Genomic DNA, 69155 nt, shown 5'->3' on the forward strand with positions numbered 1-69155 from the left:
GATATGAACCCGTACCTCCCCAGTGACCCACAGCCATTTGAGTCATGGCAGTTGGATTCTTAACCCGCTGTGTCACAACAGGAACTCCTGTAATTTTCATTTTTTATAGTGTCTTTGATTTTGGTATCAGGGTGATGGTGGCTTCATAGAAAGAGTTTGAAATTGTTCCCTCCTCTTTGGTTTTTTTGAAATAGTTAAAAAAGTGTAGGTATAAGTTCTTCGTATGTTTGGTACAATTTCCCAGTGAAGTTATTCAGCCTTGGACTTTTATTTGCAGGGAATTTTTTTTTAATTATGGATTCTATTTCACATCTAGTGATCGGTCTGTTCAAATTACCTGTATCTTCTTGACTCAATTTAGGCAGGCTGTATGTTTGCGAAATTTGTCCGTATCTTTTAGGAAAATTTGTCTTTTTCTTTGTCCTATTTGTTGGCATATAGTTGTTCATAGTGTTCTCTTGTTATTATTTGTATTTCTGCAATATGAGTTATTTCTCCTCTTTCATTTCATGCTTCATTTGTTGTGTTTTGGGGTCCTCACTCTTTTCTTCTTTGTGAGCCTGGCTACAGCTTCATCAATTTCATTTATCTTTAAAAAAAAAAAAAAGCTTTTGCTTTTGTTGGTATTTTCTACTTTTTAAATTCCTGTTTTATTTATTTTCTTTCTAACTCAATGAATTTTTTATTATATTTACAATTGTACAATGATCATCATAACTCAATTTTATAGCATTTCCATCCCAAATCCCCAGCCCATCCCCCCACCCCCCAATATGTCTCCTTCAGAAAACATAACTTTTTCAAAGTCTGTGAGTCAGTATCTGTTCTGCAAAGAATTTCACTATATCCTTTTTTTTTTTTTTTTTTGCTTTTTAGGGCCGCCCCTGTGGCATATGGAGGTTCCCAGGCTAGGGGTCAAATCAGAGCTATAGCTGCCAGCCTACACCACAGGCACAGCAATGCAGGGCCCGAGGTGCAGCTTTGACCTACACCACAGCTCACAACAATGCCGGATCCTTAACTCACTGAGCAAGGTCAGGAATCAAACCTGAAATCTCATGGTTCCTAGTCAGATTCGTTTCTGCTGCGCCATGATGGGAATGCCTGTGTCTTTTTTTTTTAGACTCCACATATACATAACAACACATGACATTTGTGTCTCACTATCTGACTAACTTCACATAGCATGATAATTTCTAGGTCCATCCATGTTGCTGCAAATGCCATTATTTCTTTCATTTTTATGGCTGAGTAATATTCCATTGTGTATATGTACCACATCTTCTTTATCCACTCCTCTGCTGATGGACATTTAGGTTGTTCCATGTCTTGGCTATTGCATATAGTGCTGAAATGAACATTGGAGCACAGGTCCCAACCCCAATGCCTTTTTTTCTTCTCCTATCCAGCTACATGGAAATCTTTCTTGTAGCTTTGGTTGTATAGGAGTTCTGCCAGTATCCAGTCAGTTTTCCATGAGAATTTTCACACATGTAGATATATTTTTGCTATGTTTGTGGGAATAGGTGAGCTCCACAACCTCCTACTCTGCCATTTAATACCCCAAATTCCTAAAGTCATCGTTATGAAAAGTAAATGGGAACTTTCCAAGTGTAATCTGTATTTAAATTCATCTTAAAACCCATATTTAAAAAATCCTTATTTTAATACAATGGAGTATTATTCAGGCATAAAGAAAGAAATGCTGCCATTTGTGACAACATGAATGAAACTTGAGGGCATTATGCTAAGTGAAATAAGTCAGACAGAGAAAGACAAATTTGCACGGTCTCACTAAAATGATGCCACTATGTGGAATCTAAAAGCATTGAACTAACTCATAGAAACAGAATAGAATGGTTGTTACCAGGTGCCGGGGGAGATTTTGGTCAAAGAGTACAAACTTTTAGTTATAAAGTAAATAGTTTCTGGGGATCTAATATATACAGCAAGGTCAAAAATTACCAATATTTTATTGTAAACTTGAAATTTGCTAAGAGAGCAGATCTTAAATGTCCTTGCCACAGCCAAAAAATCATAATTGAGTGAGGTGACGGATGTGTTAACTAACCTTAATATGGCAGTTATTTTACAATATATACATACATCAAATCATCACATTGTACACTTATACAAAGTTATTTGTCAATTATATCTCAGTAAAATTGGGAGAAAAGCCTTATTTTGAAAGATCCTATTTGTAGATTTTATTAAGTATATCTATTGTTACTGCACTTGAGGCTTACAAAGCCAAGTATCTCTCTTCCATCAGCCAAGCCTCTTTATTTTTTCTCTCAGAAGTGTTCTAAGAATCTTGCTGTCACCCTGACTTTGATTTGAATTTACCTAAAGTACACAAGGTGCCAAAAACAAAAATGTCAATTATTTGTCATTAAGCAGAGTGATTCAATAATACTGTGCCAACTTAGAAGAATTCACATTATTACCATCATCTTATTGTAGGACATATTGAAAATCAATCAACCAGTATTAGTTTGAATGTAAATTATGTGCAGACCACTGTTCTAGATATGATCAGTGATAGTCAAGATGTGAAAGATACTTTTACCCTTCCTCCCATCTTTTCTTCCTTCCCTCCCTCCAGATACCTACTACATTCTGGACCCCATGCTAGGTGGCAGGGAAAATATAATGAAAAAATACGACTAGGTTTTTGCCCTCAAATTGTTGACAATTTAATAGAGAAGATTTATACACAACCCTAAAGAAAATTATTATCTATTCGAGGAGAAAATATTCTGAGAAACAAGCTTTTTCCTGGATTATTCCTAAGTCTGAGTCAGCTCCCATTCTTTCCTGCCCACAGTCCCATAATATTCTTTTTCCCTTCACCTCTTCCAGATGCTATTTCTCAATCTTTTTTCCTGAGACTGCCAACCTCTGAAATAATTGGTTAAGGGTCAATGAAAAGGATATAGACATGAGGTTGTACTGAAAAAAAAGCTTAATAAGGGAAACAAAAAATTATCTAAAGAAATTTAAAATATGTAATTAACCATGTCTATCCCTGATTGTTTAGTTCCACGGATTTTTGTCTTGTTCTGTTTTGTTTTGTTTTGGCTGCCCCTGTCCACAGCATGTGGAAGTTCCTGGACCAGTGTGCAGTGGAAGCGAATCCAACTAGTATCCATGAGGATGCAGGTTCGATCCCTGGCCTTGCTAAGTGGGTTGGAGATCTGGTGTTGCCATGAGCTGTGGTGTAGGTCGAAGACAAGGCTCACATCCCACGTTAGTGTGGCTGTGATGTAGGCCGGCAGCTACAGCTCTGATTCAACCCCTAGTCTGGGAACTTCCATATGCTGCAGGTGTGGCCCTAAAAGGCAAAAAAAAAAAAAAAAAAAAAAAAGAAAGAAAATTGACAGAACACTATAAACCAGGTATAATGGAAAAAATAAAAATCATTAACAAAAAAAAAGAAAATGTCAAAGGGGAAAAAATTAAGGGGGAAATGCATAAGGAAGCTAGGTTCATTACCTACAGTTTTTCCATGTACAATCTACATTGCAGATTATTGCACTACTGTTCAAATGCTGAAGTGTTTTTGAAAACTGTCTAAGCAAAAGTAAAAAGAAAAGAGCTTTGGACATTCCGGGTGTAATGGGACATTATTTAAAAGCACTACCATTAAAAAGTAAGTGGGTAAGCACTTGAGAAATATGTTGCACATAGCATTGAGTGAATATAAAGATGATATTTTAAGCTTAAGAATGAACTCATTGAACTTATTGAACTGCTGACAGTTTTGGAAAATATTGAAAAACTGTAGTAGCACAAAAACTTAAAAAAGCAACTACAGTATCATCTTGTATCAAATTGCATAAGCACTGTACCTTAATGCTGCTTACAGTTGTCCTCACAGACTCAACCCACTTGTCAGCAAAAATTAAATGGCAGGGTTATAGTGATATTATTACTGAGATGCTGCCTAGTTTTACAAAACATTGTTCAAAACATTTACTAATGCACTACACTGTTGTTAGTTTTTTTTTGTGGTTTTTTGTTTTTTGTTTTGTGTATGTGTGTGTGTGCTTTTTAGGACCACACTTGCAGCATATGGAGGTTTCCAGGCTAGGGGTCAAATCAGAGCTACAGCTGCCGGCCTATGCCACAGCCACAGCACACAGGATCTGAGCCACATTTGCGACCTACACCACAGCTCACTGCAACACCAAATCTTTAACCCACTGAACGAGGCCAGGGATCAAACCAGCAACCTCATGGTTCCTAGTCAGGTTTGTTTCTGCTGCACCACAACGGGAACTCCTAAGTGTGTTTTTATAAATAATTAAGATCAAATAAATTTAGAACAGCTAAATAATTTAAACACTTGTCAAAATAAATCAACTAAGACAAAAAAAAAAAGAATATTCAGAGGTTTAATGTATTTGATTTGGAAAAAAAAACCAATATATTTGATTTGCCTGCTTTGGTTTACTCATTTTCTCATTAAATCAGATGAAATAAAAAACAATTAAACTTTCACTTCATATGTGCCAAATGACATTACCTTTACTGTCTTGCAAAATGTATTTTTTGGAAAACCAACTAAAATGTGTCAACAAAAAGGACTTATTAAATTTTAAATTTGGGTGGATTTTCCACAAGTCATGAGTGCCCAAATTGAAAGAGCAGTCCTACCTCCCCATTAGTATTGTCACACTTTTATAAACAATATGTTCATAAGTTTTGGTTTAAGACCACATACATGGTTCTTGGGGTCAAGATATTAATATATATATTAATATGTATATATATTTGTATACTTATCATGAAATTTGCCATTCATGGGAGAGAAAAGCATATACATTAATAGTTAAGCTTCAGGAGTTCCCACTGTGGCTCAGCAGAAATGAATGACTAGCATCCATGAGGTTGCGGGTTCAATCCCTGGCCTCGCTCAGTGGGTTAAGGATCCGTTGTTGCCCTGAGCTGTGGTGTAGGTAGAAAACACGGCTGGGATCTGGAGTTGCTGTGGCTATGGCGTAGGCTGGCAGCTACAGCTCCAATTAGACCCCTAGCCTGGGAATCTCCATATGCTGAAGTTGTGGCCCTAAAAGGACAAAACACACACCCACACACACACAAACCCCCTCATTTCCTCAGCTTTAAATTATGGTTAGAACCTTGGATAGGTAATGAATAAGAGAGAATTTGGAATCAAAGTGAAAAGTGGAGTATTATATATATAAACATGGAATAATAAGCAGAAGGCCAGGCTGAATTAGGGGATTTCATGATAAGAAACAGGATAAGAAAAGGAAAAAAGGTAGATTGGGACCAAACTGAAGGGCCTTGAATTTAAATCAAGTGGTTTCAGTTTCATTCTATACACAATCATTAAGAGGCTTTTTTTTGCAGAAGAGTACTAAGAAGGTTGTTCATGTAGAATCCATTAGAAAGAAAGGATTCTGAAATGTAGAAGAGCCATTAGAAGGTAATTATTGCAGCACCCACACTTAGCAACAGGCTCCATTTGAGTAGTAGTAATAGGAAAACAAAATAAGGAACCAAAACAAAGGCCAAATCTATAGGATCTATAAAACTTAGTGATTGCTTAGCAAGGAAGAGGAAGAGGTGAAAGATAACCTAGAGGTTTTTTGAGTGATTGAGAGAAAGATGATACACCATTGACAGAGGAAGAGAAATCCAGAGTTTGTGAAGAGAATGAGTTGGATTTTTAATCATAGTGTACTTCAGGGGGTTCCTGTTGTGGCTCAGTGGTAACAAACCCTGACTAATATCCATGAGGATGTGGGTTCAATCCCTGGCCTCACTCAGTGGGTTAAGGATCTGGCATTGCTGTGGTTGTGGTTTAGGCCAGCAGCTGCAGCTCTGATTCAACCCCTAGACCGAACACTTCCGTATGCCACATCTACCGTCCTTAAAAAAAAAAAAGTCCACTTCAAGAAGCAGCTAAGCTTCCAGAGAATCATTTCTGGGCCTGTTTAAGACACATGGACAAGACAATAATAGAAAAAGATATTTGGGATTCTTTTACATAGAGCTGGTATCTGAAACAATTAAACCGAATGAAATTCCCTGAGGATAACAATGTAAATAAAGGAAAACAGAACTAACCTAGAAAACGCCCTCAGCCAGGGGATGGAAAGATGAAGAAAGGCCATTTGTGGAGGTCAAAACATTTAATGAATGTCAGTGCAGGAAACAGAAATATGTAAAATAAACGATGTTAATAATTATTATCTTAGAAGTTTACCTTTCAGTATTATTCAAACCAATATAAGATATTGAAAATGGAGTTCCTGCCATGGCACAGCAGGATATGCAGCATCTCTGCAGCACCAGGATGCAGGTTTGTTCCCTGGCCCAGTGCAATGGGTTAAAGGATCTGGCGTTGCCACAGCTGTGGCATAGCTAACACCTATGGCTTGGATCTGATCCCTGGCCCAGGAACTCCATATGCCACGGGGTAGCTAAAGAAGAAAAAAAAGATATTGAAAATGTACTAAAGTATAATGAAAAGGCAAGAATGACACAAAACTGTTTTTCAATAATTTTTCCAATAGAAATTACTAGTGTTTTCCAATTAAGTGTATATTGCCCAGTTAAGTGAAATGAAGGCTAATAAAGTACTTATATACAGGGAGTTCCTGTCGTGGCTCAGTGGTTAACGAACCTGACTAGTAACCATGAGGTTGCAGGTTCGATCCCTGGCCTCGCTCAATAGCTTAAGGATCCAGCGTTGCTGTGAGCTGTGGTGTGGGTTGCAGATGTGGTTCATATCCCGTGTTGCTATGGCTGTGGTGTAGGCTGGCAGCTTCAGCTCCGATTAGACCCCTATCCTGGGAACCTCCATATGCTGCAGCTGTGGCCCTCAAAAGACAAAAAAAAAAAAGTACTTATATACAAATATTTGAGTTAATGAATATAAAATTTCTAGAAAGGATAAAGTGAAATTACCCATAATAATAACGTATTTCTGTATGGGAAATAAATCACTGTACTAGCTACCTGAGCCAATTAACTAACTGGGTTTTTTAAAAAACACATTGACCCAGTAGATTTAGTTAATATATTTGATTAATTGTTTTAGAATCAAATGGTCCCACAGACAAAACCAAACATATTCAAATAACTGCTTAAATCCCAACTATTCACTAACTTTATAAATAATCCTCGAATCTACTCAGCTGTGGGTCCCTAAATTCTAACTGGGTTGATCCTATTTATATATTATGTCAAGAAATAAAGTAATGTTAAGATATAATTACTTCATAAAAGCATGAGATTATCATTGATAAATTTTTATGAAACCACTAAATTATTGGAAGATTTTAAAGAGGTCAGTATTAAAACCAGGAGGCTCTTTGGCCGTATCGCGTGGATTCAGAAGTCAGGCCAACTTAGACCCAGAGAGAACTTTGGGAGGATTACAAGAATGGCTATAAGTACATTAAACGTGCTTAGGGCTTTGTTGTTACCAAACTCATGCGGGTTGCTTGCCGCTCAGAAATTAATACTCAAGAGGCAAGTGTTGGTAGAAATGGAAAACTTGGCTTTTAATCAGAAAGCCAACAATCTGTGGAGAAGGTGTACTTGTGTCCCAAAACCAACTTCAGAGATTCTGCTCAGCCATGGAAGTTCTTAAAGGGAAAAGGAGAGGAATCTCAGTTAATCACGGAGATGGGGATCGACTGGTCACCGTCTCACACTACGTAAAGGCTTGTTGAGTCCTCATGATCTTTCTTTAGATGCAATCTTGTTCTCTTGGTTTTTTGCAAAATTACTGAAAGAGAAACTGGGGAAGAGATCTGGTCATCTGTTATTACTTACTCTTCACTTTTATTTCTTGGATCTAAGGGAAAAAAACAACAGGTTAGGTAAGGTATTGTGTGATAAAAAATTTCAAAAAGTGTATTTAGGGCAGAAGTGAGTAGATCATGGGGGTGCCTGGTTTAAAGTTATTTACAGTATAGCTTTGCTAAAGTGACCAGACAAAAGGAGCTTCCTGCAGAGAGCTTTTTCCTGGGAAAAGCTACTTATAATTGTTTCTTTTTGCCGTTTTCTGGTTTTTTTTTGTTTGTTTGTTTGTTTGTTTGTTTTTTAGGGCTGCACTTCCAGCATATTGAATTTCCCAGGCTAGGGACCAAATCCAAGCTACGGCTGCTAGTCATAGCCACAGCCACAGCAACACAGGATTGGAGCCGCATCTGCAACCTACACCACAGCTCACAGCAATGCTGGATCCTTAACCCATTGAACAAGACCAGGGTTCAAACCCACGTCCTCATGGAACCTAGTCAGGTTCGTTACCACTGAGTCATGATGGGAACTCCAAAAGCTACTTACATTGTTGAATAATTAATTAAGGAAGTTCTGGAGTTCCCATCGTGGCTCAGTGGTTAACAATCCGACTAGGAACCGTGAGGTTGCAGGTTCGATCCCTGGCCTTGCTCAGTGGGTTAAGGATCCGGCGTTGCCATGAGCTGTGGTGTAGGTTGCAGATGCAGCTCGGATCCCGCATTGCTGTGGCTCTGGCGTAGGCCAGAGGCTACAGCTCCGAATAGACCCCTAGCCTGGGAACCTCCATATGCTTCGGGAGCAGCCCCAGAAAAAGGCAAAAAGACCAAAAAAAAAAAAAAAATTAAGGAAGTTCTGACTTCGGATGCTCATAGGCAACAGAGGATACCAGCTATATAAACTACCAATTAAATAAAGTAAAATAATTCAATAATAACAATAATTTTTATTATTATTTAGTGATAACAATGTGTCAGAAATTGAGGTCTAGAGAGGTATATATAAATTGCCCAATGTCACACTGTTAATAAGTGATACATTCAAACCCAAATTTTCCGACTCTAGAATTTGGGCTCTTCAAGATAGGTGTATACAGTCTCCTGTATACATGGACTTGAATGGATGGTGTTATGAAAGTAGAAAGGAGAAAGTTCTTGGTGCAGGGAGGCAAGAGACAGCACTAAGAGGAGTCAGAGGCAGCTTTTTAACAGTATAGGAGTATGGTAGATGAAGAAGGTGATGAGGAGGGCACTACAGGCAAAAAAAAGGGGGGGATCAGGACTGCAAACACACAAGGTGTGGCTGGATCACAGAGGGCACATGGAGATGTGGTAATAGAAAATGTCAGCAGGGACATGCCATAAAGAGCTTGCTGCTTACTGAAGAGATGCAGCACCAGGAAGCAAGGGAACATGATGATCATTGTCACGTGTGATGGAGGGGGCAGAAACACTAGTTAGGGAGTTCTCGTTGTGGCTCAGCAAGTTAAGAACCCGACATAGTCTCATTAGGATGCAGGTTTGATCCCTGGCCTCACTCAGTGGGTTAAGGATCCACATTGCTGCAAGCTGCAGGTGTAGTTCAAAGATGTGGCTCAGATCCAGTATTGCTGTGGCTGTGGTGTAGACCACAGTTGCAGCTCCAATTCGACCCCTAGCCCAGGAACTTCCATAAGCCCAAGGTGTGGCTGTAAAAAGGGGAAAAAAAGTGAGGAAAAAGAAAGAAACACTAGTTATGGGCAATAGTAATATTCCTGGCAAAAGATAAAGAGAGCCTACACTATGCATGGAGATTTGGGAAGTAGAATCAACAAGGTTTAGTACTGATTGGATGTAATGGGTAGGGGGACAGAGGTATCTAGGCTAACTTCTGGCTTCTGATTAAGGCAATTGCATGAGAAATGGCTTATTCCTCTTGAAGAATCTGGAGAGAGGAGCAGGTCTGAAGTAGAAAATAATGAATTTTACATTGGACTTTCTGTAGGATATCCACATGGAGATGAATAGCAAGGTAGTGAAAAAAAATGTCACTCAGAAGAGATTTTTTAAATATCTAGTAATATCAGATTTACTTAGCCCTTCCAAATGTACAATATTCTTTTTTTAATTTGAAAAACATCCTTTTAAAGAGTTCACTGGTGGCCTAGTGCTTAAGGATCCAGCTTTGTCACTGCCATGGATGGGGTCACTGCTGTTGCATGGGTTCGATCCCTGGTCCAGGAACTTTTGCAGGCCATGAATGTGGCCAAAAAACAAAACAAAACAATCCTTGTATATATAGGGATACAACGGTATAGAGTAAATAATTTATACCAGTGATCACATCATACAATTAGTTTTGACTGTCTAATGTGACAGGCATTCACATCCAGAGATCCTGGATGTGAATGCCTGTCTGACTCCCAACCCTGGTCTCTATCCATTAGAACACACTGCCTCCGTGTGTATCTCAGGTGCAATAGCAGAAGGAGTAAATCACTTCACTGTTTTAGGAAACATTACACATATTCAAACATTTAGTGGCCAAAAATAATCCAGTGGGACACTTTCTTAGTCTCTGTAACCTTTTGGGAAAACTTTTGGAAGCTACACCACAGACCGGTATTTTCCCCACACACACAAAAAAACTTAATTAACAAAAATAATTTCTGTATGGCCTAAAAAAGAGTTTCTCAGTAATCTGAAAGGACTTTATTCTTAGCTTTAATAAATCACCAAGAAGTGGAATTCCTGATGTGGTTAAGAACCCAACATAGCATCCATGAGGACGCAGGTTTGATCCCTGGCCATACTCAGTGGGTTAAGGATCTCGTATTTCCATGAGCTGTGGTGTAGATAGGTTGCAGATATGGCTTGGATCTGGTGTTGCTGTGGCTCAGGTGTAGGCTGGCAGCTGCAGCTCTGATTTGACCCATAGCCTGGGAATTTCCATATGCCTCAGGTGTGGCCATAAAAAGAAAATAATAATAATAATAATTTACCAAGAAGTAATAGAACAATTAGAAATAAACATCAGAAGTAAAATATAGTTATTTGATGTACTAACTTCCTATGTTTTTCAGCTAAAACCACTAAAGTTCTGAATTTCTATTATTAATAAAAATAAAAGCGTTAAGCATTATAGTCATCATACTCTGAAGATTTAGGGAAAACACCAAGACAATAAAGGATGATTTTTCTAACTTTTGGGGGAGCAGACTCACATAAGTTCTACAAAATATAGGTAACACTTACCCCGGCAGAGGAAGAAATGCCTTCTTTCTTCAAAAACAGACACCTTAGAACTCCAAAAGGGAGGAATAAGTATAGGAAGGAAAAGGGAGAAATTGAAAAGATACTCTGATCTGGGGCTTTAAGACTCTAACGCTCTTACCTTCTGAGACTTTTAAAAAGAGGGTTGCACAGACTGTAAGTAAGGTTGATGGGATTTGAATCCAAGTGCCAAAACCTACCTCTGTCTTCAAATGTTATGCTCTCAATCACTTTATTTTCTGCCTTTTAATAAAGTTAGATATTATCTTCCAAGACCCCAAGTCATAAATATCTGAACATCTCTCATCAATCATCAACTTGGAGAAAAGTTTGTCTTCCCCCAAGGCATAATCCTAAATAAGAAGAAATCTAGGCAACAGGTCACCTAGGTTTTTTATTAATTTATTTAACAATTAAAGACTGGGGAGTTCCCTTTGTGGCTCAGCAGAAATGAATCTGATTAGCATCCAGGAGGATGTGGGTTCAATCCCTGGCCTTACTCAGTGGGTTAAGGATCTGGCGTTGCTGTGATCTATGGTGTAGGTCGAAGACGCGTCTCGGATCCTGAGTTGCTGTGGCTGTGGTAGGCCAGTGGCCACAGCTCCCATTTGACACCTAGCTTGGGAACCTCCTTATGCTGTGGGTGTGGCCCTAAAAAGACCAAAAAAAAAAAAAAATTAAAGACTGGTGCTTAGTGCTGGGAACAGTTCTAGTATTGCATGTATACAGTATAGAAAATAGGATGGGGAAGTAACTAACTAAATAAAATAAATTAGTTAATAACACATAGGAAGAATATTAGATCATTATAAGTACTAGTGGTAGGAAGAAAGGAATGGGAAAACAGAGATCAATAATAACCTTAAACCTGAAATCAGAAGAACTAAATGTTGGCTTAGCTTTGCCACAGAGTTGTGTTTGGTCCTTGGGCAAAGCTACTTTCCCCTCTGCGTCTGTCTTCTCACACATCAAATGAAAGTCAGGTGTAGGTCACAGATGCACCTCGGATCTGGTGTTGCTGTGGCTGTGGCATAGGCTGGCAGCTACAGCTCTGATTCAACCCCTAGCTTGGGAACTTCCATGTGCCACAGTACAGCCATAAAAAAGGAGAGAGAGAGAGAGTGTGTGGCCAGTGCAGTAGATTGGCTTACTAAATAACTCTTGTAACCTCCTCCTAGTGTGTCTCTCTGGTTGTGTAGAAGCTGGAAAGCTAAAGCGAAGATTTCAGTTTTGTCCATCAGACGTATGCACATAAGACTTGAATTCAGAACTGAGTTAAGTGGAGAATGAGTTAAGTGGAAAATGAGCATGTTATAACATGCAGGTTATCTGTTTTTGCTGGAGTGGATATAGCACTAGGGACATGGCTCTGGAGCCAGCAGTTGCAGTTGCCACATCCTGATTCCTGTGTCAAAGGTAAGAGAGTATATTTCTGGAGACGATAGTTGTAGCGTGACTTTCTGGTTCCCGAGCATCTTGATTAGGGCAGAATCAGCAGCACTCCAGCAGCCAGTCTTATGCTGTGAGCTATCCCTTAGAGGCCCCATCTAGAGTCCACTCCTCCAGCCCTACAGGCAAGTATTTTCACCACTGAAAATAAAATCATTAAATCATTTTCTGCTTAGAGTAGCTGGAGTGATTTCTGTTGTCCATCTGTACCCAACACAATTGCAGGCAATAGATATTCAAGGATAAGAATGTGGGATCATGTGAAAGGAGTGGAGCTCTGTTACAGTTAGAAGATGGGATACTGAAAATTCACACCAATCAGTGGCAAGTTACTTCAAGGATCACATGTGTGGACTGAAATGAAGTGCCTTTTGTGGGCATGGCTTTGGTGGAATGAGTAGCATAAGCTCTAGCACCATGTGATGTGCATGATGAATAGAAAGAACAAGAAGTTCACATTATTTTTTGCTTCCCTGTGTCCCTTTAAATCCTCCCTATGGCACTAATTTCCCCTCCCAGCTCTAGATTAGAAATCCAGACCAGTGCTTGGACATTTTAGGCTATTCTTAGGTAATAAGAAGTCACTTTAGTCACTTCAAGTTACACTACACAGACTTTATTTCGATAATAAAAATCTCCTATCCCACAATTCAGAATTGTGTCTTCTCCCAGCCCCCAGCTCTGGCCTGTTGTAGTGAGAAGCTTGCAACTGGGGAAGAAAAGAAAGGTAGCTTCTGCCTCTACCCCAGCCAGTGCTTCTCCTTCTCCTCCCTCATTTTTCCAAGCTTAGTTTTTGGCCAGTTAGGTTCTGAGTACAGGCAAGAGAAAGGGGAAGAGGAAGGGGAAGCAGAACAATTCATCCCTAACTGGCACGGTCTCAGTGATGTGTCATATTCTTTGGTCTCAGAGAATGTCTTAAACCAGATCTTTTCTTCCTGGGCACTTTTGTAGATTTTTGTGGGCTCTTTCATAAATCACATATCACTAGAAAGCTTCCACTTTCAAGTCCCTTGTCATGTGTGCATGCATATGTTTTCTGGCTGGTTATTGGCCACTCTTTCTGCAGTCCTCAGGCATCCAGTGATACACATCCAAGGAGTCCTCTTGGATGGAATCTAAGACCCTTCTATGCTGGCCCTCTCATATGCATGCTTTCCCTCTTCTTGTCCATAGAAAACTCATCCTTAGCCCCAGTGAGGTGGAGAAATGCAGGTTAGTCCCAACACATCAGCAGCCTCTCCTTTGCTTCTCCACTGGAACTGATAGTGAGCAAGTCCCTCACTCTGTGTTTCTCATGTGACCTTGAACACCTCCTCAAACTGCTAGGAGCACATATTCACCCCTATGAGTGGTCCTGCTCTGGCTCTTTCACTTGAGGTGAGCAGCAGGCCTCCCTGGGGAAGGGAGAAGTAACTCTTAGAACACTACCAGCTCTCCCCCAAACTCTACCCTCATTACCAGCAACCCGTGACTTTTTTGTACTCCCACCATAGGTAGATGTGTATGAATTGAATAGCCAGTTTTGGAATGTCTCTTGAAATTTTTGTATTTTGGTCTGATGACTTATATTGGAATATGCCCTCTGTAACAGGGAATTCATTTGAAATTTCCACTGCATCTTGTTACGCTTTGGCAAAAATGAAAACAAAAATGATGGGCTTTTACTAGACTAGATAAAATGTAAGGTCTCTTCCAGGTCTAAAATTATTTGTGCATGGGTAGTGAGAGGTATATTTGAAGAGAAGAAGGAAATGCTAACAGTGATGGCACTGAGAAGAGGAGGAAAGTGTGGTCTGATGGGTCAGTGATGGGTGGGAGCAACATTATTCCCTGTTGACTTTCCTGGGAAGGCTTGTAGGATAAGGCTGAAAGAATGACCGCATAAGACTTCAAAGAACTACTGGCTAGAAACTATCATTTGAAGGTGGTTTAGAAGAAGAAAAACCTTTTTCTTCTCCATTTTGAGATCTGTAGAATATTAGGGAAATACTGTTCAATATATTTTACTCTAGAGAGGATCATAATAGTGACATTTTAATAATATACAGATCTGTTTTTAATAAAACTAAATGAGCACTCTTTTGCAGTAATTCCATGAACGTATTATTGAAGAATGCAGGCGACCTTCTGGTTGCCTATTCCTAATGAAATGTTGCTTGATAGAAAATGTAGTAAAAGCTAAATCATTTCTTAAGGAATAATCAGAGCACAAGCATTTAGCTCTGATGAGGTGAATAGGTCCTGAACATTCTTTGGTAGACTTCCAATCAGAAAAACTGGCATCTGAAAAGGCTTAGACTTGAAAGAGAGCCAATTCTTTCTCCTTCCTTTCCTCAATAACATTGATTTCTGAGCATCTTTGTAAAACAGAATTTTCTAAATGTTTTAGGTTTGGAATTAAAGGAAAATATACTTCTGTTTTCACAGTTCAGAAAAATTTTTTAAATGCTTTCTTTAATGATATGGATATTTTTTGTGATGATTTATGCTCTGGCCTTTGGGTCATTTTATTTTCAGTAATGCAAAAAAGAGGTAAGGAAAAACTAGAGTGATTGATCATTATGTTAGTCACTCACAGTAAAATTGTCCATTTGATAGGTAAAAATTGGATATCGCTGGTTTCATTTTCATCTCTTTGTTTACTAGTGAGGTTGGGCACTTTTTTCAGTGCTTAACAGCCATTTATATCTCTTCATTTTTGAACTACTTGTTCATTGATATAACTAGTCTTTTGGTAAATGAGAAAGCAATTTACGGTTGAGTGGACAAACTGTATTCTGGCCCCTCTCTTTTTTAAAATTTGTACCTTAATGATATGCTGCTCTTAGATGTGTAACTTATAGACTCCTAGCCATAAAACAATACAAAACAAAAACAAAAAACTAACCTCATCTTAAATGTGAATCACTTTTAGGTGTTTCTGCTGTAAATGTTCTGCTCTCTATGTTCAGGCAAGAAATACTTCTAAAAAGTCAATTGTCCTAAAAATAAATTCTTACCCTTGAAAGATATATATATACCAGCATTTAACTTGTTTATCAGTTATGAAATTCTACAAGTTAACATTAGATCACCTCCATGTGTTTTCATTTTGAATGGTTGAGATAGATATTTAGTTTCATCTGATTTAAAATTTCTTTCAGGTTAACTTCCTAAAGTCATGCTCCATTATATTGAACTTTGGGGCCTTGAAGACCATTCATTTACATGTGAATTCCAAACTACTGAGCCTGCGGAGAATCTAGGCTATATCTAAGAGTATTCCCCTGATCTACCTTCTTACCATCTAAAACTTTTCTGCCTTCAAAAGAGGTTGTCACTTCTATTTCCAGCCCAGTTAACTATTAATACTTACACCCCAGGTCTCTGGTATGGAGAATGACATTGAACTCACAATACTTGTATAAAGTGACATAAGTAATATGTATGGAAGTTTGACTAAATTATTTATTCCTCCAGTTTATGCTAAGATCTATCCCTTAGGAAAGACTAAACCAAAAGAGAGCTGGATCTCAGCTTCTCAACATCTGTTCTTGCTGAAGTAAGCCCAGACATGATGTCATTAGCCTCATGACACCAAGAAGTATTTATATGAAATAATCAATTTCACTGGCCTCTCAATTCCTTGACCTTCTCACCTCCACTTACACTGTTCATCCACACCACCACGTGAGGTATGCACTTTCACCCCTGGATGTCATCACCAGAAACTGTATCACCTCCAAATTCACGAATCTAACATCTCAACCTCTTTGCTATCCACCTTTACTCAAGTAGCACATTGCCACACTCTTCATCTCACTAAGAACACATGTCCATTGACATTACCAATACCGCTTTCAATCTATCAAGATCTTTCTTGTCTTCACTTTCTTCCTTATCAACCTTAGGTACCATGGCCTAGATTTCTAAGCACTCATATAATTTAAAAATCCAAATGTACACCTTGCTTTAGCTATAGCCGATCCCACTGATCAGACAATGACAAAAGAAACATTTCTTTTCTGGGTTTAAGAGTCTCTGCTTCATCCACATTCGTTCTACTCTTGGGCAGGCTCTCTCCTCATGATGGCAAGGAGGTTGCACTCATTAACCTCAAAACTCCAAATCCAACTGAAAAAGAGATTCTCTCTATTAATAATTTTCACTAAAGACCTGGAATTCATTAAGATTCAGAGGATTCACATGTCCCCTCCCTCTTCTGGCTTGCTAGAATTTGGATATGATGGCTGGTGTTTTGCAGCCATTTTGGAGGTAAAAGCCAAATATAGAGAGTATGGCAGTGTAATATAGACAGAGTCTGTGTCCTTACCTTTGTAATGCTCCCTTATTAGTCCTGGATGGCCCAGCTATATAATTTTTTTTACATGAAAGAGAAACAAATTTCCAGAGTTCCCTTGGTTAGCCAGAGCTCAGTGGTTAGCGAATCCAGCTAGGAACCATGAGGTTGCGGGTTCGATCCCTGGCCTTGCTCAGTGGGTTAAGGATCCGGCATTGCCATGAGCTGTGGTGTAGGTCACAGATGCGGCTCAGATCCTGCGTTGCTGTGGCTCTGGCATAGGCTGGCAGCTACAGCTCCAATTAGACCCCTAGCCTGGGAACCTCCATATGCTGTGGGAGCGGCCCTAGAAAAGGCAAAAAGACAAAAGACAAAAAAAAAAAAGAGAGAGAAAGAAATTTCCATCATATTTAAGATGTTATTTTGTTATCTTTCTTTTTTTCTGTCACTCACAGAATTTAATCCTCAACTATACAAAGGGTATGGTGTTGAAATAGACCATAGCCTTATATTATATGATGTTAGAGAAAATATAAAGAAGTAGGACATGAGGAAAATCCAATCATGGCATGTATTTTATATCGTTCTAATAAATTTAAATTTATTCTTTTTAAAATTTTTTTTAAAATTTATTTTTGGGGGAGTTCCTGTCGTGGCACAGTGGTTAACGAATCCGACTAGGAACCATGAGGTTGCGGGTTCGATCCCTGCCCTTGCTCAGTGGGTTAAAGATCCGGCGTTGCCGTGAGCTGTGGTGTAGGTTGCAGACTCGGCTCGGATCCTGCGTTGCTGTGGCTCTGGCGTAGGCTGGCAGCTACATCTCCGATTCGACCCCTAGCCTGGGAACCTCCATATGCCGTGGGAGCGGCCCAAGAAATGGCAAAAAGACAAAAAATTTAAAACAAAAATAAAAAAATTTAAAAAAAATTTATTTTCCGGGAGTTCCCATCGCGGCGCAGTGATTAACGGATCCGACTAGGAACCATGAGGTTGAGGGTTCGATCCTTGCCCTTGCTCAGTGGATTAACGATCCGGTGTTGCCCTGAGCTGTGGTGTAGGTTGCAGACGAGGCTCAGATCCCGAGTTGCTGTGGCTCTGGTGTAGGCCAGTGGCTACAGCTCCAACTTGACCCCTAGCCTGGGAATCTCCACATGCCTCGGGAGCGGCCCAAGAAATGGCAAAAAGACCAAAAAAAAAAAAAAAAATTTATTTTCTCTTGGAGTTCCCATCGTGGCACAGTGGTTAACAAATCCGACTAGGAACCATTAGGTTGCGGGTTCGGTCCCTGCCCTTGCTCAGTGGGTTAAGGATCCAGCGTTGCCATGAGCTGTGGTGTAGGTTGCAGATGAGGCTCGGATCCCGAGTTGCTGTGGCTCTGGTGTAGGCCGGTGGCTGCAGCTCCGATTGGAGCCCTAGCCTGGGAACCTCCACATGCCGCGGGAGCAGCCCTAGGAAAAAAAAAAAAAAAAAAGACGAAAAGACAAAAAAATAAAAAATAAATTAATTTTTTTAAAAAATGTATTTTGTCTTTTTGGGCCGCACCTACGGCATATGGAGGTTCCCAGGCTAGGGGTCTAATTGGAGCTGTAGCTGCTGGCCCACACCACAGCTCACAGCAACGCTGGATCCTTAACTCACTGAGCGAGGCCAGGAATTGAACCCACAACCTCATGGTTCCTAGTCGGATTCGTTTCCGCTGCGCCACAGCAGGAACTCCAAAATTTATTCTTTGAGCAGTGTGTATGTGTGTACATAATAGAGGGGATTTGAAGTAGTCTGACATAGGCATAATATGATTAGATTGCTGCATACATTAGAAAAATTCTTCAAGTGATACTGTGGACATTTTGGAGATTGGCAGTATCAGAGAAATTGAACTTGTAGCAACGCTAGTAAGAGCTAAAGACTAAAATCAGGGCAACAACACTGGGGGTGGCAAAGAGGAGACATTTGAAAAATACAAGGAGTTCTCTGGTGACACAGCAGCTTAAGGATCTGGCACTGTCACTGCAGTGGCTCAGGTCACTACTGTGGCGCAGGTTCAATCCCTGGCTCAGGAACTTCCATATGCTGTGGGTGCAGCCAAAAAAAAAAAAGAGAGAGAGAGAGAGAAATATATATATGCAAAGCAGAAGTGACCAGAATTTGGAAAACCTGAGTGACTTCTAAAGCACTAGAAGTAATAGGCACTATTACAAGACTACAACCAGTAGATATAAGAGGTTCAAAATGAATATTCCAGAAAGATGACATGAAAAAAAAAAGCAGATCTTCATGTTGTAGATTTTTCATTCACCTCTCATGTATTCTCCACTCACAAAAGTCCTGAGATTCACATGCATGTCATGTCTGAATGAATCTGCATAGCTTATTGGAGCGCACTCATATTTAAATCACTATACATGTCAGTTATTATTTGGATCAGTTCTTCCTCTTTTAGCAGGCAAGATGTCTTCAATCTATTGCCTCAGGCATGCAAATGGACTGTAACTTTATCTTACTACAACTTAGTCTTTATTTAGAGCCTCCATTCTACCTAATAACCTAATGTAGTTAGTTATTTAAGATTTTTTTTCCCCAGCCCTTGCAGATTTAAACTCTTGTCAATTCAGAATTTCTCCCTCCCTGTACTAGTTGAAGTCATTAAAATCTTGGATGTTTATGTGAACTCATTTTATTGGAGGTGGAGAGTGGAATTGGTCATTGGATCAACCAAGAGATGACAAAAGTCTTCACTAATGCAATGAGTATAGTCTTATCTTTTTTAAATTAATTAATTTATTTATTTTTAGATCACAACATGCAATGGCTTGATGTGGGATCTCAGTTCCCAGATCAGAAATTGAACCCATGCTACAGCAGTGAAAGCACTGAGTCCTAACCACTAGACCACCAGGGAACTCCCATATAGTCTTATCTTTTAAGTACAGAGCAGTATATAGAGAAAATTTTACCCCTCAGATGCCCTTCATTGCAAATATAACAAAATTAAAATAATGCCTCAGTGTTCTTGTCATGGCTCAGCAGAAACATATCTGACTAGTATCCATCAGGTCACAGGTTCAATCCCTGGACTCACTCAGTGGGTTAAGGATCTGGCATTGCCATGAGCTGTGACATAGGTCTCAGACGCAGCTCAGATCCCATGTTGCTGTGGTTGTGGTGTAGGCCAGCAGCTACAGCTCTGATTCGATCCCTAGCCTGGGAACTTCCATATGCTACATATGTGACCCTAAAAAGACATAAAATAAAATAAAAATAAATAAAATAATGCCTACACAAGTTAGAAAATTATTAAATTTTTAAAGTGTAAATTGACTTCTGATTCACTTTGGATGGACTTATTCAGAAAAGAATTGTGAAGACACAAATGATCTTTTTTTTTAAGTATTGAGAATGGCATGAACATACAGTACAAGCTGACTTCTAGTTTTATGCAATTATTTTTGTCCACATTATTCATATTCTGGAAAAACGCTATTTGACTCAAAGAGTCTCATGAAGAGTTCCCGTCGTGGCACAGCGGAAATGAATACAACTGGGAACCATGAGGTTGCAGGTTTGATCCCTGGCCTCACTCAATGGGTTAAGGATCCCATGTTGCTGTGAGCTGTGGTATAGATTGCATACTCCGCTCAGATCTGACATTGCTGTGGCATAGGCCGGCAGCTGTAGCTCCAATTAGACCCCTAGCCTGGGAACCTCCATATGCTTCGGGTTTGGCCCTAAAAAATAGAAAAAAAAAAAAGCCCAAAAAAAGAAAAAAAGAGTCTCATGAGATAGCTAAAGAAGAGTTAAATGGGACTGGTTAACCAGTTCAAATCAGAACTTTGTTTCCAGTTTAATCAGTCCTTGATTGTAAGTATCAGAATTTGAGGGAACTGAAGATCTTAATCACTTCACATGGACCCCTCAATAGTCTCTCACGACCTCCTAGTGGAACCATTAAGAAAATATTCAGTTTTGACATCAAATTTAATTGTTTATCAAATTAATTCTTGGTAGGAAAAGATTATGAAACACTCAATTCATAAATACAAAATTGTAACTGATAACATCCTGTCTCTACTCTCCATACCTAGAACTTTTTCCCTTCCAAAGCCTTTAGTCTTCATGTCTGCAATCAAGTGTCATTATCTAATTAAAGGTCCTTATCGATTATACTGATTTTTGTCTTTTAGAGGGAAAATTATGGAGACCTTAAATTTATTAACAATTATTTATTTATTTTCTTTTCTTTTCTTTTTTAAAGCCACACCCAAGGCATATGGAGGTTCCCAGTCTAGGGGTCGAATCGGAGCTACAGCTGCCAGCCTAAACCATAGCCACAGCAATGCGGGATCCAAGCCACGTCTGGGACCTACCCCACAGCTCAAGGCAACGCCAGATCCTTAACCACTGAGCAAGGCCAGGGATCAAACCTGCAACCTCATGGTTCCTGGTTGGATTTGTTTTTGCTCTGCCACGACAGGAACTTCAATTAACAAATATTTATTGACTGCCTACTATAGTCCAGGTACTGTGCCAGGCACTTGGATACTGCTGTGAATAAGAACAAACAAACAAAAATATCCCCGTACTCATGGAGCTTACATTCTTTTGGGAGAGGCAGACAATAAACAAAGTAAATAATTCCATAGTATGGTATATGGTGATAACTGCTATGGAGAAAATAAAGGAGAGCAGGGGAGTGAGGTAGTTTTCCATACAGTAGGGAAGGAAACTTTCACAGAGATAGTTTAGTGAACACTGAATGAGGTGAGGAAGCAAGCCATGCAAGACAAAGGGAAGAGCTGTTCCAGAAAGAATAGCAAGTGCAAAGGCTCTGAGGTGGCAGCCAGTCTTTCCTGTCTGAGAAATACCAAGGAGGCATGTTTGTTATGGAAGTATTGTGGAGGTATTAGCAAGTTCATTATGGAGGTTTGAGAAATACCAAAGAAGTATTTTTGCTGTGGAAGCATTAAAAGGAAGGTAGAAAATGAGGACCAAGAGGTAAGAAAAGACCAAGGACTTTGACTTTTGTTATGAAGTAAGAAGCCATTAGACAGACATGATCTGACCTGAATTTTTACAAGATCATTCTACCTGCCAGGGTGAAAACAGCAATGGTAATAGTGGGCCAAGGCCTAGTTAAATACTATTACAATAATCCAGACTAGAGATGATGGCAGCTTGGATCATGGTGGCAGAGGCAGAGATGGTGAGAAATCACTAGAATCTGGATATGTTTTGAATAAACAGTCTATAGAATTTGCTGGTGGAATACTTACAGGGGAAATAAGCAGTGGAATCAGGCTGGGATTTTTTTGACCTGAGCAACTAAAAGAACGATGCTTCCATTGACTTAGGTGGTGAATACTGAAAGCAAAGCAAATTTTTTGTTATTTTCTCACCTGTAAATCATAGCACCTATATATAGGTTTAATAAGCACAAAGACCACATGGAGAATTTCTGAGCAATTTAAGAGAATTTCAAAGCCGGAAGATGCATTAAAGGAGTTCCTGTCCTAGCTCAGCAGAAATGAATCAGACTAGTATCCATGAGGCTCAATCCCTGGCCTCGCTCAGTGGGTTAAGGATCTGGCATTGCTGTGATGCAGGCCAGCAGCTACAGCTTTGATTAGACACCTCACCTGGGAACCTCCATATGCCTCAGGTACAGGTACATGTCTTTTTGCCTAAAAAGACAAAAGACAAAAAAAAAAAAAAAAAAAAGAAGAAGAAGAAGATGCATTCAAGATCATCTAGCTCACTGGATTTTGAATTTTGGGTATTTTGTTTGTTTTTTTTTTTACTGCATCCATCATACGTGGAAGTTCCCAGGCCTGGGACTGAACCCACACCATGCCACAGCAGTGACCCGAGCCCTTGCAGTGACAACACTGGGTCATTAACCCACTGTACCACAAGGGAACTCTGGCTTTTGAATTTTTTTTTTTTTTTTGTCCTTTTAGGGCCACACCTGTGGCATATGCACGTTCCCAGGCGAGGTGTCTAGTCAAAGCTGTAGCTGCTGGCCTATGCCACAGCCACGCCGTATCCTTAAGCCACTGAGCCAGCCCATGGATCAAACCTGCATCATTATGGATACTAGTCAGATTCATTTCTGATGAGCCATGACATGGGAACTCCCTTGAATTTTTGCATGTGTGTGTGTTTGCCTTTTCTAGGGCCGCTCCTGCAGCATATGGAAATTCCTAGGCTAGGGGTCCAATTAGAGCTATAGCCGCCAGCCTATGCCAGAGCCACAGCAATGCCAGATCCTTAACCCACTGAGCGAGGCCAGGGATTGAGCCTCATGGATACTAGTCTGATTCATTTCTGCTGAGCTAGGACAGGAACTCCTTTAATGCATCTTCCGGCTTTGAAATTCTCTTAAATTGCTCAGAAATTCTCCATGTGGTCTTTGTGCTTATTAAACCTATATAGGTGCTATGATTTACAGGTGAGAAAATAACAAAAAATTTGCTCTGCTTTCAGTATTCACCACCTAGGTCAATGGAGCAACCTACTCCACAGCTCACGGCAACACTGATCCTTAACCCACTGAGCAAGGCCAGGGATCGAACCCGCAACCTCGTGGTTCCTAGTCGGATTTGCTAACCACTGAGCCACGATGGGAACTCCTGAATTTTTTAATTGATCCAAAAGAAATAAATTTTACACTTGACCCAGCACACACAAGTATGAACACACATACTCACTTACACATAAACACATAGCACTGAAAGAAAAGTTTCATGAAACAAACATCCTTATTATAAATGACCTCTGGTGTTTTGTCTCATTTTGAATTCTGGTAATTTACCACCATATTTATTGTACGACCCCCAGTTTAAAAAACACTAATATCTCTCAACCAGATGAGGAAACAAAGATCCAGAGAGATTAAGTGATTTGTAAAAAGTCTCCCAAACTTGGAGATCCCATTGTGGCTCAGCAGGTTAGAACCCGACATAGTGTCCATGAGAATATGGGCTCCATCTCTGGCCTCAATCAGTGGGTTAAGGATCTGGCATTTCTGCAAGCTGAGGTCCCTAGCCTGGGAACTTCCATATTGCACAGCTATGGCTGTAAAAAGAAAAAAAGTCCCCCAAACTTGGTGGCAATGCTGGGACCAGAACTCAGGTCTGTTGGCTGTGTTCACACTGCACACATACAGATGTTCAAGTTCACGAGAATTATGGTCAACAGTTCATTTCCACTCCATGAATATTTGTAGAGTCCCACTATGTGCTAGCTGTGTGTGTGCTGGGGAAATAATCCTTCTGGCCTTAAGGAACTGACAGTCTAACAACAAATAGTCAAACCAATAGCTATAAGTCAATGAAATATCTTATAGAAAATCTAAGTGATACAATGCAAGTACAGAGGACTCTGTTGCCTAGGAACGTAGATGAGGGAGAAATCATTTCTCCTTGGGGGGTATAGATGGTTTAGAAAGACCATAAAGGGGTCTTGTTCTGGGCCTTGGAGAGTGAATAGAAATTTGCTGACCTGGAGTTCCCGTCATGGCGCAGCAGAAATGAATCCCGATTAGGAACTGTGAGCTTGCCGGTTTGATCTCTGGCCTTGCTTAGTGGGTTAAGGATCTGGCGTTGCCTTGAGCTGTGGCGTAGGCTGGTGGATGCAGCTCTGATTCAACCCCTGGCCTGGGAACCTCCGTATGCCTCGGGTGCAGCCCTAAAAAGACCAAAAAAAACAAAAAAAACAAAAAAAACACAAAAGCTGACCAGATTTTACCTGGTGAAAAAAGTATAAGGAGAGGCGACAACAGCACCAAAACAACAACAACAACAACAACAACAAAAACCCAACAACAACAAAAAACCAGTATAACATGAATAGTATGTCATGTAGAGGAATTACTGACTAGATTATGGATGTCACATTATGATTGGTCATACATGATATGTTTAGGTATTTAGACTTTATTCTAGGGTGAATGAATCATCAAAGGTGTTTAATAAAGTAATTTTGGAAGCAATGTAGAAACAAAGTGGGAGACTGGTATGGGTTGAATTGTAGCCCCCCCAAAAAAGATGTGTTGAAGTACTAATTTCCAGTGCTTTAGAATGTGCCTTATTTGAAAACAGTCTCTGCAGATAATTAAATTAAGATGAGGTCACTCAGGTGGGCCCTAATTCAATATGACTGCTGTCCTGATGAAAAAGGGAAATTTGAACAGGGACACATACATATACAGAGGGAAGTCTTATGTGAAGAGACACAGAAAAAATGCCATGTGAAGGTGGAGGGCTGATGTGATACATCTATAGTCCAAGGAATGCTGAAGATCGCCAGTAAACCACCAAAAACTAGGAAAGAGACATAGAACAGATTCTTCTTCATAGCCCTCAGAAGGAACTAGCCCTATAGATACCTTGATTTTGGACTTCTAGCCTCCAGAACTATGAGCCAAAAAATTTCTGTTGACTTAAGCCATTCCTTTTATGGTACTTTTTTGCACAGCCCTAGGAAACTAATACAGAGACTACTGAGCAGTATAGTCTAAAGTGATAAGAGAATGAACAAAGACAGTGATAGTGGGAAGTTCAGAAATGGCATAAATGTATAAGATATTGCTAATATAAAAGCAATAAAATTTAATGATTGGCAGAATATGCCAAAGGAGAGGGAGGATTCCAAGATGGATGATGCCTTTATTCTATCTTAATCAACTGAATATAGAGTCTAAAATTCCTTAGTGTTCTCATTAGATCTTTCCTGAGATCAGGGATCTTATAAAAAGCCCCATGCGTTTTCCTCTGCTTAATGGTATCTTTCCAAGCTATGCTTCTGACCTCTCATTCAAACCTTTCTTTGGGCTGGATTCCTCAGTTTCCATTCTGTTGGGTTATGGCTAGATCTGCTTTTTCTACCCAATTCTTTTAAGAGGGTTCAGTTGACTTGTCTAAGTTCCTCTCCATTTCAGTTTTGCCCTAGATGCTACCTATTAGATTATCATTAGCTCTACATTCTGCGGCCTTCAGACCAATTCCATCCCTCCCCTTTATACAACACAACCCTCCAGTCTCCAAATTCAGCACTATAAGCTTTCAATTGTCTAGGGAACTAGAATAAATACTAACTCCATTAACCAAACTATAAAACACAGGGAAAGAAAACATGGCAAGGAAGCCATTGAATTCATTATTGGATTTTTTTTTTCTTTTTGCCATTTCTTGGGCCACTCCCGCGGCATATGGAGGTTCCCAGGCTAGGGGTCGAATCGGAGTTGTAGCCACCGGCCTACGCCAGAGCCACAGCAACGTGGGATCTGAGCCGCGTCTGCAACCTACACCACAGCTCACGGCAACGCCAGATCGTTAACCAACTGAGCAAGGGCAGGGACCGAACCCGCAACCTCATGGTTTCTAGTTGGATTCGTTAACCACTGAGCCACGACGGGAACTCCATCATTACTGGATGTTATAGAGGATATATTTTTGACACAACAGGAAGCTATGAACCCATTCTTTCTCCAGAAAAGCTAATATTCCACATTCCCCATCCAAAGGGACTGGCCTGCTGCATGTTCTGTTTCACTGACCATATCACTTTGGTATGAACACTTTTTCTGAAATGGGTCAACTAGATTGTCTCTACAGAAAAATGGAAATTGGTTTCCACATGTGTCTAGACACATAACTTGGAAACTGAAGCAGCTTCATATGGACTAAGCAGCAAGGAAAGCTGGTTTGCAGAGAGATGAATGCAGAAAATGTTAGAAGGAAATAGGTATGAGAGACACAGATACACACAGGGTGCCTGAGTTCCCTAGAGCTTTCCCTTTCCTGATTCCAACCTCTTTCTGATTGAGCTGAATTCCTGCCTGTGGATTCTGTACAAATACCTCTGTATCCTTATGATACATGCACTCATCTTTTTATAGCACCCTAACTAAAAGGTTTTTTTTCAAAGAATTAAAACTAACATAGATCTGTCTAGTTTGAAATGTGTATCTAACATCTACGAGGAGAGGTAGTTGGAAATATGAATACACAGCAGAGGTCAGGTGAGGACATATGATTTGGATAAGGGAGTAACTGAAGTCACTGGAGTAGAAGAGGTCATGAGAAAGTAAAGGAAAAGAGGGGAAGAGGGTAGAGAAAGGAAAGACGGATCTCTCAAGAACTTGAATGGATAAGATATAGATCAAAGAAAGAGGAGTCAGTGAGGAAGTTTAGAAAGAACAAATAACTAGGAAATAATGCTTTTGTAGAAACCAAGAAATACTTGTAGAATCCAATCACTAGGAGCTTAAACAGGTATTACTTTATTTGTCTCAAACCACAAGATGTCCAGAGCTAGTACCGGAGATCAGCAAGTCCATCAGGGACTGGGGTGTTTCCTCTCTCTCCTACCAACATCTTTAGCATCTAGCCTTCGCCTTTATGGTCACAAGGTGGTTGTTATATTTTCCAGGTGGGAAGGAAAAGGAGACAGGGTGATAGGCAGTAGGGGTGCAAGTCCTTTATTTAAAAAAAAAAAGAAAAGAAAAGAAAAAAAGCTTTAATAGAAGTATTACTTATATCTCATTGGTTGAACTCTGTCCATTGGCCATCCCTAACCGAAGGAGAACTAGAAGAGGACTGTAGTTAGGAGTTGGGTCAGCCAAGCAACTTTCAGCAACAGTATAATCAATAAAAGCTACTGGGAGGTCAAGAACAGCTAAAGATAGATGATGAGGTTGGGAGGGGCAGATTTGGTATTAATTTATTTTTTTTTTCTTTTTTGTCTTTTTGTTGTTGTTGTTGCTATTTCTTGGGCCGCTCCCGCGGCATATGGAGGTTCCCAGGCTAGGGGTAGAATCGGAGCTCCACCGCAACTCGGGATCCGAGCCGCGTCTGCAACCTACACCACAGCTCACGGCAACGCCAGATCGTTAACCCACTGTGCAAGGGCAGGGACCGAACCCGCAACCTCATGCTTCTTAGTCGGATTCGTTAACCACTGCGCCACGACGGGAACTCCCAGATTTGGTATTTAGAAAGTCCCTGGCAACCTCATCAAAAGCAATTTTAGGGGTATATTAAGCATGGCAGGGATGAAGAATGATGGTTGAGAATTGAGAATAGATGTTTTTTTTTTTAATGTTTGTAAAGAAGAATGGAGAAAGCAAAAATCTAAAGGATAAATGTTTTGCTTTGTTTCAGGATTGTGGATGCTTGAGTATGTCTTGGCTCAGCAGTAAAAACAATTGAAAAGGGGGAGATTTGACATATAAACAGTATGAAATAAAGGTCAACTGTGGGGGGGTGTTAAAAGATGGGTAGTGGGGAATTAAACACATCCTTGAAAAAAGTATCTTCCTCCAAAACAAGAAAAGAAGGATGAAAAACAAAGTCTAAGTTTGGATGTGAGCATGAAAAAAAAAAAAAAAAAAAAAGCAGAATTGTTAATGTTCTATTTTGGCAAAAACACACGTTAAAACTTTTCAAGTTTTAAAAGATAAATCTTGAATTCATATTAATCAGTTTGAAGAAAGTAGTAGTACCATCTCTCAAGAATTCAGGGGTAATTTTTTTTTTTTAATTTTTTAAAAATCTTTTTGTCATTTTAGGGCCGCACTGCGGCACATAGAGGTTCCCAGGCTAGAGGTCAACCTACACCACAGCTCAGGGCAATGCCAGATCCACTGAGCAAGGCCAGGGATTGAATCCTCAACTTCATGGTTCCTAGGGGGATTCATTTCAGCTGTGCCAGGACGGCAACTCCCAGGTGTACTTTATTTAGATTCCTGACCAGATACAAACTAAGAACAGACGACTTTAGCGTTTTTCAGACATACAAAACGTAGGACGGAGAAGAATGGGAGATTTTATAAACATCTCAACCTTTCATTTTTTTTCTTTCCTTCCCCCAGCAGAAAGGCCGTAGAGAGCAAAGACGATTCTACTTATCTTTCTCACTCTTCAGTAATAATGAGCAGTGGTGGGAGAGCAATGGCCAAAGCTCTTACTAGATGCATCTAGAACTTGCCCTGCAAATTTAGATTCTGCCCTCAACTCCTTCACCCAAGAACGCCTCAGAGGTGACACGCGACAAGGCTAGAGAGCAGAAAGCCACCAACTGGAACATTCAGAAATCTGGGTAGGTAACGTGGTCACACTGCTACACTACACCAAACTACAGCAGGAACCCGGGTTCACAGCTCCTGCAATTTGCAAATCAGAGCCGGAATCTGACGAGCCCGCCCTCACGCCCGTAAGAAAATGATTCTCACTTTTCATTGGTTGACCCTCCAAGAGCCGAGGCCTTGCTTCATTTTTATTGGTTGTTGCTTCTGTCACGTCCTTTCACCACAGGCACTTTCCCAGTCGGCGCCCAGTGAGCTTCGGAGGAGAGTGATTCACGCGGGTGGGGGGCGGGAGTCCGCGCGCGGCTAGGCGAGTTCCCTGGTTCCTCGCCCCGGCCGGGCCCCGCCCCCTTGACGGCCCCGCCCCTGCCCCTAGGCCCCGCCCCTGCCCAGAGAGGGCGGGGACCAGGCGGCGGCCGCAGCCGCAGGAATATGCTGGAAGCCAGCGGGCGGGCACCCGGGAGGTGCTGAAGGGACAGTTCCCGCTGCTGAGCCGGCCCCGCGGTGGGAGGGCGGGTGGGGCAGCCCTGGAGCCCGCAGGGCACGTGAGCGATGGAGACCATCTGGATCTACCAGTTCAGACTCATCGTGATAGGGGACTCCACCGTGGGCAAGTCGTGCCTCCTGCACCGCTTCACTCAGGGCCGCTTCCCCGGGCTGCGCTCCCCCGCCTGCGACCCCACTGTCGGCGTGGACTTCTTCTCCCGCCTGTTGGAAATCGAGCCGGGCAAGAGGATCAAGCTGCAGCTCTGGGACACGGCGGGACAGGAGCGGTTCAGGTAGGGTGGCCGGCACTGGGACCCCAGGACCCCAGGGACCGCCGCTCCCTCTGGACCCCTGGGCGCACCTTCCCCAAGCGTCGGCCGCTCGGCCCCGGTCGGGAGAGGTTCCGGGCCTCCCCTTCCAAAAGTGCAAACACTCCATTCTCGCTTCCCCTTTGCCCCTCCTCTTCCAGGGACGACTTCCTCCTCCGCAATTTCTCACTTCTTTCTTTGGCGCCCATTTCCTGCGCCCCCTTTCCGTCTTTCCTTTCCCGCCTGAACCCATGTCACGCTGCTGGTATTTTTTCCCCCCAACTCTTCAACTCCCCTGCTGCATTCTCCCCAAACTCAGCGTGCCTCGCTGCCCACGCCCTGACCCGGCCACCCTCCTCCAAGCTCCCCTTTTCCTCCCCTGACCGCGCGGCTTCCCATCTATGCGGCTCGGGAGAACTGCAAAAAAGGGTTCCCAGATTCCTGATTGATGCCTTTAGCTTCGCCGCAAGCAGTGCTCCAACCCAGATCACTGCATGAGCTCATTGGGCATCGTTCAGAGGGAGACGAATGCGGTAATGATTTGAACACCTCACAGCACCGAATGTGGTCATCAGAAATACTGGGCCAGGACCCGTGGGAATGTGTCTGGTGCAGCAGCATCTAGATGTAACATCAGGGACTCTGGCACAGCTGAGCAGTTTTTTGTTTTGTTTTTTTAAGGTCGAGTTGTGTTTAGAAGTTTGTCATCATTGGTTCTTTGGTGGAGAAAAGAGATATATATTGAGATTTGTTAGGAACTTTTCCTTTATTTTATTTATAATAGCTACTTAACCTTCCAGGATGATAACGGATCAGAAAATACATTGCTAAATGGGGTGGGAGGGGTGTGGAATCCAGATGAATAGTCTCCTTCTAAACACTCTTTGAAATCCTCAAGTATTTCACAAAGGTGACTCATATGGATAGAAACTCAATGTAAATTTATGCATTTCCCGGGTATTTAAGGTTGAACCAGATATGAAGCCCATTTTAAATTTCTAGGATTAAAGGACTTATTTTTAGAGAAAGGTAGGGAATCTGATATATTGTAGTGTTCGGGGTTTTTTTGAAGATTGCCTTTTCAATTGGAACTCATTAAAGCAAGCATTTTGTAGTCCTCAGCAAGTACTCTGCTTGTGAAATAGAGTACTCCTTCCGGGGACTTCCCAAACACGCTTCCCCTCACCCTAGCCAGCATCCGTTCCAAGGGAGATAAGCTCACCTCTGTGAGAATGGTCCAACATTTAAAGTTTTGGCTTCCATTCCAGCTGCGACACTGATTCATGGAGACAATAAGTGAACTGCTTAGCTGGCTTATACCTTAGTTTTCCAATGTATGAATTGTAAAGACGGTAAGGCCAGCCCTTCAGAGAGATGTTAAAGCTTATTGATTTGAATTGTACAGTACCTAGAATTCTAAAAAGAATGTTTGTTTTTAAAGAAGTTATCTTTAAAATTTTTCAAGTTTCTGATTCCTCATCTGTGAAATGAAATCATTAGGATCTGTAAGATTCATTACAGTTTTACCATTCTAAGGCTGATGGCAAATTCCTTCACTTGTGATCTCAATTGGAGATGAACTTGAAGGTATTTCATGCTTAGAAAAAAGCATTTGCGGAGTTCCCATCGTGGCCCAGTGGTTAACGAATCCAACTAGAAACCATGAGGTTGCAGGTTAGATCCCTGGCCTTGCTCAGTGGGTTAAGGATCCGGCGTTGCCCTGAGCTGTGGTGTAGGTCGCAGATGTGGCTCGGATCCTGCGTCTCTGTGGCTCTGGCATAGGCCAGTGGCTACAGCTCCGATTCTACCCCTGGCCTGGGAACCTCCATATGCTGAGGGTGCAGCCCAAGAAATGGCAAAAAGACAAAAGAAAAAAAAAAAAAGAAAAGAAAAAAGCATTTGCTCTTGCTCTACCCTCTAAAGTAAGTATAATAAAAAACATGTTCTTTATACCTTAAATTTTTAGCAACTACTATTAATTGCAGCTTCAAGAAACATAGGTAGTAAAATCTTCTATCAAATTTTTTCCTTAAAAGTAGCTCTTAAACTTATTGACAAGAAAGTAAGGGATGATTAATTTGTTAGATTTTAAAGACCTTTCTGCTAAATACATCATTGCTTTTTATTGCCTTTAAGAAGAAGAATAGTAATTCATTTTATATACATTTTTTTTTTCCTTTATCGGCCACACCTATAGCATATGAAAGTTTCCAGGGCAGGGACTGAATCCAAGCCACACCTTTGTCCTAAACCACAGCTGTGGCAATTCTGGACCCTTAACCCACTGCACTACAGAGGGAACTCCCTTATTTTTATATGCATTATTAAAACTAGACAGTAACTTTCATAATAATGTGAAAACATTTAGAGAATGTTTACAGATCATGAGTCATACTTTGTTTTGTTTGGCTCTTTAACAAGGATGTATACATATTTCATTAGCTACCTCCAAATACTGGCTTTTCTCTCATTTTGCAGAATGTTTCTCAAAAAAACTGCATTTAAGACAATTGCTGTTAAATTATTCTGTACCTTCCTCTAAGAAAAATAGATACTCATTTTGAATAAGCACATTTATTTCATAGAAAGTTATTATATAGTTCATGAATATATAGTCTTGTCATTAGTTATAACCATACCATTAGGAATTTGTGGGAAATATTTTATTTGGAGGTTTATTAGTATTTAGATATAAACTAACAAAATGGAACCTACTGTAGACTGCTCAGCCTATAGATTGAAAACATAAATATGCTACAGAACAACAACAGAGTGAGCTGATAATTATAACCATAAATATCCTTAGTTTTCTTGTTTTATTTTTATTATTATTTTTTTAATTTATTTATTTATTTTTGTCTTTTTGCATTTTTCTAGGGCCGCTCCCACGGCATATGGAGGTTCCCAGGCTAGGGGTCTAATCGGAGCTGTAGCCGCCAGTCTACACCAGAGCCACAGCAACTCGGGATCTGAGCTGCTTCTGCAACGTACACCACAGCTCACTGCAATGCCGGATCCTTAATCCACTGAGCGAGACCAGGGATCCAACCCGCAACCTCATGGTTGCTAGTGGAATTCGTTAACCACTGAGCCACGACAGGAACTCCCTTAGTTTTCTTTTTTTTAAACCCAGCTTTACTGAGGTATAACTGACAATGTTTTCTATGTTAATATGAATATATGCTAGTAGTAACTACTTGCAAAAATAAAAAGGAACAAAATCAAAGTGAAGAAGGTTTAAGAAAATTATGAATATGTGAGCATCTGTAAATTGTAACATAACATTCAATTGTTGAATTTTTATTATTAATACTATATTTTAGTCATGATAAATGTTAAATGTATTAAGTCTTAAGGATACTTAACATTACAGTGCCTTCATTAATGATAGTTTATTTCTTTCCTGTGTAATTCTCTCAAGGTAAGTGGTCTGAGTTGTTGAAGGTGTACCATCATTCAGGTATCTTCTCTCTTACGTCTCTACCATCCCTAGAACATCATCATTGTCTGTGGGGACAAAGATGGGTTGCAGGCACACTGTGTGCAGGCTCAGGAAGAGGGGAAGGAAAAATTCTAAATCAAGCAGTGTTTCTTTTAAGCAAAGTGAGGCAAGTGAGGCCAATGTGGTTCAGATCACTTCAGTTCTCGGAGAAATTAGTTACAAGGCCACACTGAGATGAGGCCGCTCTCTGCAGAGGAAGAAGGGAAGATGCACTTGGCATTGTGGGCACTGGGGGAAAACTAGCAGTCACCACTTTTATTTTTTAATCATCACAGTGGAAGAAGTTTAGCAGGAAGAGAAGCAGAATAAAGCTTAACACAGTGTTAATAAGAATGAATAAGTGTACATAAGGCTAGGAGGTATGGAGATGTGCTTTACAAACACTGGTTATAAAGCTCATTGGGGAGTTCCCGTCGTGGCACAGCAGAAACGAATCTGACTAGGAATCATGAGGTTTCAGGTTCAATTCCTGGCCTTGCTCAGTGGGTTAAGGATCCAGCGTTGCCGTGACCTGTGGTGTAGGTCGCAGACACAGCTCGGATCCTGCCTTGCATGGCTCTGACATAGGCCTGCAGGAAAATACCCCTAGCCTGGGAACCTCCATATGCCACGGGTGTGGCCCTAAAAGGACAAAAAGATGACAAAAAAAAAAAGCTCAGGGAATAACCTTCTCCTAGTGCAGTGCTTTTCAAAGCATGTTCTGCAGAGCACTCATCCTTTGTGATTCTTTTTAAAGGATGAGTTCTATAATCAAATAAGTTTGGAAATCCCTATATTCCATTTCTCTCTCTGAGAAATTCACTATCAAAGGCCCTAATAAGTATTGAACAAAGAAATGTGTTTGACTTTGATTTAACTAGCATTCCTGGAGTTCCCATTGTGGCTCAGCAGGTTAAGAACCTGACTAGTATCCATGAGGAAGCAGGTTTGACCCTGAACTCCCTTAGCGAGTTAAGAATCAGACCTTTTGGGAAAGCTGCACTGTAGGTCTCAGAGCTCATCTGGTGTTGCTGTGACAATGGTGTAGGCTGCAGCTGCAGCTCCAATTCGACCTCTAGCCTGGGAACTTCCATATGCCACAGGTGTGGCTGTAAAAATAAAAAATAAAAAAAATTTAATAAATAAACTAGCATTCCCACCTTTTATTTGAGGGGCTGTTCTTAAAATATGAAATCCTATGGTAACTAGTGTTCTAAGGAATATAAATTGGGGAACACTCCCTTGGGGAGTTGCTTTAGTCACATTCTTTGAGCAGAACCACTAAACTTGAGATTTGGAGCAATGGAAAACCTGCAGACATTAGTTAACCGGCTAATTAACTTAGCAGAGGGCCATAAGTAGTCTTGCTATATAAGGGACAGCTTTCTCTGCCCTCCCAACCCCAAATCTGATAGTGACCTCTGACTAATACCACTCAATATCCTAGGCCTTCGCAAACTCTCTGCCTGCCTCTTTGTCTTCTGCCAGCTCCTTCTGTGGATCTTTCTCTTCCCTGTGTGCCTTACCCTTCCCTAAGCGTCTTATTTTTATTTTCCTTTACCCTTTCCTCTATCAATCCATCCTCATAGTTTCCTCCCACCTTCTTTTTCTCTCCTTCCTTTCCATTTTAATGTGTCTTTTACACTCTCATTTCTTTTTAGCTTATTTCTCCTTATTTGCCCTCTGCCTCTTTTATGTCTGTTTTCTCCTCTGCTCCTTCAAAACATTAGTTGATGTTTAAAAGTGGTTTAATTTGGGGCCCAGTCAAGGAGGGGTTTGCAAATGAGCCCGGATCTGAGGCCCACTGAGGACATGGATGAAAATGGGCTTCCTTTCATGGGGTCAGACATAGACCTGACTAAGGTGCCAGCTATTCAGCAGAAAAGAACGGTGGTGTTTTTTTTTTTAGGGCCATAACTACAGCACATGGAAATTCCCAGGCTAGGGGTCTAATTGGACCTACAGCTGCTGGCCTACACCACAGCCTCAGCAAGGCAGGATCCAGGCATGCCAGATTCTTAACCCACTGAGCAAGGCCAGGGATCGAACCCGCAACCTCATGATTCCTAGTTGGATTCATTTCCACTGCTCTGTGACGGGAACTCGAAAAATGGTTGCATTTATAAACCAATCTGTGGTGTACACCGTACATTTCCTCAATTGCTTTTCTATAATTTGTGAGGAGAAATTGGCAAAGCTTTCTCTTCAAATCCAGCAAGTTGAAACAACTCTCAATATTTTAGATGCAAAGTTGTCATCTATCCCAGGCCTAGATGATGTCACATTTGAAGTATCTCCTATAAGTGTCACTAGGATCACGAATGAATCACATTCTGAAACCCCTGCAGATCACAGCAGAACAGTTTATAGGACCTCGAACCATAGGAAAGTGAAGTAACACCAGAAAATATCTTAACTGTAGCCAAGGATCCAAGATATGCCAGATATGTCAAAATGGTTCAAGTGTTCCAGGGATGGCAATAAGAAACAAAATGATATTAGAAGGACTAGACCCAGATCTTCTTGAGAGGCCACATACTCCAGTGCCTGATAGTAAAGGTGAAAAAAATACAGAAGAAAGTTCAGATAATGAATCTTCTTTTAGGAGCATGTTTGAGACCCTCTCATGTTTTTTTTTCTCTTATATTATTCTCTATGTCTCCTTTTTGTTGGTGCTTCTGGATGACTTCATCAGGTCTCCCATTAAAACACTGTTTACCATATTTAAGGGTGAGACCTAATTAGATCAATAGACTCTAGAAAGTCCCTTGATATTTTGTCTCCACATTCAGAATTAAAAGGTTCATCCTCTTGTTTGACTTCTAGCTCCTTGTCACACTTACACAGATCATGCAATATCAATATCACTTGTTTTACACACAGAATCTTCCAATTAGAATCATTAGGACAACTGGAATTTTGACAAAGGAACAAATTGATGAAACTTCATAATTTTAGATTTTTTTTTTTTTTGTCTTTTTTGTTGTTGTTGTTGTTGTTGTTATTGTTGCTATTTCTTGGGCCGCTCCCACGGCATATGGAGGTTCCCAGGCTAGGGGTTGAATCGGAGCTGTAGCCACCGGCCTACGCCAGAGCCACAGCAACGCGGGATCCGAGCCGCGTCTGCAACCTACATCACAGCTCACGGCAACGCTGGATCATTAACCCACTGAGCAAGGGCAGGGACCGAACCCGCAACCTCATGGTTCCTAGTCGGATTCGTTAACCACTGCGCCACTACGGGAACTCCTAGATTTTTAAATATAAAACGACTACAGAAAGGCTAGGGGGTTGGGAAATCAAAAGTCAATGAGGCCCAAGAAATAGCAACAACAACAACAACAACAACAAAAAAAAGACAAAAGACAAAAAAAAAAAAAAAAAAAAAAAAAAAAAAAAAAAAAAAAGGAGTTCCCATCATGGCGCAGTGGTTAACGAATCTGACTAGGAACCATGAGGTTGCGGGTTCGGTCCCTGCCCTTGCTCAGTGGGTTAACCATCCGGCGTTGCCGTGAGCTGTGGTGTAGGTTGCAGACGCGGCTCGGATCCCGTGTTGCTGTGGCTCTGGCGTAAGCCGGTGGCTACAGCTCCGATTCAACCCCTAGCCTGGGAACCTCCATATGCCGCGGGAGCGGCCCAAGAAATAGCAACAACAACAACAACAAAAAAAAGACAAAAGACAAAAAAAAAAAAAAAAAAAGTCAATGAAGCAGGGGTTTCCCGTTGTGGCTCAGCAGTAATGAACCTGACTAGTATCCATGAGGATGCCAGTTCCATCCCTGGCCCCACTCAATGGGTTAAGGATCTGGCATTGCTGTAAGCTGCAGTGTAGTTCACAGTCCAGGCAGGGATCCTTCATTGCTGTGACTGTGGTGTAGGCTGGCAGCTGCAGCTCAGATTCAACCTGTCACTGGGAACTTCCATTTGCCACATGTGCGGCCCTAAAAAAATAAAATAAATAAAAGCAAAAAAATATATTCAAAAGTTAATGAAGCAAATATGAGGTGAAAATTGGGGCAGATTTGGTAAGATAGATGGACAGACTCTGAAAAGAAAACTAAAAGTGGAGAAATATAATTGTATAGGAAAGGACTATTGGAGGCAAGGGAAATTAGTGAGAGATGAATTGAAAATAAAATTAGGAGTTCCCATCTTGGCGCAGTGGAAATGAATCCGACTGGGAACCATGAGGTTGTGGGTTCAATCCTTGGCCTCGCTCAGTGGGTTAAGGATCCAGCATTGCTGTGGCTGTGGCGTAGGCCAGTGACTACAGATCTCATTTGACCCCTAGCCTGGGAACCTCCAATGTGCCTCGGTTGTGGCCCTAAAAAGCTAAATGAATTAAATAAGTAAGTAAATAAAATTAAAGAAGGTGATGGAGAAAGGACACATGAAAGAAGCTACAGAAATCAACCACACTGTGATCAACATTCTTGCATTTTGGTACAACCATAGGACTGGGAAGGAACAGATGGATGACCTGTACCACAGTCTAATTTTAAAAATAATAGAATGAATGTCCAGAGAGGCTTTGACTTGCCCCAGGCCTTATAATTTGTTAGTGGTTTGCTTAAGAGCACAGTTCTCTTAATGCCTCTGTTCGTGCTCTTTCTGCTGCACCAGACCTCCTGACATGGTTGAAAATACTTTTATTGACAATTGTATAGTTTCTATCCTGAAAAAAATTCTGTTTATGCACCACCCCAGCCCCACTCCCATCTCTGCAGACCCAAGTTAATCACTGCGTGTACTTAAAACAGTTATTTTACTGCTATGTTCAGAGACAAAGGGGGAAATAGATTTACACAGTAGAAGTAGAACTGATAACTACAGCAAACACTTGTGGCTGCAATGACTCTGTGCAGTCCTTAGTGACTGCCTCGTTTAGAAACAGGAATGAACCCTGTCACTGCAGTGGAGTGGTTTATGTGAACTCTTACCTTATGAGACAAAGAGAGGTGTTTAATGTTAAGCAGATCTACGGGCAGATACCGGCTATGGTGTCCTAAAGTCTCAAAAGGACTTTGAAGTAGCTTTCTGTTTTTTTATAGAACTGAAATCAATCAGTTTTATGATTTGTGTGTGGAAATCTATGCATTTATTTAGATTAACTGTATGCAAAGCACTAGATACAGAAGTAGATATAAAAATAAACAAGATGGGGTTCCCATCATGGCGCAGCAGAAACGAATCCAACTAAGAACCACGAGGTTGTGGGTTCAGTCCCTGGCCTTGCTCAGTGGGTTAAGGATCCAGCGTTGCCGTGAGCTATGGCGTAGGTCGCAGACATGGCTCAGATCTGGCATTGCTGTGGCTCTGGTGTAGGCCGGCAGCTGCAGCTCCAATTAGACCTCTAGCCCGGGAACCTCCGTATGCCGCGGGTGTGGCCCTAAGAAGACAAAAAGACAAAAAAATAATAATAATAATAGTAAATCTCTCTCGAAAATAAATAAATAAACAAGATATAGTCTCACATTCAAGGTCCATGCAGTCTCTGTACTAGGTAAAGTACAGACTATACTGCTATAGCAAAGGGACTACTCAAATATGGTACCTTAAGTAACGTAGATCTTTGTTTCTCTTTCTTCTATGTTAATAGTCCAGAATGAACAATTCTGAACTATTTGGGTGGTTCTGTCTCATCATCAGTTTCCAGGGTTGTCCAGTCATTGCCATTTCCTAGCAAGCAAGAAGGAGAAAGAGGAAGCCTAGGGCTTCTTCAAGCAAATGAACCTCAGTCTGCACACATCACTTATCATGTCCCATTGATCCAAACTTAGTGACATGACCACAACTAACTGCAAGAAAGCTGGATGATATCGTTTCTGTATGAGTTGCTGGGTGTGAGCTAAAACTCATGGAGTTCTATTACTGAAGGAGGACAAGAGAATAGACCCTGGGTAGCAATTAAGAGTTCTCTCTCACAGGCTCATAGCAAAGGAAGTTAATAGTCAAATCATTGCAGTAAAGGCTGGTGAGCAAGAAAATAAGTTCCAGTGGCAGAACAAAGGGAGAAATTTTCATCTATGTGTAGGGTGAGGGCCAGTTTCAGAGGATGTATCTAAGAGAATGTGGTTCTCTATGCTGGGACATGAAGGATATGTCAGTAGGAGGAGAAATAACAACAGGAAACAGTAACAATAGAAAAAGAAATGGCTTCCAGTAATGATAGCAGATTGAACACCTGTGCCTCTTAGCTTTTTTCCCTGAAATCTCACTAAAGTGACAGTAGTTTTGTTTTTTAACATAAATCTTAAAAAGGAGAGTAGGTAAAGAGACAATAGCAACAAAATTCTGGAAGAAAGCAGATGGAGGAATGGTAAATGAATTAGCAGATTAAAGAAAACTGGCTTCTAAGCTAGTGGTGGGAAAAACTAAAAACCAACCCGGGCTAAGGCATTGAATCCCCTAAAGACTCAGGGAAGGGTGACACCAGATGCTTCTGAAGTAGGAATGCACAAATAAGGATCAGAGTTCCCGTCGTGGCTCAGCAGTAATGAACCTGACTAGGATCTGTGAGGATGCAACTTCAATCCCTGGCCTCACTTAGTGAGTTAAGGATCTGACGTTGCTGTGAGCTGTGGTGTAGGTCGAAGACTCAACCTGGATCTGGTGTTGCTGTGGTTGTGGCATAGGCTGGCATCTGTAGCTCCAATTCGACCCCTAGCCTGATAACTTCCATATGCCAGAGGTGCAGACCTGAAAAGCAAAAAGCAAAAAAAAAAAAAAAAAAAAGATCATTGTCAGTCTAAAAAAGAGTGAATCTTCATCCCTCCACCATTCCACACAGTAGGTGACTTCTCCCCTGACCCTGGGAAAAAACTAGAAATTTATTCTTTGAAAAGAATTAAACATTAGTCTTTTATTGGAAGCATCAGGTATAATTGAGGTTGGGGTCCCTTATTTAGAATAAGGATTTAAGTGAATATGCATATTGTACACTAAGTCTGTCTAGCCTTCTCCCCCACCCCAGCCGCCTTAGCTCCCAGAATGCTGGCAATCAGATCTTCACCCTTCAAACAGGACATTGTGAAGTCATTTCTGAAGAATCTGATCAGGCCAAGAGGAAAGACTTAAGATAACAACATGAGAGATTCCTCAACTAAATGATCAAGACTGATCATCTTACAAGTGAGGCTTTCAGTCTTAATGAAAGATTACAAGAAATATTAGGAACTTTGTAATATGAAACCTAAAGATCAAAATGAACAGAAACCAAATGCAACTAAAAAACAATGAGGGAGAAGGGAATGTTTAAAAACAAACAAACAAAAACCCTGTCCTTAATCTTCTCAGATGGATAATGGGAAAATATTGCAATCATAAAAGAAAAACAAAATACTATTTTTAAAAGAATATTCTGAGAACAAAAAAGATTTTGGAAATGCAATCGAAAAAGCAAAACACTCAGTATAAAGTTGGGGAAATCGCTCAAAAAGTAGGACAAAAAGACAAAGGCTTAGAAAATAGGGGAAAGATAATGCTTTTTAAATTAGAGGAGTAGCCCCAAAGATTCAATAAAAAAAAAAGTAAGAGTCATTCCAGAAAAATGGAACATAAACGGGAGAAATAATCAGTGAAGCATTTCAAGGAGAGTATCTAAGATGTAGAGATCTGAGTTTTCAGATTGGAAGGGTCCAGCACAATAGATGAAAGTAGACACATTCTACGGGAACACTGTCATGAAATTCTGGAATGTTAGAGCCACGGAGAAGTTCCTACAAACTTGCAGCTGGGGATCAGGGTGGGGAGCATGGATAACAAGTCACATGCAAAAGATCAGGCATCAGATTGACTTCAGACTTTCTGAAAATAGCAGTTGAAGCTAGAAAGCAATGGAGAAATTTCAAAATTCTGAAAGAATTCAGTATTTGACCAAACTGTTACTCAGCTGTGAAAGCAGAATAAATCAAGCATGCAAGACTTCAAAATATTACCTCATGCATCTTTTTAAGGAAGCTATATGAGGATGTGTGCTGTACACACACAGACACACACACGCATAACTCACACATAAGGAGTAAACCTGGAATGAAGAAGACATGGAATATGAGGAACAGGGGATTTACTTCTGAGGAAAAGAAAAAATGCCCAAGAATATGGTGAAGGCAGCTCCTAGGATGGTATCCGCCACAGTTACCAAGAACACCAAGGCAGAGGTTGTAGGAGAGACCTCCTCAGGAAGATGAAATCTATAGAAAAGCTAATAGGAATGAACTTTTTTTTTTTAAGAGCCAGTCTTTTTATTTGATAATTTCTTGCATTTGAAGTACTCCTCAATGACATCCTTGGCCTGAGACTCTTTGCAATAGTCCTTTACCACCACACAACTACAACCGGCCACTTTACGGGGTTTTCCCTCTCTGTCAGTTTTACAGAGGCCTTCCCATTCCCCTCATTTCTTGTGTTATTGACCTTAATTAGTTTGATCTGGTGCTCAGCACAAAGGGCCTCCACCACCTTGACATACATTGGCTCATCGCAGTTGGATGCAAGCACACAAAGATGGGCTTGGCTCTTGTCTAAAGCTTTGGCGGCTTCGAGAATTCCACATGCTGGGCCATCATGGATGAGGGCAGTCTTCAGCACCTCTTGTGGAGCACTATTAATGTCCATTACACCTGCAGCAGCAATGCCTTCCTTAGCCATGGCGATGGGTTACAGGTGGGGCCGAAACTTGAGTGCACTGGAGCCTCTGCCTCCATGTGACTCGGGCCGAGGCAGGGAAAGAGCAGGAATAACTTTTTAAAAGAAGGCAACTGGCAGAGAGTTTGGGGTTGGATTATTGACAACTGCATGGAAAATTTAGCAAGAAGAAAAAGATGTGGTAGAGACTTAGTGCTCACTCATATCTGATGCTTTTCTTCTGGACATGTGGAAGGAACGTATTTCCCTTCCATCTTGCACTTAGAATCAAGAGGCTAATTCTGGCCAGTGGATTTGGGCAGAATTCGCATGCGGTGGTTTTAAAATACAGCCCAGATTTTTAACGTTCTTTCTATCAAGAGGTGCATTGTTTATTGCTGTAGCATAGCCTGGTCTATCTTGATTAATATGCAAGATAATTATTAACTCTAAGGAAAAGAAGTCATAGTTATTCCAGGGCTTAGCATTGAAAAGTATCTATGTGGTCAGAATAACACAAATGCCAAGAAATGATCTTTCTAAAATTATGATATAACAATATTGGCAAGTTTAAGGATTGGGAAAAATAATGATGTGTGGTAAGTGCCCAGGTAACTGGTAAAAACACAAACTTAGAAAAACAGAGAAGAGGGGGTTCCTGTTGTGACTGAGTGGGAATGAAGCCGACTAGTATTCATGAGGATTCGGGTTCTATCCCTGGCCTCACTCAGTGGATTAAGGATTTACAGATGTGGTGTAGGTCACAGACGCAGCCCGGATCTGGTGTTGCGGTGACTGTGGTGTAGGCCGGTGGCTGCAGTTCCAACTGGACCCTATATGCTGAGGGTGTGGCTCTAAAAAGGGAAAAAAGAAAAGAAAGAGAAAAAGAAAAAGAAGGAAAAGAATAATCTATTCAAATTACTTGAAAATAGGGGTTCCCATCATAGCGCAGAGGAATCCAAATAGGAACCATGAGGTTGCAGGTTCGATCCCTGGTGTCACTCAGTGGGTTAAGGATCCAGTGTTGCCATGAGCTGTGGTGTAGGTCATAGATACAGCTCGGATCTGTCTGGCGCTGCTGTGGCTGTGGTGTCAGCCAGTGACTACAGCTCCAATTCAGCCCCTAGCCTTGGAACCTCCATATGTGCAGGTGCGGCCCTAAAAAGACAAAAGACCAAAAAAAAAAAAATTAAAATAAAATAAAACCTGCATCGTATCAGAAATAGAATGAAATGAGAAAAACATAAAGACCAATATAAATAATAAAAAGTGGAGAGATATACAAAAGCATGTAAAATGAAGCATTATCGAGAAAGTTGTATGAAAACACACAGATGTCACAAAAGTGGTGGGAGAATTATAACCCAAGGAAAAAAATGTTCTTGAGGAGTTTCCGTTGTGGCGCAGTGGTTCACGGATCCGACTAGGAACCATGAGGTTGCAGATTTGATCCCTGGCCTTGCTCAGCGGGTTAAGGACCCAGCATTGCTGTGAGCTGTGGTGTAGGTCGCATAAGCGGCTCGGATGCAGCGTTGCTGTGGCTCTGGCGTAGGCCAGTGGCTACGGTTCCGATTAGACCCCTAACCTGGGAACCTCCAATATGCTGTGGGAGTGGCCCTAGAAAAGACCAAAAAAAGTTCTTTAATTATATTGGATCACACAGTATACTATGTTATATGGAAAATAATCATAAGAAGTTGGTCGCCTCATTTTTGTTCTGCAAAAGGATACCAAAAAGTGTTGTAATAAGTGCTGGAGTCTTTTGTACACGTTCTGGTACCATACCAAATAGAAAGTAAGCATCCTTTCATTATCACCTTGCAGACAATCAGAGAAGCTAGAAACATTTCTCATTAATTTCCAAATAAATCATTTGGATTGTCACATAATTTGGTCTGCCTTCCAGAAGCCACCGCAAAGTACAATTTGAATTACTACTGATTTAAATACAGTAGTTCTTTAGAAAAGGGGGATGATTTCACCTGTATGTTTATAGTGTGTGCTGTTCAGCCCATTTCTCCACTTTTAACTTCATGAATCCCTACTATAAATATCAAAAGAACATAAGCTTTTTTGCATTTCCCTCTGTTATTCTTCCGTTTGCTTAGCATTTTCATGATGCCTGGGCATATTCTGACAGAGTCTGAACTTATTAATTCAGTTATTTACTTAAAACTATCAGTAGGCCTCGTGTGTGCCCGATTCCGTTTTAAAAACTCGGGATATAGTTTCTCAAAAAAGTAACAGAAATCCTCATTCTCATGGAGCTTCTCTTCTACTGGGGGGAGATGGGCTATAACCAAATAAGTTGAAAAAACTATATGGTATATTAGAGTGTTAATTACTACAGAGAAAAATGGAGGATAAAAGGTGAATAGAGGGCGCTGGGCATGATAAGAAGGGCTTACTGTTGTAAAATGATGATCTATGGTAAAAGAAAAATAAAAAATGGTTGCAGAGGAATTGACTCCCATATTCAAAAAGAGAATAGGGCCATTCGGTCTTGTTAGTATTACAGGCAACCTACACACAGGCTTGATTCTTGATGGAAAGGCCGTGGAATTATACAAAGCAAAAGAATTTTAATGTTTTTGTATATGAAGAAAGTATCCTACGTTACAAGCCCTCAGTTTCGGAAGGCAAGGGCAGGGAGGGTTAGCATTAGTAATAATAAAAGGAGCAGGGAGAACTTATCCTTTAGTCTCTCGAAAACAGTCCCAAGGGCCTGGGTTATAAGGCAAGTGAAGCAGGTAAATAAAGCATGAACCCAGTGACTGTTCCCGGAAGGGCAGTAGGAATGTAATGTCATGGTGAAAAAAGGCTCTCACAAGGCTAATGAGTTCATAGGCTGCCTGCTGCCAGCAGCCTCTGGCATCAGAGTACTTCTGTCACCTAAATGCCTGTTTGGCAATTGGCAAAGCCACAAGAAGGGGACTTCGGGAATGGAACATCTGGCGCATTTTACCCAAGTCAGTCGACAAGTGCTCTCTCTTTTGTTGCTCTTTAAAAAGGCCCGTACGGCCTATAGAGTTCATAATAATAGCATATAAGATCTCATTCACACTTGATTGCATTGCCCATATATAAGTAATTCTTTGTAAATGTAAGCAAACTCTAATGCTGTCAGTTTCACTTGTCTGCATATACTTTCAGGAAAAAAAATTAAGGAGGAAAATTAAAGTTTAAAATATTTATCTATACAAGGAATTCCCTGATGGCTCAGTGAGTTAAGGATCTGGCATTGTCACTGCTGCGGCTTGGGTTACTGCTGTGGCACAGGTTCAATCCCTGGCCCAGGAACTTCTCTGTGCCATGAGTGTGGCCAAAAAATAAATTAATAACAAAGTGTTCACATAAACATTTTTCTTTTCTCTTCTTAAGCAAATGTACACATAAGAATAAACTTTGAGATGAATGGATAAAGAAAATGTGATACACACACACACACACACACACACACACACACACATTTGAATGTTAGCCATAAGAAAAAGAAGGAAATTCTGTGGTGCTACAACATGGATGAATCTTGGAACTTTATGCTAAGTGAAATAAGCCAGTTACAGAAGAACAAATAGTGTATCATTCCACTTTACGAGGTATCTGAAGTAATTGGACTCACACAGAAGCAGAAAGGAGAATGGTGATTGCTGGGGGCTGATAGGGGTAGGAAATGAGGAGTTGCTGTTCAGTGGAAATGAGAATTCAGTCGGGCAGGATGAAAGATGTCTAGAGATCTTTACATTGTGCTTGGAGTTAATTATACTGTACATTTAAAAACTGTTTAGAGGGGAGTTCCCGTCATGGCGCAGTGGTTAACGAATCCGACTAGGAACCATGAGGTTGCAGGTTCGATCCCTGCCCTTGCTCAGTGGGTTAACTATCCAGCGTTGCCATGAGCTATGGTGTAGGTTGCAGACGCGGCTCAGATCCTGCGTTGCTGTGGCTCTGGCGTAGGCCGGTGGCTACAGCTCCGATTCAGCCTGGGAACCTCCATATGCTGAGGGAGCGGCCCAAGAAATGGCAAAAAGACAAAAAAAAAAAACTGTTAAGAGGGTAAATCTCATGTGGTTTTTTTTAGCCACAATTTTTTTAAATGAATGAATTTTGGCTTTGTGAAACTATGTTGAAAATTATAAAATGTTTGTGACTTTGTTTTTTTGTTTGTTTGGTTTTTGTCTTTTTGCCATTTCTTGGGCCGCTCCAGATTCATTAACCACTGAGCCACGACGGGAACTCCTGTGACTTTGTTTTGTATCTGTCTTTTCCTACAAAATGTATGTAGCCTCTATCAATCAGGTCTTTGGTTGCCAGCAATAAAACCAACTTGACATTAATCAAAATTGAAAATTACTGGAACCACGTCTGAGTCACAGAGACTTGACAGGATAGCTGGAGGGACTAGGCTTGGAATGAATCAAAATACCCCAGGAGTTCTGGGCAGCAAGAGCTACAGGAGGCCAGTGTGGTCCCAATAATACTTTTTCAGCTGTTCACGCATGGTCGTAAGAAGCCCCAAACGGACAGTTGTCAGTCTCAGCTATTAACTGAGTAGAAGCATCACGAGATTCTCTAGTGAAAGGCTTTTTCCCTTGGATACTAAAACCTTTATATCAGCAGAGTTCAGAGTCATAGGGATTAGACACAACAAAAAATTTTAGTGAGTCATTAAGTGTAATTGTGAAAGGCTCCATCACCCCACTTTCACCATTTGTTTCCCACACCACGTCATCTGTGTATGAGGGGAAAAAGCACCACCTACTTTTTCTCACCACCTTAAAACATATACATCCCCAAAGATCATGCTAAACTCTTACCATGTCAACTCCTGGATGTGGCATAACTGAATCAATTTTTTTTTTTTTTTTTTTTTTTAGGGCCATGCCCATGGCATATGGAAATTCCCAGGCTAGGGGTCAAATCGGAGCTGCAGTTGCCGGCCTACACCATAGCCACAGCAACTCAGAATCCAAGCCACATCTGCGACCTACACCACAGCCCATGACAACACTGGATCCCTTATCTAGTGATCAAGGCCAGGGATCGAACCCCACATCCTCATGGATCCTGGTCGGATTTGTCTCCACTGCGCCACAATGGCAACTCCACAGGAGTGACATTTTATTTTATTTATTTTTTGCCTTTTTAAGGCCATACCTAGGGCATATGGAGGTTTCCAGGCCAGGGGGTGAATGGGAGCTGTATCTGCTGGCCTACCCCAGAGCCACAGCAATGTGGGATCCGAGCTGCATCTTCGACCTACACCACAGCTCATGGCAATGCTGGATCCTTATCCCACTGAGCAAGGTCAAGGATCAAACCTTCGTCCTCATGGATGCTAGTCAGATTCGTTTCTGCTGAGCCATGATGGGAACTCCCCTGAATCTTTTTTTTAAAATGATGTATGGGGAGTTCCCGTCGTGGCGCAGTGGTTAACGAATCCGACTAGGAAGCATGAAGTTGCGGATTCGATCCCTGGCCTTGCTCAGTGGGTTAAAGATCTGGTGTTGCCGTGAGCTGTGGTGTGGGTCGCAGATGTGGCTTGGATTCTGCGTCGCTGTGGCTCTGGCGTAGGCCAGTGGCTACAGCTCCGATTCGACCCTAGCTGGGCAACCTCTATATGCCGAGGGAGCAGCCCTAGAAAAGGAAGAAAAAAAAAAAAAAGATGTATGGTTAGTCTACAGTTAGTTTCAGATATATATTCTTTTTCAGATTCTTTTCCATTATAGGTTATTAATATAGCTCCCTGTGCTATACAATAGGTCCTTCTTGTTTATCTATTTTACATATTATTAGTGTGTATCTGTTAACATAACTGAATCTTAATAATCCATCCCACAGTTTTATAGAGCTATGCCTCCAGGTGATAGCGATGTAATAAGATCAGTGAATCCTATGGCATCAGCCCATTTTCCTGTCTCTTCCTCTGTTAAGTGAAACTTTTGGTCTGTAGCAAAGTGTGGGATACCATGACTTCATCTAAGGCATTTTGTAAGTTCATGGTTGGTGGTACTAACATGGCTTGGGTCCACATTATTATTATTATTATTATTTTTAGCAGTGTACAGCAAGTTTTATTTAGGCCCACAGAGAGAGCAGGCTGCCCTGGGTAGGGACTGGCCTTGAGTCCACATTAAATGTCCATTGGAATAAGGACAGATCAGTGTCCCCTCTGTGATTTTTCTCCCAGAGTAAGGTACGATATCCAAGGTGTCAGTAACTGCTAGAAAACTGAGTATTAATCAGTGACAGTTGAGGTAAAATAATGTCTCTGTTGAGCCCAGTCCCAGCCTTCTACCAGGACACTTTGAGCCCAAACTGGGGTAAAAATACTGACTAATGACTATAAGACAGGATGTACTGTTTCACCAGTTATTAGGAATTCCTTTACAGAGGGGGCTTTGGGTGAGTATTCACATGGGATACAGTGTTCACAACCTGTGGACCCTTCCACTCATCCTGTTATCAGTCTTCTGAGCGTATTTTTTCTAGCATGCCAAACCCTTAGCCTCTGCTCACGAATTAGCATAGATCCTTACCTATATTTCTCCACCTTTTCCTCTACAAGAAGTACCACTAGAAGTTCTACAAATGCAAGGATTTCTTTTCCACTATTAAGTGGTGCCAGCATATTATTTAGAGCCATCTGTAAGGCAGACTTGAATTTTTTTTCCTCTTTAATTTCAGGAAAACATGCATAAGGCCATGGGTCGAGAGGGTGCTGCAGATGTAGACCTGCTGGGTATGTGAGCCTTGTTCTCTAGGTCCTCTCGGGTCCCACTCCTATTCCTGCCTATATATGTGACTTCTGCTTATTGACAGAGTGCCAGCCTGGTGAATCAGACTACCTAGCTCTTGATAAACACCCAGATTTCCTGGTCACCTGGTGTTCAGGCATTTAGTCTCTATCAGAGCCAGGTTTTAGACAAGAACTGTTTCTCAAAAACGAAATAGCACTTGGCAAAGAGGGCGTGTCTTTATTCTAAAATGACACTCCTGTGAAGTTCCCTTTGTGGCACAGTGGAAATGAACCTGATTAGTATCTGTGAGGATGCAGGTTCGATCCCTGTCCTCGATCAGTGGGTTAAGGATCCCGCATTGCTGTGGCTCTGGGGTAGGCCAGCAGCTACAGCTCCCATTCACCCCCTGGCCTGGAAACCTCCATATGCCGCGGATACGGCCTTAAAAAGACAAAAAAATAAAAATAAAATGTCACTCCTGTGGAGTTTCTGTTGTGGCGCAGTGGAAACAAATCCAACTAGGATCTGTGAGAATGTGGGCTCAATCCCTAGCCTTGATCACTGGACCAGGGATCCAGTGTTGCTATGAGCTGTGGTGTAGGTTGCAGATGTGGCTCGGATCCCGAGTTGCTGTGGTATAGGCCAGCAGCTGCAGCTCCTATTTGACCCCTAGCCTGGGAATTTCCATATGCCACAGGTGTGGCCCTAAAAAGCAAAAAAACGAACAAACAAACAAAACAGTAAGTCCTATAATTGCCCAGTGGATCTTTCCCCAGGCCAGTCAGAGCATCCCAGCCTACTGGAGGCCCTTCAGGCAGGCACCATTAGAGTGGATAGGCCAGTTGGCAAATCTTCTTGCATTGCATCTTGGACCATCTGAGGGGCTTTCTCTTGCTTTCAGACTTGTTAAAGCTGGTAGCTTTTGGGTCTCCCACTAAGTGGGTCAGAGAAGTACATCTAAATATACATTTCCTCCAAAGTCCAAAAAGATCCACCAAGTATTAGGCTTCTTGGTAGGCAACATAATATACCACAACTTTTCTTTTGAGAGTTTTCATCAACATTCTGCCGGTTAAAGGATTTCCCTCCCACAAGGAACTTCACAGAGATTACTGGCATCAGCCAGTATTTTCAGGGGCTATATCACTAGGATGTGTATGTGTATTTTTATCCACTCTCCTCCAACACCGACATGCTCATAGCAAACTCAGTGACCTGGGCCTGAGAACATAAGACAACACTATGAGTAGATCTAATGTTGAGTACCCTTCTTTTTTGGCACTGCTGGCATCACTTTCCCTCAGACTTCCTCACTCATTTCTCCTATGTCCCTAATCTCCTGTTTGTGACTCTTACCAGATCAGCTGTTCATTTACTCACTAACCACTCAGCCACTGGATGTTCATTGATGAGCATAGCTAACTCTCACAGTTAGCAAGCCAGAAAATGGTAAGAAAGGGGAAAGGATGCCATGCATGAACAGACAGTAATAATGCCTAACATATTAGTTGGGTAATTAGTTGAATAATACCAGCATGTTAGAAACAGACCCCAGCCAAACAGAGCAACCACTTTTCCTTCTATGGAGGAATATAGTGAGGGGACTAAAATGGTCCTCCAGTTCTCTGCAGGAAGAGGACGGTTGAATGGAAATTCAACCTTCATACCACATCCCGTGGTAGTAGCCTACTATGGAGAAAAAGGGGGGGAAGAGTTTCTCCTGATACCAGCAGTATTCTTTAGCAATGCCAATTATAACATGGAATTGGATATAATTAACTTATAGTGACACCAAGCCTGCCTGGTTGAGTGCTTTCCCCCAGAAACACTGGGTGTTGGACTGATTCAGAAATAGAATGAATGTGGAGTTTCCATTGTGGCTCAGCAGTAATGAACCCAACTAGTATCCGTGAGGAGTCGGGTTTGATCCCTGGCCTTGCTCAGTGGCCTGGCCCAGACCTTCCTAAATTTCCTATCCACAGAAACCACAAGAGATAAAATGATTATTGTTTGAGGCCACTAAGATCTGGGGTGATTTGATACATAATGAGAGAAAACTGGAAAAGGGTTGAAAATTACATAAAGTATCTGACACACAGTAGGTGCTTAATAAGTAGTAGCTCTTTTTGGAGTACTTACAAGAAATAAGGTTATTAGGGAACTCCCGTTGTGGCACAGCAGAAATGAATCCGACTAGGAACCATGGGGTTGCAGGTTCCATCCCTGGCCTTGCTCAGTGGGTTAAGGATCCAGCGTTGCCGTGAGCTGTGGTATAGGTCGTAGATGTGGTTTGCATCCCACGTTGCTGTGGCTGTGGTGTAGGCCGGGAACAGCAGCTGCAGCTGCAATTCCATCCCTAGCCTGGGAACCTACATATGCCACAAGTGTGGCCCTAAACATCAAAAAAAAAAAAAAAAAGAAAAGAAAAGAAGAAGAGAAGAAAGAAAAGAAATATAAAAATAGAATGAATATGACATGGGAGAGAGGCTTGGAAATTGAGATATTTCCGAGAGAGCAATTATAATGATGCTTCTAGAACTAAGCTATGGAGGGGGGTAAAGACAGAAGGGAGCTGGTTGAAAATGATGGAGTTGATCATTGGATTACAAATCTTAATGGAATTAAAGAATTATCACAGTAAAAATAGGTTCCTAGACTGTGATATTTTGATTAAAAAGAGGACTATAAATTTGCAGTTTGGGAGGTAGTGAGTGTTTCTGATGATTAAAAAAAAAAAGGAAATGGATGGAAAAAAGCAGAGTGGAGGGGCAAGTTCATTAGAGATGAGGAAGTCAAGAAACAGATGACACCAGCCCGTTCATCTGAATGGATGTCGAGATCAGTGAACAGTGATAATCAGTGACTGAGATAGAAAGAAAAAGCAAACTATTAAAATCTTCAGTATGTGGAGAATGACCAAGCAGTTGGCAGATGACAACAGTTGATAGAGCCAGATGGCACAAGCCTCAGAGGAACAGGGATTTTTTTTACATCAAGAGTTGGGAGAGAATAATTATCTGAAATTGGCTTTGGGAAGCAGAAGCTACCTTCTCCTGATCTTACATACAAGCAGTGTGAGTGTGCTCTGGGGAAGCTGTGTTCTCAGGGACCAGGAGGTTCCAGTTAAGACAGTGAATCAAAGAAAACGATTTGAGAGGAGACCCTTCTCAAAATGGGATAGGAGTTGCTGAGAGTGTAGCTTTCAAGGTATAAAACCCAGCAGGTTTCTTTTAAAATCCAAATCAGATCTTCCATTTGGGATGGATGGGGCTGCTAGGAACTTGTAACCCTGACCCCTGTCCTCCATAACTCACCTTCCATCACACCTACAAGACACTGGAGTTGGGGTCTTGCTGTAAACCTCTGCACCAGTTTTGCCACAGGGTGGTCTCATAACTTAATTCTCCAATAACATAACTGAGACCTGTCAGGGATCCATTCATTTATTTCTCCCTTCTCTCCTTCCCTCCATCTCCCCCTCCCTTAATGTTTTTCTTGTCTTTAAATCATCCGTTCATTCATTGAGACTTTCAAAGCCCGGAAGAAAATAGATATAAAACAACATGCAACAGGGTGTTGTTGCTTATGAAGAATTTTCACATGTCAGTCTTTACAACTCTTGAATTCTTTACAGGGAGGCCTACCTACTTGTAGTTCTTTTACGGTCTGTCCTCTGCCCCCTTATATACCTTCAAGATCTAGGGACCCCTAAGAGAGGAAGTTCCAGAGAAAGACAAATGCTCCTTCATCATCTTGGAAAGATCTGTCTCTCCAGTTCCATTTTTCAGTCTTTTTTCTTATTTTTAAAGCCGAACCCATGGCAAATGGAGGTTCCCAGGCTAAGAGTCAAATTGGAGCTGTAGCTGCCAGCCTACGCCACAGCCACAGCAACATCAGATCTGAGCTGTGTCTTCGACCTACACCACAGCTCATAGCAACACCAGATCCTTAACCCACTGAGCAAGGCCAGGGATCGAACCTGCATCCTCATAGATGCTAGTCAGATTTGTTTCTGCTGAACCACGATGGGAAATCCCCATTTTTCAGTTTGAAGGCCTGTCTCTCCACCCAAATAACTGACAGCAGGGATGCCCAGTTGTTTTAGGGAAAACTCTACATCCTAGGACAACTAATTCTGAATCTATAACCTAACCATATCAGAATTCTAAACCTATTATCCAGATACAAACTAGAGATCAAGTTATGATATAGAAAATGGCCTTTCACTCCAACTAATTATTAATAAGGGCTGTTTTATGGAATATATTGCATATACTTTTCTAAAAATTTTATTTTATAGAATGATTTTCCAGCTGTATTCAGATATGTTCTCAAAATTAAATACAAGTTGCTAGAAAACATGGTCTTTCCAGCAGGGTAAGACATACCTCTGCCTAATAAACAAGCATTTCAGTGTTGAGTTTTTAAGCACAAAAGCATGTCGCTTTAAATTATACTAATAGTAAGTTAATGGGGTGGGGGGAGTAATGCAGGCTTGGTGCTGAGTAAATTAAAGCTTTCAGTCTAATAATAGCCTTAATTAGGTTTCTCTTAAGACACCACACATCTGCCTAAATTCACACATGTATAGATGAGTAGCAAAACAATAACAAATTAATTATCCCTCAAAATTAAAAAAAAAAAAAATCCGTAACAACTTAAGTGAACTGCGTTATTTATAGCATGACAATGGCAATGGGAGGTTTCCTTACTGTCGCGGTTGTTCAGTACATAATCCTTGAGATGTCTGAAGTCATCACATGAGAACCTCTCTACTGGGAATTCTGAGGAGAAAGGGAAGCAGCAGAAATGGAAAGAGGAGCTCAGTGTTCTCAGCCCGGGGTACTTGTGGTATTGGGTCACTGAACTGAGCTGTGATTTCAGCAATAAGGGTATGAAGGTGTGTAAAAGTTGGAGAGTCCTCACTAACCCACTAGGCCTCCACAAAGATCTGGTGCCTCAGGCAAGTAACAGATATACTTGCCTAAAGAGGATCACTGATGGAGTTCCTGTCGTGGCTCAGTGGTTGATGAATCCGACTAGGAACCATGGGGTTGCGGGTTCGATCCCTGGCCTTGCTCAGTGGGTAGATGATCTGGCGTTGCCGTGAGCTGTGGTGTGGGTTGCAGACAAGGCTCGGATCCCGAGTTGCTGTGACTCTGGCATAGGCCCGTGGCTACAGCTCTGATTAGACCCCTAGCCTGAGAACCTCCATATGCAGTGGGAGCGGCCCAAGAAATGGCAAAAAAACAAAAAAACAAAAAAAAAAGAAGAGGATCACTGATACCCTGGAAACTGAGACCATGTGTGATCTCTGGCTGATAGAACATTTAACACTCCCTTACCAGTAAGATTAATTAATCCAGTATAGCAAATATTAAGTTACATCCATCATTTCCCAGGCAATATGACTGTTAAATACGTAGACTATGTTTGACCTTCAAGGAGGTTTGAGTTGAGTAGAAGATGTAGCAGCAAATCCAATGAGCATGTTAGGAAAATTATTATAATCATAATGGCAGTATGTCAAAAGTTCAGTGAAAAATTATCAGAGAAGTGCCTAAGAGAAGCAGAGTGAAAGAGGTCAGTGACAAGGAAGGCTTCTTTTTTGGGGGGGAGAGAAGGCTGCACCACAGCATATGGATTTCTTGGGCCAGGGATCAGATCCTAGATCCAAGCCACAGTTATGACCTATACCACCGCAGCTGCGTCAATGCCAGCTCCTTTAAGCCATTGTGCCAGGCCTGGGATGGAACCTGCCTCCTGGCACTGCAGACACGCTGCAATCCCATTGTGTCACTACAGGAACTCCAAGGGAAGGCTTCTTATATGATTAGATTTGTGAACTGACTCATAAGGGAGAAATAGGAGTTCGCTAGGCAAAAAAAGGGAACTAGAGATTCTAGGTGGAGGAAACAACATATGTAAAGGCAAGAGATATAAAACAGTATGGCCTTGCCACCTTGCCTCATGATTCAGTCAGGAAACAAATAGCACACTTGAAAGGTTAACTGAAAAGAGTGTAATGAAGTGACTGTTTCCAGAAATGTGGGCTAGGTTAAGAGCACCAACAAAGGATGGTGAGTCACTCAGGGATGGCAACAGTGGGAAGCCAGAGGGGCAAGGAAAAGGAGTGAGCTTGTCAGAACCTGGTGAAAGCCATCGTCGTGAGAGAGGGGCTGCCCCACAGGACCCTTGACTGGAAGCAGCCTGGCAGAGGCAAAGGGAGGGGTCAATACCCTTCCTTTCTCTTGAGGTCTCCACTGCTGAACCCCACCACAAACGATAGAGCAAAGCAAGTCAGCTTCCTGAGGAGAGCAGAGCCTGCATCTGGAGAGACAATCTCATCACATCTCCGATTCATATCTCAACAATTTCCTGTTTCTTAAGTAGGTATAGCCCAGGACTAAACCTGAACTAACATGACAAGTCTGCCCTTGTTTTGCCTTCCTTACCTGACAGAGAGGAGCTTGTTTGACGTAAGTGACAAGGAGAGATTCCAAAGATCCGGGTTGCTGTGAAATCTCTGCCCTGCACCGAATCTTTCTGTGTGCCTACTTTTAACCATGATAATGTGATCCTTCTTCTATCAGATATTTTAAAATAAAAACAAGTAGTCTGAGTGTGAGATGACATACATTGTAAGTGCTTATTTGTCTATCAAAAATAATGCTTTAATGTTGTCAGTGGATGAAACTGGCTTGCATATTAATTGCATAGAATTTTTTGTTCACTTAGGACACTTCATATTTGACTTAAAAACTCCAGTTAAATCACAGTAAGGTATCTTCATATTTTATTATGGTGCTACATTGTTTGAAGGAGGGAGAAAAAAAGCAACTTGTCCTTTTACAACCTTTTTTTTCTATTTATTTTTCAGATCAATAACTCGATCTTATTACCGCAACTCGGTTGGTGGATTTTTAGTATTTGACATTACTAACCGACGATCTTTTGAACATGTGAAAGATTGGCTAGAAGAAGCAAAAATGCACGTACAGCCATTTCGAATTGTCTTTCTGCTAGTGGGACATAAATGTGATTTAGCTTCACAACGTCAAGTTACAAGGGAAGAAGCCGAAAGACTGTCAGCAGACTGTGGTATGAAGTATATAGAAACCTCAGCAAAAGATGCTACAAATGTTGAGGAATCCTTCACTATCTTGACAAGAGACATATATGAGCTTATTAAACGGGGAGAAATTTGTATTCAGGATGGCTGGGAAGGGGTTAAAAGTGGTTTCGTTCCAAATACTGTGCATTCTTCTGAGGAAGCAGTAAAGCCCAGGAAAGAGTGCTTCTGCTGACTTCAAACATGCCAAAGAACTAAGAACAGATTGGGTGTCATTCAGGATAAATACCAACATTAACAGCAGAATGATGCGATGAAAGCATTTTAAAAAGTTATAAATTCATGCTAACACTCTTTTTTGTAAGGTATTTGATTCAGAGCATTATGCTTACTTGTTAAACTACCAGATTGGTATTTTGCTAAATTATCAGGCAAAGCAGACAACTTTTTCTTAAAACTGGAGCATTTACACAATTACCTCCATTCTTACTTTGTTAGCATATAACTGACCTTAATGTCCAACTATGTCAATGTTACTCATTTTTCTTGACAGTTTGATTATATAGTCTGATTGAAAAGATTTTATCAGGAATTACATTCTTTTGAGTTAATTAATATTTCATAGTAAAGTGGATTTAAAAGTACACTGTTCGCTTACAAAGTAAACAATCTCAGAAGTGTTAACTGGGCCTAATATAACAATTCCTTGTTTAAGGTGCCAGGTTTTTAATCATTCTCTGAAATATTTATCTTCCCTTAATTTTGCCTGAACGTAAGAAGATAAGTTTTATACTCATTTTTGTTCTCTGATTTATTGCTCCTTAAAACTTCGTTTTATAAAGATATCTAAGGATCTAAGCAAAATGTTTTTATTGCAAATATTTATAAAACTAGAAATGAAAGACCACTATCAGCAGATATCTTGTTGTTATAGAATACTGTCCTAATTTAGACAACAAAAACAAATGTATATACTGACATTCTCAAAGAAAGTAAATTCAATTTACTTTAAATTATTGTCAAAATTATCAATATAGGTGTTCCCTTTGTGGCTTAGCGGTAACAAACCCAGCTAGGATCCAGGAGGATGTGGGCTTAATCCCTGGCCTTGCTCAGTGGGTTAAGGATCTGACGTTGTTGTGAGCTGTGGTGTTGGTTGAAGATACAGCTAGGATCCTGCGCTGCTATGGCTGTGGCATAGGCTGGCAGCTCTAGCTCCAATTTGACCCCTAGACTGGGAACTTCCGTATGCCAACTTGCAGCCCTAAAAATCAAAAAAAAAAAAAAAAAAAAATCAGTATAGGTAAATAATGTTTTTAGTAATTTTTTTTTTTGGTCCAAATAAATTTCCAAATTTCAGGAGTTCCCACTGTGGCTCAGTGGTTAATGAATCCAACTAGGAACCATGGGGTTTGGGGTTCGATCCCTGGCCTTGCTCAGTGGGTTGAGGATCCGGCATTGCCATGAGCTGTGGTGTAGGTTGCAGACTCGGCTTGGATATTTGGATCCTGCGTTGCTGTGGCTCTGGCATAGGCTGTGGCTACAGCTCCAATTAGACCCCTAGCCTGGGAACCTCATGCCGCGGGTGCGGCCAGAAAAGACAAAAAAAAAAAAAAAAAAAATCCAAATTTCCCCATTTTCAATACAAGAAAAGTATACAAAAGATTTTTCGGGCAAGGAAAATTGGCTAGATGTTTGATATATTTAGCATTCATATTTTATTTCACAATCTCGTTAGTAAAAATAAAGATAGAATAATGAGTTAAGGCTATAAGATAATTTTGAGTTTCCTAGTTTTTAACTTATTGATTAAATTTCTCTCCTGGAAGGGACATTTTTATCACAATTTCAGATATTTTATAATGTACATTTCTATTCTGTTCTGTAAACCATTCCTGATCACAAAGCAGCATCATATGAGGCTGCTTTTTGGAATCCTAAGGTCTTTACTGTTAAACTATAGTTGTTTGGAAACCAAACTAGGAGAAAGAATATTTAATGAGAAATCAGAAAACCTGGATTCTAAGCTTGCCTTTCCTCTCTGATATTTGTAAATGTGTAAGTCACTTAACCTCTCTAAACATTAGTTTGCTTATCTGTAAAACATGGCTAATAACCCCATGTGTTGTTGTATTTCATGGAATTATTTTGAGAGTCAAATGAATGATGTAGAAAAGCTTCGTAAATCGAGAAAGGATTGTACAAATGTAAAATCAATATCAGCTGCTCATGGGTATACTATTATTTTTACAATGGATTAAGATTTTTTTTCTCATATTCTTTTCCTTCACTCCCACACAGAGGGAGTAAAGAATGTATATGCCTTCATGGATCTGGGGCAGTTCTTGGTTTGCTGTTTTTCACTGCTCTCTTGCCCTGAAACACGGCTCCTCCAGAGTGAAAATGATAGGGAAGGAAATCCCAGGAGACTTGCTTCATCAAAAGTCATGTTTGAATGTGGTTTTTGTGCCTCTTTGAAGTCGATGTTTGATTGTAATTTTAAATACTTGTACCTTTCCTAGGTATTTTTATAGTGCCTGTGGAGAGAAGAATATAAATTATACCATCACTATAAAAATTTTTAATATATTGTCAACATTTTCTTGATATCTTTAGATTAATTTCACTTGAGTGAGTTTAGCCTATGATTGGCCAGTTAAGAAAATACTGCCCCCTCAAATGTGAAGTAGTATTTTTACTGTTACAGTTTTGAATCTTAACTTAGAATTTTCCATCAGTCCAAAGTGGCATAAATTCAAATAAGAAATACTTAACAATAGTTTAAAGTACAGTTGTCTGTGGCTACTTGTAAAGTTAAACAGCTAAAATGTAAAATGTGGTTTAACGTTCAGTGGACACCCTTTGTAATACTAATATAGGGATAGGACTCATATTCGGTCAAAGGGTATGATCTGTTCTAAGATTTAGAATAGAATTAAGGAATCAGAAGAAACAGATGGGAAATGCATGGCCCCCAAAAGTTGATACTTGCTAAGATCATACATGAGCAGGCCTAAAACTCCAGTTATCTTTATACCTTGGTGGGTGTTCTTTCCATTACTTGTGCATGTTCTTTCCATGCACACACACACTTGTATTGAAGAAAAGGGGAAATGTTATCCAACTGAATCCACAAAATACTAAAATTGAGCTAAATCATTGTGATACTATAAATGAGCTATTTGTGGTGAAACAGTATTAAAATGAATAATGGCTATGGAGATCTGAGTTCTTACACCAGATTGCCAAATACCTGTATAAGCTTAGCCAGACATCTTTATCTATTTATCTATCCATCTATCTCCAAAAATATATAAATAGCTGACTTATTTTCTTACCTTTCAACATAGAGAATTATGGGTATAATAATGCCAATGTATTAAAAATATTTGCTCCAGGCAAAACATTTTGACTAAGGTTCTTAGAAATTAAATATACTTGACTTCACATTAAAACTATTTCAGTTAAATTTAAACTTTGTTTAAATTTAAAAGTTAAAGTTAATGAATGAGAAGCTAATTACTAAGTACTTTAAATATGATTAAAAAGAAACGAAAAGCTATTCAATCATAATAAACTTGTCCCTGACAGAAATTGCTCATCTTCAGCTGCATTAACACTTTCAATGCATGTAGTGATGTGATGTTTCATTAAATGGTAAGCTTAAGCCAAAATGATTATGTAGTCAGAGTGCTTTAAATGTGGCCTTTATATACATAACAGTAACAAACAAAATTTTTTGAGCCTGAAAACTAGTTTACTTTAGGTTTCCAAAATTCTCAAAGCACTGTTTTTTATTTGTCTGTTTGTTTTGTTTTGTTGGTAGCAACCAAAGCCATCATTTCTATTGTTAAATGACTATGGCAGTCTTTTTATCCAACATTACATCATAAAAAAGCTGAATCTGTGGGTTAACAAAATCATTTTAGGTGTGCTTTTGTCAGATTTTATATTGCCTTTTGTTAAGTTAAGAACAGAGTTTCCTTTGACTTAAAAGAGCGCACTATATTTGAATTATTTTCTTAGTTCTGACACAGTGAGAAGGAGCCTAAGGACCCATGTGATACACTAACTCATTTGTTCCCCACTAACTACTTGGAGAGATTTAGCTGGAAATGCAAAGGAAAGGAGTAATCATTAAGAAAAAATAATGAAAGACTACAAAGGCTTTAAAGTTAGATCCTATGTATTTTAAAATAGTAGAATGCATTCCCATTAGAAGCTAATTCTCAGATATTCCACAGCTAACAAATAGCCATCTCTGCTTCAGAATCTTTCTAAATTCCAGTGTTTTCAGAGTTCCCATCGTGCCTCAGCGGTTAACGAATATGACTAACATTCACAAGGTCGCAGGTTCGATCCTTGGCCTCACTAAGTGGGCTAAGGATCCGGCATTCCATGAGCTGTGGTGTAGGTCACAGACATGGCTCAGAGCCTGCGTTGCTGTGGCTGTAGCATAGGCCGGTGGGTACAGCTCTGATTAGACCCGTAGCCTGGGAGTCTCCATATGCCGCAGGTGTGGCACTTAAAAAAAAAAAAGGCAAAAAAAAAAAAAAAATCCAGTGTTTTCCTCAAACTTTCCTGAGCAACTGATCTTAAAATAATGAACAAACTTCTCCTGAATCTGAATGAACTTCTACATGAATTGGTATTTCCAAAATCTTAATAACACAAGTGATGAGCTGTGACAATCTAGTCAATTATTACATAATCGAATTTACTTACTACGCATAATCATGATACAGAAGAAATGAATAGAAAAGAAAAAAATTTAAATATATTTTTAAAAAACCCATCTCTGGGATGTTGTCTCTCTGGATAAATTTTTTTTTTTGTCTCTTTTAAAATAGTGCCTAAAACATTGTCTTATCTCTGTGACATTCAGTGACTACTAATTGATGGTTATTATGTTGAATTAATCCTATTAAATATGGGTTCCATATATTTAGTTTTAATTTATATGTTCCATGGAGAAACAAACATGTTTTGCTATAGTCATCTTTTGCTATTTTGTAGAATGACAGCCATTGGAAAAAAGATATGTATAAACTTTTTGAAGTATGTTATTAGCGTTATTTGATTTTAAATAATAAATAAAAAGAATGAAAATGAAACTCATTGTCACAGGATTGTTACATTTTCCATCTTTAGTGAACCATCTTTATTGGTGCTTTTAAAACAGAAGCAGTTTATTAAATGCATATGTGTGTGTGTATTCACAAGTGAAGTACTAATAAGAATCAATTAGAAAAGGACAGTAAATATCAGAAATCTTATCACCAAGCACGATTGCAATTTATACCTAAGTCAAGATGTAATCAGCAAATAAATCTTCTGCCTCCTTAGAAGTCTTTTACTCACCTTATGATATCTCTATTATGCTGTGTAAATAAAAGTAGTTAACAATGTCAAAAAAAAAAAAAAATCAGAGGAATTTCCTGGTGGCTCAGTGGGTTAAAGTTTCAGCGTTGTCACTGCTGTGGCTCAGGTTGCTGCTATAGCGCAGATTTGATCCTTGGCCCAGGAACTTCTGCATGCCATGGGCATGGCCAAAATAAAAAATTTTTAAAAAAGAATCAATTAGAAATCTGAAATTCTTTATATGTTACATAATGCTCTGGTGGAGTGTGGGACAGAACACCATAATCATTAGTATGTATGCAACAAAATGTATGAATAGTCACACTAAAAATACAATTTTACGGGAGTTCCCTTCATGGCGCAGTGGAAATTAATCCAACTAGATTGCAGGTTGGATCCCTGGCCTTGCTCAGTGGGTTAAAGGATCCAGTGTTGCTCTGAGCTGTGGTGTAGGTCGAAGATGCATCTCGGATCTGATATTGCAGTGGCTGTGGCGTAGGCTGGCAAGTGTAGCTCCAATTCACCCCCTAGCCTGGGAAGCTCCATATGCCGTGGGTGTGGCCCTCAAAAGCAAAAAAAAATAAAAATAAAAATTAAAAAAATACAAATTTACAAATACCAGATCAGGTCAAATTTTTGCTGCCAAGGGAGCTATCAAAAGAATTTTGGATTTTTAGAGCTTTTTGGGTTTTAGAATTACAAAAAAGGGATCATGACCTTCTATTGTGCTTTAATAGATATTTCAGAACTTGCGACTTTTTTGTAGTTGCTTCATCTTTGTCATGCATCAGACTTTCACGTAGTAGGAGCTTATTCAATTTTGATTTGATCCGTTAAACCACACAAAATTTTCTTGTGCATATATACAGTTACACATGTGAAATATTTATAATAATGATTGGCATATAGTAAGCATTTGATAAATGTCACCTGTTATTTTAAATTTATTCTTAGAATTATTTTTTTGAATATGAAGTTGCCAAGAAGCCAGTTTTAATCCCCCTGGTGTGCCAGAAACTAGTTGTTGATAATGACTATCTGACTAGTTCACTGTAAAATGTCATGATTCTTTGAAATGTTCTGATTCTTGAAATCAAGGAAGAATGTTTTTGTAGGACAACAGAAGACACAGCTCTTGGGTATGGCTGGAATCAGCAGCAGCACCTGACTAGATGGACAGGTGCTCAGACGAGCACAGGCCAGCATGTCTTCACAGCAGCTGAGTCAGGAACAGTTAGTACACATGCGCTGTGTGGTAAGAACTGTAGGAAGTTCCTTCCCATGTGGCACAGTGGGTCAGGGATCTGGCATTGCTGCAGCTATGACACAGGTCATAACTCTTCAGCCTGGGTTCAATCCCTGGCCTGGGAACTTCCACATACTGCGTGCATCACAGCCAAAAAAAAAAAAAAAAAAAAAAAAAGTAATTCAAAGGATTTGGCCTCTTAGTTATATATGAAATGATTATGAAGAAAAAAATTTTTTTTTGCTTTTTTTTTTTAGGGCTGTACTCACAGCATGTGGAAGTTCCCAGGCTAGGTGTCAAATCAGAACTGTAGCTTCTGGACTATGCCATAGCCTCGCTAGATCAGAGCTGCATCTGTGACTTACACTGCAGCTCGCGGCAACACCTGTTCTTAACCCACTGAGGGAGACCAGGGATCAAACCCACATCCTCATGGATACCAGTCAGGTTTATTTCTGCTATGCCACAATAGGATCTCCTCAGAATTTATTTATTTGTTTGTTTGTTTATTTTATTTTTTTGTCTTTTTAGGGCTACACCCGCAGCATTTGGAGGTTCCCAGGCTAGGGGTCTAAGCAGAGCTACAGCTGCCAGCCTACACCAGAGCCACAGCAACGCCAGATCTGAGCCTCATCTGCGACTTACACCACAGCTTACGGCAATGCCGGATCCTTAACCCACTGAGTGAGGCCAAGGATCAAATCCGCTACCTCATGGCTCCTAGTTAGATTCGTTAACCACTGAGCCACGATGGGAACTCCTAGAAGTGTTTTTTAAAAGATTTTTTGGTAATGGTTTTATTGACATATAGTTCACATACCATCCAAAACCCATTTAAGATGTACAGTTAAGTGGCTTTTGGTATACTCAGTTATACAATCATCACCACAGTTTAAGAACATTTATGTCACCTCAAAAGGAAATCACCACACTCTTAGCTTTCACTCCCAATATCTCTCCCCACCCCACCCTGCTGAAGTCCTAAACAACCAATAATCTACTCTGTGGCTCTATACTTACCTATATTGGACATTTCGTGTAAATGGAACCATATAGCATGTGGTCTTTGGTGCCTGGCTTTGTTCAGTTAGCATAATGTTTCTAATGTACTACCAACATTTTAATATAAGTGCTCCCATTATATAGTAATACTAGCTCATTGTACAAAATTTGGAAAATATAGAAAAACAGATGAGAGAAAAATCACCATTAGACCCATTACCTGATACAGTTATTTCAATATTTAATTTTCTTCTTAGAATTGTTGTGTAAAGAAAAAAATCTAATAGAAATATACAAAGTAGAAAGTGAGTTCCCATTGTGGCTCAGCGGGTTAAGAACCCGACATAGCGTCTGTGAGGATTTGGGTTTGATCCCTGGCCTCATTCAGTGGGTAAAGGATCCAGCATTGCTAGAAGCTGTGGTTTAGTTCACAGACATGGCTTGGCTCAGATCTGGTGTTGCTGTGGCTGTATGCTGTTGCTGTGGTGATGTAAGCTGGCAGCGGCCTCTTCAATTTGAGCCCTAGCTTCCATATACCACAGGAGTAGGCCTAAAATAAATAAGTAAATAAATAAATAAATTAGAAGTGAAATCCTCCTTTCATCCTATCTCAATTCCATTCTCCTGGGAGAGAAAAATCACTGTTCACAATGTTATGTGTATCCTTCATGTGTTTTTCTTATGTATTTACACATACAATACACACATATTAATGGAGGAGGTACTACATAAATGAAATCAGTTTATAACATTATTCTGTAATTTGCTTTTTAAAAATAGTAAGAATCTTGGAAATCTCTTCCATATTGACCTGTATTGATTTTCTCTCTTTTTGTTTCTGTTTTTGGTTGCACCTGAGGGATGGGGAAGTTCCTAGGCTAGGGATCAAACCTGCACCATAGCAGTGACCTGAGCTGCTGCAGTGACGACACTGGATTCGTAATCCTGCACCACAAGTTAACTGTGATATTGATTTTCTCTTTGACAACTTCATAGTATAGAGGGAAATCTCATATAACCATTTGCAATAATAAACCTCTATATTGTTTCCAATTTTTTGCTACTATAGACAATGTTACAATGAACTTTTTAGTGAACATATTTTGGCCCAAGTGTGCGAGTAATTTGATATGATTCCTAAAAATGTGCTTTCTGGGTCAAGAAATGGGCATTTCACATTTTGCAGTTGCTATAGCCAAATATCATTTAAAAAGAAGTCAGTGATATTCTCAAATAGAGTATATAATTACATTTGTCTCCCTCATATTCTCATATACACTAAAATAATGGCACAATTTTGACATATAATGAGAAAAATTTCTCTCTCTCTCTCTCTCTTTTTGGCCTTTTTAGGGCTGAACCTGCAGCTTATGAAACATCCCAGGCTAGGGGTCGAATCAGAGCTGCAGCTGCCAGTCTACACCGCAGCTCACAGCAACGCCGGATTCTTAACCCACTGAGGTAGGCCAGGGGTTGAATGCACATCTTCATGGATACTAGTCAGGTTCATAACCTGCTGAGCCACAATGGGAACTCCAGTCTTTCTTATTTTAATTTGCATATTTCTGTACTTCTGAGGCTGAGTAGCTTTCACAAATGTATTGATCATCTGTGAGTTTTTGGTGAATTGTCTACTGGTATCCTTTTCCAATTTCCAATTGGATTGTTAGAATTTTTCTTACTGTTTTTTTAGGAAAAGTTTTACAGTATAGATAGAAATTACTTGTTTTGTATGTTGAAATTATTTTCTCCAAGCCTGTTATAACGTGCTTATTTTATCTTTTGTTGTAAAATTTTCATTTTCCTTTGTGTTTTCTAGGATTTCTGTTTTTGGTTAGGAGTTTCTTCCCCAGCCAAAAAGTATAAAATATTTTCCTACATTTTGCTTTTCACATTTACACTTTTACGTATCAGACCTTATTTATACATGGTATGACACAGGGATTTCTTTCTGAGTAAATAGTCCATTGTTCTAATGTCATTTTTTCCTTTCTCCAAACATTTGAATTGCCATCTTATCACATAGATTTATATTTTTATATTTTAGTACTATCTGTATCTCTACAGAATCTGTTTACAGACTTCAGTTCCTCCAATTATTAGTTTATTGTTGAGCTAATGCCATATTTTTATTTCCTTAAATTTTAAAATATGGTGTCAGTTCCTGCTGTGTGGCACAATGGGTTAATGATCTGGCTTATCTCTGTGGTGGTGCTGGTTTGATCCCCAGCCCTGTGCAGTGAGTTAAGGATCTTGCATTGCCACAATTCAGATTTAGTCCCTGGCCTGGGAACTTCCATATGCAGCAGGTGTGGCCAAAAAAGCAGAAAATAAATAAATACATTTTAAAAATACAAAAACAAAAAACAAAAACAAAAAACAAACAAAAAACAAAAAACAAACAAACAAAAAAAAAGGAGTTCCCGTCATGGCTCAGTGGTTAACGAATCCGACTAGGAACCATGAGGTTGCGGGTTCGGTCCCTGCCCTTGCTCAGTGGGTTAACGATCCGGCATTGCCGTGAGCTGTGGTGTAGGTTGCAGACGCGGCTTGGATCCCGAGTTGCTGTGGTTCTGGCGTAGGCCAGTGGCTACAGCTCCGATTAGACCCCTAGCCTGGGGACCTCCATATGCCGCGGGAGCGGCCCAAGAAATAGCAAAAAGACAAAAAATAATAATAATAAATAAAAATAAAAATAGGAGTTCCCATCATGGCGCAGCGGAAACAAATCTGACTAGGAACCATGAGGTTTTGGGTTCGATTCCTGGCCTCGCTCAGTGGGCTAAGGATCCAGCCTTGCTCTGAGCTGTGGTGTAGTTCGCAGACGCAGCTTGGATCTGGCGTTGCTGCTACTCTGGCATAGGCCGGCATCAACAGCTCCAATTAGAACCCTATCCTGGGAACATCCATATGCCATGGGTTCGGCCCTAAAAAAACAAAAAGACAAATTAAAAAATATGGTGTCAAATGATTAAATCAATTGCTGTGAGTCCTTCCCACATCCACCAGCATCCAGACAGTGGTCTTTAAATACTATTTCCCACTGAAAAGTGGGAGCAGGAAGTGAACAAAATGAGCCTGGGTATCTTGCCACACCAGAAAGTAGAAAAGCTATCAAAGAATACTGTGGCCACAGCAAAAGGACTTAAAAGCAAATGTGAAGAGGCCAAAGCTGGGACAATAAGAGCATCACAATGAATAGTAATGCAGTAAAGTAACATTAAATGTTTTAAAATCTATGTGTTCAAAAAATGTACAGCAAAAGGAGCCACTTATACTTCTATTCCGTGATTCCTAGACCTATGTATTCAGGATACAGGGGAGACTATAGCATATAATGTCTCTGATTTGAAGCATATACTGCATTCTTTTAGACTGAACCCCATCCTTTCAGGTCTTGTCTCTACCATGGCTCTGTAACTGAGTCTTCGGTAAGCCATTTTACCTTTCAATTGGGCCATGAGATATGTGGTAAGATCAAATAATTCCATAAGCATGAACCCATTGCTGCACCTCCTTTGTTGTGAAGTGAGTTCCCTGATCAAACCCAATGATATGGGGGAGTCCCTGGATAAGGCATCCTGTGAGTTCGAGTGTGGCAGTGAAGCCAAAAGCATTGTAGATAGGGAAGGTAAAACCATATCCAGAATATGCATCTATTCCAGTGACTAGATACAAATCTCTGTCCCTTTCGTGATGGGAAAAGGTCCAATGTGATTATCCTACAATGAGTGGCTGATTGATCCCTGTTTAGGGATCTCCAAGACCACACCCAGTTTCATGGATTTCACAGGAAGATTCTCAGGACTCAGCAGATAGTCTACTCGTAGCTATGATTTATTACGGCAAAGGATACAAGGCAAAATCAGCCAAGGGAAAAGGTGCATTGGACAAAGTCTGGGGAAAAACAGTCATGAGACTCCAAGCATCCTCTCCAGATGGAATCACAGAGCATGTGCTTAATCCCTCCATCAACAAATTGTGACAACACATACAAAATGTTGTCTGTGATGGAAGCTCATTGAGACTTGGCTCCCAGGGTTTTACTGGAGCTGATCACATAGGCAGCCTCTACCTGGTGCCTATTGCAGAATACCTAAAGGAAAGCAGATATTCAGCATAAACCATATTAGATATAATACAGTTTAGGTATAATAAGTCACTCTTATCAATTCTGGGGATGGTGAGAACCTTCCTGAATTCCAAGTTTCCAGATGCCAACCAAAGTCCAACCTTATAAGCAGACCTTCCAACGCACAACAGTCAGGCTATATTAACTCTTTGCTACCCACTCCCCCTGGGGAGTAGAGACATGTCAGGGGCTCCCGGTTGGTCTCTTTTGGACATTTGGTGGTGGCAATAGCTGAATCCGCCTTAGTAAATGGAAGTCCACGCTGTTGGGTCCAAGCACAAAGCAGAGTAAAGGAGGTTGGATTTGGTGCCAGAAGTCATAAACTAGCACCTGGCAAAGCTGCTCATGTCCACTTCATATACGTCTGAGGGCAGCTCTTCCAAGATCTCTACGGACCTCTCCTTCTGGGGGAAACTTAGAAGAAGGTTACTGCAACAAAATGTAAGAAGTTCTTTTGCAACTGGTTGCAAGGCCACAGCTGATAACTCATTGCTTTCTTTCTCTACCATCCATTCTGGATTCCCCTCATCCTCATCTAGTATCTCTGCTAGTTCCATTGGAATGTCTGTGGTGTAATGCAGACTCTTATCCCCAGTGGTGCCTACATCCTAATCCCTGGATAAACTGTGACTATTGTTACCTTACATGGCAAAAGAGAGACCCCTACAAATATGTGATTGAGTTCAAGACTGTGAGATAGGTAAATTATCCTGGATTATCCAGATGGGCCCAATATAATCACAAAGGAAAGAGAGATACAGAAGAGTCAGAGTCAGAGAAGGAGCTGTGATGGTGGAAGCAGAAGAGTGATGCCATTGCAGTGACAGGGCCATGAGCCAAGGTATGCAGGTGGTCTCTAACAGCTGGAAAAGGCAAGGAACAGATTCTCACCTAGAGCTTCAGGAAGGAACGCAATTCTACCAAATCTTTATTTTAGCCTATAAGACCTTAATTCTAACTGCAGGCCATTTCTGTTTTCATGTAAAATAAATGAAAAACAAAACAACGCCTCCCCCCCCCCCAGAGCGGCACAGTAGTTAAAGAAGTGAAAAGAGATTTTTTTTTTTTTTCAGGAACTATTGCAGTCAGGGAAAAGAAAACAGTTTAATTCCAGATGCAATGAGGAAAAGTGGGAACTTTGCCAAGGAGTAGGATGGAGGTTGGGGGGTAGGAAATTACTAACAGAAACATCAGTGAAGGAATAATTATGGCTAAGCAGACTTAACAGGATTCTTGCTGAAGATAGGTGACTAGTTACCACCTCAGGGATAATGAGGGATGAGGAATTTGGTCAGATATCGAGAGTGGTGCTTTTTAGTGAAACTGGTTTAATAGAGTTCATGCTAAGACTGGGCTCTAGAACATGGTCAAGGATGGGGTGTACTCAGAGGAGCCTGACTAAAGCGTGCTCAAGGAAAGAATCTTTGTCAAAGTGCGTGACCCAGAGCTCTGCCCATTTCCAGGATTTTCAAGGCTTTGATGCAGCTACTGTCCATTCTTGCAAGCATGGCCTTTTTCCTTCTTCATCAGCTGGTCACAGGCCATGGGTGTAAGCTAAGAAAAAAGTGCTGGTGAAATAGTGCTGGATGACAGAGGATTCCAAACTTCCTACATACACAGCTTGCTTGTGCTTGATTCTGGATGTATTACTTCTTTTTATTTTATTTATTTATTTTTTACAGCATATGAAGTTCCCGGGCTAGGGGTTGAATCAGAGCTGCAGCTGAGGCCTGCATCACAGCAACACTGGATCTGAGCCACATCTGCAACCTACACCACAGCTTGTGGCAATGCCAGATTCTTAACCCAATAAGCGAGGCCAGGAATGGAACCAGCCATCTTCACAGAGACTATGTCGG

General features: G+C 40.6%; 1 protein-coding gene and 2 pseudogenes across 1 annotated transcript; 2 read left to right on the forward strand and 1 right to left on the reverse strand.

The window, feature by feature from the left end:
- Positions 1–29237: 29237 nt before the first annotated feature.
- On the forward strand, positions 29238–60669 carry RAB39A (RAB39A, member RAS oncogene family). The gene is made up of 2 exons (XM_003129824.4): positions 29238–29622; positions 55364–60669. The coding sequence occupies exons 1-2, from the start codon at positions 29396–29398 to the stop codon at positions 55788–55790; spliced, it is 654 nt and encodes a 217-aa protein (XP_003129872.1). The 5' UTR covers positions 29238–29395; the 3' UTR covers positions 55791–60669.
- Positions 34784–35989, forward strand: LOC106504868 (WASH complex subunit 3-like; annotated as a pseudogene).
- Positions 41337–41767, reverse strand: LOC102163881 (small ribosomal subunit protein eS12 pseudogene; annotated as a pseudogene).
- Positions 60670–69155: the final 8486 nt, after the last annotated feature.

The sequence above is a fragment of the Sus scrofa genome, chromosome 9, assembly GCF_054392235.1.
Source record: "Sus scrofa isolate SSC_HxYL_T2T_F1_AM1 chromosome 9, Sscrofa_HxYL_maternal_Yorkshire_Landrace_v2.0, whole genome shotgun sequence".
NCBI classification, from domain to species: domain Eukaryota; kingdom Metazoa; phylum Chordata; class Mammalia; order Artiodactyla; family Suidae; genus Sus; species Sus scrofa.

Excerpts from the sequence above, each read along its gene's own strand:
- RAB39A (XM_003129824.4), top strand. The coding sequence starts at position 29,396 with ATGGAGACCATCTGGATCTACCAGTTCAGACTCATCGTGATAGGGGAC. Across the intron at positions 29,623-55,363 it reads GCGGGACAGGAGCGGTTCAG|ATCAATAACTCGATCTTATT; the intron begins GTAGGGTGGCCG and ends TTTATTTTTCAG.